The sequence below is a fragment of the Aegilops tauschii genome, chromosome 7 (genome assembly GCF_002575655.3).
Source record: "Aegilops tauschii subsp. strangulata cultivar AL8/78 chromosome 7, Aet v6.0, whole genome shotgun sequence".
NCBI classification, from domain to species: domain Eukaryota; kingdom Viridiplantae; phylum Streptophyta; class Magnoliopsida; order Poales; family Poaceae; genus Aegilops; species Aegilops tauschii.
In genome coordinates this window covers 626,692,462-626,764,550 of record NC_053041.3, presented here as the reverse complement: position 1 = coordinate 626,764,550, position 72,089 = coordinate 626,692,462, and the positions used below count along the sequence as shown (strand labels likewise).

The following is a 72,089-nucleotide window of genomic DNA, read 5'->3' as shown; positions in this document are numbered from 1 at the left end:
CTGAATACTAGACAGGGAGTCTGAGAGAAAATCACCGAAAAAGTTTCGGACACCGAAAAGTTTCGGACAGCGGAATCGTACCGCTGAGAGAGGTCATCGGATAAGTTTCGATGATACCGAAAAGTTGTTTCGGGATACACCATTAAGTCAAATTGGTTTCGGCACATGCCTGATAATTCTTGGAGGATGCCAGAATCATTCAGGAAGCTTTTTGGAATTTTCTGAGATAAAAACCGGAAATGTTCTGGAGCTGCCGGAGCCACTTCAGATGCGTTTCGCAGATGAAAATCACTAAAACCGGAATTGTTTCGGAACGCGTTGAAAATCATTTTAGTGGGTATTGGAAATGTTCTTAGCCCACATAAATATTTTCAGTTCGATCAGACGCTGAAAAATGTCGTCGTGAATAGTTAAAAATCAGCTTTATGGTTACTTTATGGAAAGCCACCTTTTGGGGCTTTGCTCCAAAAGATCTTGGGGATGACATGGATGGATAGGAGCCATTTTTTGGGCCCCTCATGGGGGTGTGGCCGGCCACATGGGGTATCCCCCCTTGGGGACCCTCTTGTTCCTTGGTTTCACTCCTAGGTCCTCGTGGAAGGACTTCATTCATGTGCATTTTGGGTTTTTTGTGAAACTACCCTATCCCCTTGGGATTTCCTATAAATAGAGGTGGAGGGGCAGCCCTCCACACTCATCCCTTGCTCTCATACACATGCCATGCATTATCTGGCTTCTTCTCTCCCTCCCACGAAAAGAGTTTCGTAGAGCCGTAAGGCTGTCTGGGTTCCGGCAGGAACTAGTTCTGGACGGCGAAGCCCTGCCGGATAGATGACACCGTATGTGTGCAACTCTGTAGAGAGATCGTAGTTTCGGTCTTAGTTCGTGAGTGCCTCCCGAAGGGCTGTCCGTGTGACCGTCCGAGTTTCAAAGGTCCTCCCGGAGGGCTGTCCGAGTGACCGTTCGAGTTTCGAAGGTCCTCCCGAAGGGCTGTCCGTGACACCGTCCGGGGGGCTGTTCGACCGCCTCCCGGAGGGCTGTCTGAGGAGCAGATGAGGGTATACATCCTCACGGTTGGGAGGTTGTAAATCCTAGCTGCGGGGATCTGCACCGCCGATCGTCATCGACTCTACTTCCCGCTGCGCTACGAGTCGGTAACGAAAAAGATCAAACCATGTATGCAGTCTCCATAGTGGTCCTGGGCTGGTGCGTAGGTCGGAAAATTTTTGTTTTCTGTCGCGTTCCCCTACATGATGCGAGTAATGCCTTTCTCCATGGTTTTCTGGCCGAAGATGTCTACATGCAGCATACCCCTGGTTTTGAGGATGCTCATTATCCCTCTCATGTCTGCAAACTCCAGAGGTCCATCTACGGGCTCAAACAGTCGCCGCGTGCCTGGTATGCTTGGTTGAGTCAGCGGCTCTCACAGCTTGGTTTTGTTCCCTCCAAGGCAGATGCGTCTCTGTTCATCTTTTCACATGGTGCTATTCAGATATACATGCTGGTGTATGTTGATGATATTGTGATTGCTGGTTCTACACCTACTGCGGTGGATCGCCTTGTGCAGTCCTTGTTTGCGAGTTTTCCAATCAAAGACTTGGGCCGGTTGGAGTACTTCCTTGGTTTGGAAGCGCCCTTTCATTCAGGGGGCATGACATTGACGCAGAAGAAGTATGCACTTGATCTCCTTCATCGCGTCAACATGGAGAACTGCACGTCCACTTCCACTCCACTTGCTACATCCGAGAGCCTTTCGCGTCACAGTGGTGCATTGCTGAGTACTGACGACTCTTTCAAGTATCGCAGTGTAGTTGGAGCACTTCAGTATCTGACACTCACTCGTCCAGATATCTCCTTTGCCGTGAACAAAGTGTGCCAGTTCCTGTCTCAGCCTACGGAGGTTCATTGGGAAGCAGTTAAGCATATTCTGAGGTATGTCAAAGGTACGCTAGACACGGGACTATGAATTCATAAGTCCAGATTTACTGGAGTCAGTATATTCACCGATGCAGACTGGGCAGGCTGTGTTGATGACAGGCGTTCTACTGGTGGCTTTGCTATATTTGTTGGACCCAATCTTATATCTTGGAGTTCCAAGAAGCAGCCTACGGTCTCGAGGTCTAGCACCGAGGCAGAGTATAAGGCATTGGCCAATGGCGCGGCTGAAGCCATTTGGATAGACACAGTTCTCACAGAACTTGGAGTCACACAGCAGCGCACACCCATATTGTGGTGTGATAACTTAGGGGCAACTTACCTGATGGTGAATCCAGTGTTTCATGCTCGGACCAAACACATTGAGATTGATTTCCATTTCGTGAGGGAACGAGCAGCTGTTGGTAAACTGGAAGTCAGGTTTATCTCAACTGATGATCAGCTAGCGGATGTATTTACTAAACCCGCTACTCGACAGATGCTAGACCGCTTTAGAACCAATCTGAATCTTGTATGTAGTTCAGATTGAGGGGGCATGTAAAATAGGGTCTAGCATATTGTACATGCACACGTATTTGTATACGTATGTAATTGTATTATGATCATCTATATAAAGAGACGTGAGGCTGGATGTTAACCACCCACGCAAAACCCTAAACCTACATCTTCAACTGCCCATGGCGCCAACACTGTAGCCTGTAGCTGTAGGTAAGAGTCAGAGACGACTCAACATGATTAGCTGCTGCCTGCTGGCCATGGGGAGTGGTTTATAAAGCTAGCTAAGCTACTGGAGCAGGAGACCCTGTTTTTTTTTTTCTTTCAAAAAGAAGAATAACCCCGGCCTCTGCATGCATCAAGTGATGCACATAGCCTTAATCAGTCCATAATACTCCCTCCATCCAAAAATACTTGTCATTAAAATGGACAAAAATGGATGTATCTAAGGGGTTGTTTGGTTACGTAGATTATAGAGAACTAGTTTCCTTTAAACTCGATTTCAGTTGTAACAACCAAAAATCTTGTTTGGATTGTCTAACAGAATCATGGATACGCAAAACTAAGTTTTACAAAAGCCCAAAAACCGAGTTTATGGAAAAATGACTAATCGACGTTTTTCTATATACTCGTTTTGGCTGAACACGGAGTCGGCCACGAGCACTGCGACGTTCTCCCAGGTACAACCATGGCGACGCTGAAAGTCCACTGGAGGGTGAAACGTTCTATGCCAGGACATCAATGAAGCGCTCGCACCACTGGCGAGCTCGCCGCTAGGGGTCCGGACGTGGCCGCCGTCGTGTTGGGACGGCGAGATGGGAGCGGCCGCCGAGGGCAGGGTGAGCATGGCCGACAAACTCCTCTTCCTGTACACCAGCGACGGCTACAACCTGATCTCTCCGGTCGCTGCACTCCAGGCGGAGGTTCATGGGAACTAACTACTGAGTATAAGTTAATCAACCAGCAAGGAAGTAATTCAACATGCACTTGAACAACACGAGAACGGAGATGTAGTTGAAGGCCCATTCCAATCCTCCTTTTTGTGAAATTTGTAGCAACAAGAGAGCTCAGTAGAGCAGCGAATGCAGCGACGTCACACCAACTGCACTGCTCTCCGCCCTGACATAGCAGGGCGTGCATCCCGTCGCCGGGCGGTAGTGCCTCTGCACCCTAGACCCTAGTTCCTCTCCGGCTGCGGTTGAGGCGGGGTCGCGCGGCAAGCCGCCTGTTGCACGCCCTGCGTAGCCGACTAGCCCGCCACTTGGTTCGCTTCGTCCTCGACAACGCCGTTGTCGTGTGGTTCGCTTGGTCCATGGCGACGCCGTCCTTGAGGAACTGGCCCAAGAAAAGAGACTAATCGTGTTTCCTTTTTGTTTTCTATCCAAACAAAGAATTGTATACACTCACCTTAACAGAAAAACTAACTAAAACTGGTTTTCCTAAGAATCCTCTGAAAACTGGTTTTCTGAAAACTCACGTCTAATTCTTGGCATCCAAACAACCACTAAAACTAAAATACATTTAAATACATCCACTTTTATTCATTTTAATGACAAGTATTTCCAAACGGAGGGAGTATATATGAAAAAAGGACTAATCGAGTCAAGTTCCCACTGACCTATATTAGTACATTTGGCCGCCCACGATTTGCACACTAATCTCCTGCCTACCGTCCGGCTTCAACAGTTCAGTACTAATATGTTGCTTGTCGCTTGCTTTGTCTGTGTTAACCACTAGTATAATTGTGTCTGTATCTTAAGTTCTTAACGGAGGCAGTTGATCAGTTGGTACAAGTTGTCACTTGGGGCATGGGAGTAGATGGGTAAGAACGTGACGCGTGATTACTGTTGGAGTTGTGTCGAATATAGTGTACAAGTTAGGTTACAGTTGAACTTGTAGTTGTATTGTGTTTAGATAGGATATGGAGTCGTGTCCTAGTAGGACACTTGTATCCTAGGCCTCTTATATATAGCGAGGCTAAACACACGATGTAACCTATGCCAACATAATAGCACAGGCGCGCAAGGGGGAGCCGGCGGCGTGTGCCGGCGCCCGGGTGGCCGGTGTGCGGTATTGTGACGGTGTCACGGGGAGGAGCGCCCGTAGTCAAGCTCCGGGGATGTAGCCATATCGGTGAACCTCGTTGACAAATCTTGTTGTGCTCGTGTGATTGCTTGGTCCTCGGATGATCGACGGAGTGCCTCGGATTTCTTCTAACAAGTGATATCAGAGCAAGATTTGATTTGAGGTCGCGGATCGTTGATCGGTAGGACGAAGAAGAGAGCATCGATAGAAATCTGCATGAAGAGATCGTGATACGGGAATGAACATCGTCGGCGAGTCGCGATCTAGAAGCAGGGGTTGATCGCGTTGTGATCTTCAAGGAGCAATCGGACGCGAGCAGGCTGGCAGATGGCGGTGCGTGACATGCAGGCACGGAATCTCGGCGAGATCGGAAGCGTGCGGCAGCGGCGTAAGTAACACGTAGCAGCAAAGGCGCGCAAGCAAAGCGCTAGGGCAGGTGGCCCGGCCGGTGCAAGCGCGTGCGGCTGACGGTTGGTGCGTCGGGTGTGGGGCAGCGTGCGTGTGGTGGCCAGTGCTGGACCAGGCGGAGGCCCGCGCGTGAGCAAGTCGTGCGTGGCCGAGGCAAGGCTGAGGGCTGATGAGGGCCAAGGTGGAACCGGCAGGAGGAGTCCACGGCTGGCTGAAACCCCAGGTGCAGCGCGTTGCATGCAGGCCAAAAGCTAGTGAGATTTGTTTAAGGAAAAAAAAGGATCGACACAAGGGCTAGTCAGATCGTGTGAGGCTATCAAGGAAAAAGAAAAGAAAAGAAGTCCAAAAGCTATGTGAGACGGATTGGAGTTCTTCGGTGATCTCTTTGGCACGTGCACACTGGAAGGCTACAAGGGGACTTTATTTCGTTTTTCTTTGTTGGTGATGGTCTCGGTTAAGATTTGGTAGTCTGGAGCGTGTCGTGTGGATCATGCATACACAGGGCGTCATGCAAGGCATGTAGATGTGCGGGCGGACGCAGGGTGGAGCATGGTTGCAGCCGAATAAGATCGGCTTGGTCGGACAAGCTAGTCTGACGGATCGACTTGGATGTCGGTTGGTACAGAAGATGGTGGTGTGATCGGCGTCGGCGACATAGGAGCGTGATGCTGATGGTGACCGACTTCTGGGCGTGGAAACATGTGGTGCACATGTCCGAGGGTTTGTGTGGCTTCGACAAGACTATGGCGCAGGATTGATTCAAGGTGGTGTATACACGGAGCTTGAAGTCGATGAGGCGCAGGGGTGGACTGATCATCTACCATGGAGTCATGTTGAAGGTGGAGCTGGAGTCTGACAGAAGACTTCACTTGGTGCGGATTGAGGGGCTACGGCGTAAGTCGACGGAGTCGAAGCCTATTCAGCGGGAAAAAGCGAGGGACACGTAGTTCGGACCGGAGCCCAGTGGTCTGATGGAAGCGTGAAACTCGTCATCGGTCGGTGATGATCGATGGTACTCTGCAGTGGGGGTTGAGTGGTGTGGGTTCGCGACCCTTGAGACTCGACCGGGACAGCAGAGGCTCGACGCGGTAATAGCGACGAGGCATGCGGTATGCACGGGGCATGGAGACAGACTAGGGCTCTGGTGGTCATACATGTGGTGAGACAACTACGAATTTGACTCGGGATGACTACAAGCAAAGGTGAAATTCCTTCAAGTTTCAGACAGACGGTCAAGAAAGGAGGGTGATGTTGAGTTCAGGTAACTCTTATGTGTGACACCCAATATGTGAGTTGTTCACTTTCACGCAGGTCATTGATCGGATACTCTGGAAGTTGGGAGCACAGACTAGAGTAAAGAGGAACTTAATTTTGCTCGAGTGTTGACTGTGGTCAGGAAAAGGAGGGACTACAAGAGAGTCACATGGAGTCTTTGGAGTAGCAGCGGTTCTCATGGGATAAGCTCAAGTCCAATGTACATGGAAGTTTGACGCATGGACAAATTCAAGGTGGTGGAGAATATTCGCCAAGGTGGAGTTTGTTGGAGTTGTGTCGAATATAGTGTACAAGTTAGGTTACAGTTGAACTTGTAGTTGTATTGTGTTTAGATAGGATATGGAGTCGTGTCTTAGTAGGACACTTGTATCCTAGGCCTCTCATATATAGCGGGGCTAAACACACGATGTAACCTATGCCAACATAATAGCACAGACGCGCAAGGGGGAGCCGGCGGCGTGTGCCGGCGCCCGGGTGGCCGGTGTGCGGTATTGTGACGGTGTCACGGGGAGGAGCGCCCGTAGTCAAGCCCCGGGGATGTAGCCATATCGGCGAACCTCGTTGACAAATCTCGGTGTCGTGCTCGTGTGATTGCTTGGTCCTCGTATGATCGACGGAATGCCTCGGATTTATTCTAACAATTACTGATTAATCAACTAAGCACCCACACCACATAGCTATGTATACTGATAGTCTAGTATTCCCTCCGTCCCATAATATAAGAGCGTTTTTGATACTACACTAGTGTAAAAAATGCTCTTATATTATAGGACGGAGGGAGTATGAACTAGCTAGCTAGCCCGATAGCATGTGCTTTTCCAACAAGTTAGCTCTCAACAACTTAACCATGGCACCATTAGTCGCAGCATTTTCCAATGTGATATTGCAAAAATCTTTGTCCTCAACATTCCCATTTTTTACTGCACTTCAGAACATCATTGTACATGGCTACCCTCGTGTGTGGCGACTCTAAGGCAGCAAACTTTATGATTTTTATCTGTGTTTTCCAACAACCGTCGATGTAATGTGCTGGTATGCACATATAAACCAAGGTTTGGTTACCTGGCCTGGACCTAGAACTTCTAATTATTTCCTTTAGAGTTTTCTACCCCTCCTCAAATGCTTTCAAAAGCAATCATTCTTTAGTGTTCTTGACAAACCACTAGCCTAGTTTCTATTTTAACCGCCGACGATCAATCATGGCAACTCTCTTACTCAGCTGCAACGTGACTCCAAGAGTCGAGTTAAGATGCCAAGTCAAAGGGGTTGATTGGACCCATGAAAGAGGAGATAATTTTAATCTGTCATTCGGAACAAGATTGTATCATCTTCAACATAAAACATAACTCACCAAGACAAACTCCACAAGCACACCATTTTCAACAAACAAGCATTTTTTGGGGACCAAAACAAGCAGCACCCACTTCTTAGTGCATCACGTCTCTAGCCTTGTGCCACGAGCTCCTTTTGTGACTCTTTCACAAGAGAAGCTAGAGGACTGGCAAGCATCTCGTCATGATTGACTCATGAGCATGTGTTCATCCACACCCGACATGGATCAAGTGGAAGTTATTTTGGTTAAACTCAATGGTACAGCTCGGCTTGAGCTTTAGGATCACTATATTGCATAGAGCTTTCAAGGAGGCACCATATGCATCCTAGTTATTGTAAAATGGAAAGTATAGCTGTGATTAGTTGTAAAATCAGACATTTTTTCCTTTAGAGAGGGGGGCATTGGTCCCCGTACACCCCCCCCCCCCCCCCCCCCCCCCTCACCCCACACACACATAGTCATGTGGCTATAATAAGTACTCTTTTTATATGCACACATAGGTTGGTAGAGGCAACACGGGGTTGGGCCAGAATTTTCGAGAGAGAAGGAGATAGGCCCGAACAGAGAGACAGAGACTCAAAGCGGTGGATGATCAATGCGGTGGATGGTCAAAGCGGTGGAGGACAGGATCGATCAAAACGTGCAAAATTCTTAGTCGGTAGTAAAAAAAACAACTCCATACAGAAACTACCCATTCACACGTGTCATTTTTTCAGGAGCAGTAAAAAAATATGTTGAAGCGACGAACACCTTTTTTGTATATCATTTTATGTCCCTTTCTTGAGCAAATTATGATGTCATCCAATGCATTTCACTGCAAAATCATGATTTGCAGCTTCGCGTGGCGGACTCGACCCACTCGGATGCGGGGTGACTCCAAGGCGTTCACGCGCTTGTTGGCTATTTGCTCCCGACGGTGCTGCTTTAGGCTACTAACCGAGCGCAAGATTGGCAAGTCTCGGCTTCCGTAGTGCAGGTTCTTGGCGGCACGCTCTGGTGATTGGCGGTCCCCCGCCCGGTGCAGGAATTGGAGTGCTCAACATATGGCATCTGGAGGCTAATCTGGCAACTCTAGTTTTACTACTTAAATCGTAAGTTCATGCATCATTCTAATGCAGAGTCCTAGGGAGATCCTCCTTTAAAAAAATAATAATCATGGGTTCAACTCATGTTTAAGGCACCCCATGTGGCTTGCCTAAATTGTCTCTGCATGGACGATCTAGACTCTCGGTGGGTTTGGTCAGAGGTGGAGCTACTTGAGGCTACCTTGGTGCACATGCATTAGGGTCACAATTTTTTATCGTAGCAATTGCCATCCCGATCCAACGTTCACAAGGTAATGTTAAGAACTATGCATCAGGAATAAAATATCTCGAGAGGAAAACAACATAACTAGTGTACGCGGAGTTTCTGCTCCTGGGCTTATCTGCACACGCGTTGATTAAAAAAATCAAAATAAATACTAGAAAAAATTAAAAAAAATCCAAATTTAATTTGTGTGGTAGATAATTTGATGCATGAGGTCCGCTCCAAATTTCAACTCCTTTGGATATCTGAGCAATTCTTGGCAAAAAAGACAAAATCGGGTCTGTAAAAAAGTTTACTGTTCATGCACTATTTTGGCCTGATTTGTCTTTTTTGCCGAAAGCCACCCAGATGTCCAAATGAGTTGAAATTTGGAGCGGACCTCACTCATCAAATTAGCTACCACACAAAAAATATTGGATATTTTTGAATTTCTCTAGTATTTGTTTTGATTTTTTTTCGTCAACACAGGTGTAGATGAGCCTGGGCACCGAGTTGGATTTTCGATAACTAGTGGGATACCCTATTTGACGCATCGTCAAATAGGCGTCTGGACGCACATGCCACCCTTCCACTGGGCTGACCCATGTAGCGTCTGCAGTGACAACGGTAGCGAGATGGGACTGTAGCAGCTCGGGTTACTGTAGCGAGCAATTTTTTCCTAACATTTTGTTTCTTCTCCTTATATTTTCTGAAAATTCAGAGAAAACATTATTTTTAAAAACTGAACAATTCTTGAAAATTTGAGAACATTTTCCGAAAATGCAGTTTTTTCAAATTTGGAACACGAAGACTTTTCAAATTTTCAAATATTTTCCAACAGTTTAAACAATTCTTTATAAGCACGAACATTTTTTCTAAAATTCCGAAAATTCTTAAATTTATTTGAAATTTTTATGAAGAACACAAACATTATTTGAAAATCCATTCATTATTAGCTTAAGTGAATTAATTTTAATATTTCGAAACAACTTTTAAAAAATGTGATTTCTTTCGATTGGAAGATAACAGAAGCGAAAAAATCATTTAAGAAAATAGAAAAAAGAAACATGAATAATTGAATTAGAACCTTCTAGAAGGATCCCAAACCCGGCCAGGATCCTTTTCCAAAACCGAGTTTTGCAGTAAGTGTACAGTCCTAGGGCCGGTCTAAAAAACAAGCTAGGTGATGTTGAGAGCAACTAGTTGACGAGCGCTCCTTCGGGAGCCTCACAACGATGACTTGGTGATGGGCTGAGACCGTGCCACTTCACGCTCTTAGCCACCGCCATGTATCATGCTCTGGGCGCTTCCTTCGTTTTTTTTATTTTTCCACATGTGTTTTCGGCTTTCCAACGGTTTTTTCCGGCTTTTTTTCGATTTTTTGGTTATTCACCGATCCTCCTCAGCTTTCGGACAAAAAAAATTTGAACTTTTTTTTACGTGAAAAAACACATTTTTCTTCCATGAGAGGCTCGGCCGTGCCTCTCGGAAACAAAAAAACGTGTTTTCTGTTTTTTCCTTCCGCGAGAGGCAAACGAAAAAAACAGGTTTTTTTTTTGTTTTTTTCCTTCCGCGAGAGGCACGACCGTGCCTCTCTGAAATGAATTTTTTTCCTTCTGCGAGAGGCATGGTTTTGCTTCCGCGAGAGGCACGGTTGTGCTTTCGCAAGAGTCACGGCCGTGCCTCTCGGAAACAAAAAAAATATGTTTTCTGTTTTTTCCTGCCACGAGAGGCACGGTTTTGCTTTCACGAGAGGCACTTCCGTGCCTCTTTCGGAAAGGAAAGAAAAGTGCTCCCAATTCGATTTTTCTGTCCATTTTTTGGTCCAATTTTTTCATGAAAAATAAAGTTCGTCAAATCCTATCAACATGTGATCTAGTTTTGAAGATCTCGACGCGAGGAATCCAATGGTGAAAATGGTTCGAGATTTGGACGCACGGTTAAAAAGATAAAATGTTTTTAATAAACGGATGTACGAAAAAAATGGAGAACTTTCAGGTTGCGACAAGTGCCGCGCATGCAGTGCGTCACTTGTCGCAATCTAAGAAGGTGGGAGTGATCTTTGGAAAGAGTACTCCTTAATTAGTGATTTCGGGTGATGCTGCCTTGTGCGTATTTGCCGGGTGCGCTACCCCGCTCGACCCGTTGGAGGGTCACCTCGACTCAAGCGCTCGCGGCCGTGGGCCAGGCCCAAGGTTCGATTGCACTCACACGTCTAAGAGCATCTCAAATAGATGACGCAAATTTAGATGTAAAACTAGGTGTTGTATAATTTATATCACCAAAAAGTGCTTTTTACATTTTCAAAAAAGAGATACTCAACCAGATGATGGATACTTATGATGTAAAACTCTAACTCCAACAGATGATGTATTTGAAGATGTAAAATTAGTGCGCTGAACCTACTGTCGAAACTGTCAAAGCTTGCGCGCTCCCGCTGCAGCTTGCCGGGGCTGGCGAGGATGGCCGGAATTGGTCGCGGCGGAGAGGAATGGGTAGGGGAGGTCGAGAGGAAGGAAAACAGGTTGCAGCAGCACGGGGCGGTGCCGGATCTGATGGTAATCAGCCGACGATGGCAGCCGTCAAAAGGGGATCGGGCAGGTGGCGGGCCGGCGAGGCAGGCGGCAGGGGATTAGGGGAGGGGGGGTCCGAAGTCGCGGTGGGCCCGACGGTCGCCGGAGAAGCTTCGATTCGGCGGCTGCGGACGGTGGGCTGGCGAGGCACGCGAGGGGGGCGGGGGGCGAAGTCGCGGCAGGCCTAGGGGCCGTCAGGCGGTGGGCGTCAACGTCGATTTGAAGTGAATTTGGCCGACGGCGGAGTCGGGCGGCGGTGGCCGGTCGCGCGGAAGGAGAAGAAAGTGGTAGTTGGGCGGTTGGTGGGCAGACGCATTTTTACATTTTCTGTAGGTGGAGATGCAAATTTGCATCACAATGTGTTGTTGTTTACATCTCCGGGAGGTGGAGATGTAATTTTTTTGCATCTACATCATCTACTGAAACAATGCTTTTGGGCCTCGGAGATGCAAAAGGTAGTTATTTTTGCATCTACACCATCTATCGGAGATCCTCTAACTAGCTAGTGTGTTTTCCCTTAAAAAAGCTAGCTAGCGTGTTTCTTTTTCGGTTTTTTGCTTCTGTTTTTTCACAAATGTTTTTCATTTTTTGCTTTCTATTTTTACTCCTTATATTTCAAAATATTCGAAATATTTTTATTTCAGAAATAACTTCAATTTTTAAAATGTTAATTTGAACGAAATGTTAACCGTGTATAAAAAATGTTTTGGGAGTATAAGAAAAATGTATGATGGGTATGAAAAGAGTACACATAAAAAATATATTTGAAAAACTGTTAATCATGTACACGAAAAATGTTTTAGATGTATACCAGAAATGTACAATGTTTATGAAAATAATAGACATCAAAACATATATTTGACAAAAATGTTAATAATGTATTTGAAATATGTTAAAATTGTATTAAAAATGTTCTTCATTTGAAAACAAACGTTAAACACGTATAAAATGATTCGAATGTATAAGAAACGAAAATGCTAAAAATCTAACATCTGATTTTTAGGCATGGGAAATCGAACATTTTCCATGTCAATTTATATTGGCGCGATGGTGGTAAATTTAATTAGCATGCACAACAATTTCTTGGCAAAAAATAAACCGAGGCAGATTTGCCATGCTCGACAACTAAACTTGCAATCCTCGATGAACATAATTTGCCATGAGAAACGGTTGATTTGCCATGCTTAAAAATCTGACATCCACTGGATATTCGGGTCCATAAGAAAGAAGTACGGTTTTTATGTAAAAAATAGACATCAAAAACATATATTTGAGAAAGTCTTAATCATTTATATGAAAAACATTGAACCTGTATACAAAAAAGTTTAGATGTATAACAAAAATGTACAATGTTTAAATATAGATATCAAAACATATAGTTCAGAAAATGTTAATAATATATTAAAAAATATTAAACATGTATTAAAAATGTTCTTGACGTATATGAAAAATGTACGACGTGTAAGAAAAATAGATATTGAACACATATATTTGAAAATTGTTGTTCATGTATACGAAAAATGTTAAACCTGTATAATGCAATGTTTTAGATGTACACCAAAAATGCACAATGCGTATGAGAACAATAGACATGAAAACATATATTTGAGAAAAATGTTAATAATGTATTTGAAAATGGTAAACATGCATTAAAAATGTTCTTGATATAAAAAAAAGTACAATGTGTATAAAAATGTAGACATGTGTTGAAACATTTTAAAGAGAACAAACAAAAGAAAAGAACTAAACCGATGAAAACCGTAAGGAAATCACGCAGAAAAAGAAAGTAACCATTGATAACCAAATAAAACTGTAAGGAAAAGCATAGAAAAAGAAAGAAAGGAAAAACAATAACAATGGAGCAAAGAAAACAGGCAGAAAAGAAATAAAACAGTGAAGACGATGAAAAGCCGGTGAAAATCGAAGAAAGAAACAAAATAAATCGAAGCAACAAAGAAGAACAAAAAAGAAAGGAAAACCGTAATAACCCGATGAGGAAAGGAACAAAACGAAGGAGAAGCCACAAGGAAAACACACTGGAAAAGAAAGAAAAAAGAAAACCAATAAAAACCGTGAAAGTAAGACAAAAAAAAGAAAAAACCAATAAAAACTGGACCACTCTGGCCATTTTACTTTGGAAAATCATTCCAGTTCATGTTTGATTCTAAGCGAACTTCAGTACACGTAACCCCTCGTTCACTTTTCACGTTAGTCATTTTGTGTGGATTAACTAGACAGACGACACAGATGGCCCACGCAAGTGTGCCTAGACCAACTGTATAGTTCGAAGTACGAACCCTTTGGCCAATGCGTGAGCTAGTTTTTAAATATTAATCCTGATGAAAAACAAAGAATGAAATTTCACAATAAAGATTATGGCTAGTTGAAACTGTAGAATATGTGAATTGCACGATGCATTGTTCTTCGTGCATAGGCACGTATATATAAGTACAAAGGTGGGCCACGGACCTCAACTATACAGGGACTAGGAGGCGGGCCCAATACACAGTATACACAGATCACATATACTCAAGACCCCCCGCAGTCGAAGCGGCACCGCGGCTGACGCAAAGACTGGACCGGAACTCCTCAAATGACGCCGTAGGCAGGCCCTTGGTCATGATATCGGCAAGTTGTTGGGAAGTAGGGACGTGTAAAACATGAATATGGCCAAGGCCACCTGTTCCCGAACAAAATGAATATCCAACTCAATATGCTTGGTCCGTCGATGATGTACCGGGTTAGCGGAGAGGTAGACCGCCGAAACGTTGTCGCAGTAGACCACTGTGGCACGGTCAACAGGGAAAAAGAGCTCCTGAAGCAGCTGGCGAAGCCACGAACACTCGGCGACGGCGTTGGCCACCGCACGATACTCAGCCTCAGCACTGGAACGAGAGACCGTAGACTGCCGCTTGGACGACCACGAGATAAGTGAGGGTCCAAGGTAGACACAATACCCCGAAGTGGAGCGACGAGTGTCAGGGCAGCCCGCCCAGTCTGCATCGAAGTAGGCGGTGAGGGCGGTGTCGGCGGAGGCGTGATGCCAAGGTCCATAGTGCCACAGATATAGCGGAGAACCCGCTTAACAGCAGCCCACTGAACGTCTCGAGGAGCATGCATATGAAGACACACCTGCTGCACAGCATACTGGATCTCTGGTCGAGTCAAAGTGAGGTACAGGAGAGCACCAACGATAGAACGATAGAAAGCAGCATCCGAAGCAGGAGAACCATCCGTGGCAGAAAGCTTGGCCTTCGTATCAACATGCGTAGCGGCGGGCTTGCAGTTAAGCATGCCGGCGTGCTCCAGGAGCTCGTGAGCGTACTTCCGCTGATGAAGAAAGAAGCCATCCGGACGACGCACCACCTCGACACCGAGGAAGTGTTGCAAAGGACCCAAGTCCTTGATGGCGAACTCAGCGCGAAGACGAGCCGTGAGCTGACTGAGGGGACTAGCCGTACATGCCGTCAGGATGATGTCGTCGACATAGAGCAGCAAGTAGGCCGTGTCAGAGCCCTGATGATAGACGAAGAGCGAGGCGTCCGAGCGGGTAGAGCGGAACCCAAGCTGGTGCAGAAACGCCGCGATGCGCTGGTACCAAGCGCGCGGAGCCTGCTTGAGTCCGTACAAGGACCGCGAAAGCAGGCACACGTGGTCGGGAAGTGCCGGGTCAACAAACCCGGTGGGCTGCTGGCAGAAGACCTGCTCCTCGAGGTGACCATGGAGGAAGGCGTTGGAGACGTCCATCTGGTGCACCGTCCAAGCACGGGAGACCGCAAGGTGGAGAACCGTGCGTATCATACCGGGCTTGACGACCGGAGCGAAGGTGTCGGTGAAGTCGATGCCAGCACGCTGTCGAAAGCCACAAACGACCCATCGCGCTTTATAGCGATCAAGGATACCATCAGGACGGAGCTTGTGTTTAAAGACCCACTTCCCGGTAATCACGTTGACGTGCCGGGGACGGGGAACAAGCTGCCACGTCCGGGTGCGCAGCAGGGCGTCAAACTCCTCTTGCATCGCAGCCATCCAGAGCGGGTCACGAAGAGCGGCTCGAACGGAGGACGACAAAGGCGACGGCTCAGAGGTGGATGCCGCATGGACGTAGTCATCCGAGGCGTAGCGCGAGCTTGGGCGAAAAACGCCCGTACGGGCACGGGTGACCGGACCGGCCACAGGCACCGGGGGGGGGGGGGGGGGGGCGTGGGCACCGGTGGCGCCGAGGGGGCCGCGGGCGCCATCGCCGGGGGGCGCGCCTCAAACCCAGGGGGCGGGCCAAGGCAGGCGCGCAAGCGCCCTGTGAGAGGCGTCGAGGAGCCCGCATCACCGGTGGCGGGAGGAACAGCCGGGGGTACCTGGTGAAACGAAAACACATGCTCATCAAGGTAAACGTGCCAGGAAGTGAACACACGGTGGGAGACGGGATCGTCGATATCCTTTGGAGGTAGAGGGGTAGCCGATGAAGATGCAAGCGACAGAACGAGGTGCGAGATTGTGAGGAGCGGAGTCGGCAGTGCTAGGATAGCAAAGGCACCCGAATATACGCAAACCATCATAAGAGGGTGGCGTACCAAACAGGAGGTGATGGGGGCAAAATTCCACTGTGGTCGGCAGGGTCGAATGTTAAGGAGAAGGGATGCAGTAGCAAGCGCGTCCGGCCAGAAGCGAGGCGGCACGTTAGCATGAAACAGGAGCGTGCGAACGCAGTCGTTCAGAGTGCGAAGGACGCGTTCGGCTCGACCGTTCTGCTGGGAAGTGTACGGGCATGTGAGGCAGAAAACTATGCCATGATGCGACAAAAAGGTGCGGAAGGCGAGGTTATCGAACTCTTTTTCATTGTCCGTCTGAAACGCAATGATGGGACGCCCAAACTGTGTGCGGACATAGGAGTAAAAAGCCGTTAAGGTGTAAAGTGCATGTGACTTTCTGCGCAAAGTAAAAGTCCACATGTAATGAGAATAATCATCAAGAATGACTAGATAATATAAATAGCCCGAATTACTAGGAACTGGAGAGTTCCACACATCGCTATGAATCAACTGAAAAAGAAAAGAAGCAATGGTGGTGGAATTATTAAATGGCAGACGAACATGTTTGCCGACTCGACATGCATGACAAGTGTGATCCTCAATCTTAGTGGAACTGAAACTGAAACTCTTAAGAATATGACGAAGTGTGACGGGGTTGGGATGACCCAAGCGAGCGTGTCAGAGATCGACGCCAACGGAGAGAGCCACTGGTGCGGCGGTGGTGGAAGAAGACGGATGCACCGGATAAAGCTCGTCGGGGCTGTCACAGCGGTGGAGTACCATCCTGATTCGAGCGTCCTTGACACAAAAACCAATGCCGTCAAATTCAACAGTAACCGGATTTTCACGAGTGAAACATTTAACAGAAACAAGGTTCTTAATAAGATCAGGAGACACAAGTATGTTAGACAAGGATAAAGGTGTGGAAGTAGAAGGAAAAGAAGTGTGCCCAACATGTGTGATAGGAAGTGTGGAACCATCACCGACAATGATGCGGCGGTCGGTGGAGACAGGAGTGAAAGAGGCAAGGTTACCAAGATGAGCAAACATGTGAGCCGTAGCACCGGTGTCCATGTACAAAGCAGCATTGCCAGTGTAATTGTTCGGCGTAGGAGCGGCATGTAGCGCGGTGTCCCAAGGCGCCGGCAACAGGGCCGGCAAGGAGGACGGAGACGCCATGGGGAAACTGTAGCCGCCGCTCAGCTGCGGCGGTGGGTACTCTCCATACAGTTGCGGAGCCGCGGAGTACGCATGATGCGCGGGCGGGCGCGGCACGGGAAGCGTCGGTGCAGGAACGACATCGGTCCATGGCTGCTGCCCAACGGGCGAGTGCTGGCCCGCTGACGACCCCCACCAGTATCCAGTAGACCCGTACACGGACGGAGCCCCGTATGTCCCGCACGTAGGATACCCATACGTGGGAACGTGCTGAGGCGGCGCCGGCGACCGGGCAACGACGGACTAGCCGGAGAGCGTCGGCGGTGGCGGGGCCGCGCCATAGGACACAGGCGGCGGAGCTGCGCCAGAGGGCCCGTAGTGGGATTGGCCAGAGTGCACCGGCGGCGGCGGGGCCGCGCCGTAAGACGCGGGCGGTAGAGCCGCGTCAGAGGACAACATCGGCAAGATGGCAGAGGCGACGGCTGACGGGCCGGACGCGAAAGACGTGACAGACGACATGGCCCCGGCGGCAGCAGCGACTACGGGTGCAACGGCGGCTGGCGAGGCGCTGGCGGACACGGAGCTGGATGGATTTGTCCTTTGACGTGAAGCAAGCTCTGGATTGATTCTTCACGCACGTAGGATACTAGTACATGCACGTACCACGTACTAGCTAGTCGTCGATCGATTGATCACACAACTCGGCGGAACTCCAACACGTGATCGAGCGGGCGCGTGTGGTGGCGATCGGGTGTGCGTGCGCTCGAGCGGGAGCAACGGCTGGCGGGTGAGAGCGCGGGCGGGTAGGGATCGGGCAGGGCTAGCCGGCGGCCGGCGCGAGCGGTGGCGACGGCTGGGTGGCGGCGGCGGCAGCGGCGGCGGAAGGCGGCGGCCGGCGCGGCCAGCGCGCAGACGGCGGCGGTTGGGTGGCGGCAGCGGCGGCACGGAGGAGACGCGCGGCGGCGGCGGCGGAAAGCTAGGGTTAGAACCCGGAAACTGATACCATGTATAATATGTGAATTGCATGATGTATTGCTCTTCGTGCATAGGCACGTATATATGAGTACAAAAGTGGACCACGGAGCTCAACTATACAGGGACTAAAAGGCGGGCCCAATACACAATATACACAGATCATATATACTCAACAGAAGCATACGCACTTTTGCATTGCATTGTACAAGAAATAGAATACACGCATATATTCTTTACTTAGACTTCCTATTCCTACTAGGCCGAGCCCTTTTCTGGTGGAGTCTGCATTTCTCATAGGGCCGGGGTCCCCAGACGTCCCCAGACAAGTTTACTGTATCTAGAAGCATGTGCTTTATGCTACATTCTTTGCTCTCAAAGTCTTTCTTAATGGCTGGAGTTTCCTTGGTTCAATCTGTTACGCCATCTCTTGCTCATCGTATTCGGATTCACTATATATGAAATTCATTTTGGTTTTATATTTGAAAGATCCTCTAAACTTCATCTAGCCCCATATTGGACTACGTTATATATATTTTGCTTACTGTACATCTAATACCAATGATCGACAAACTGAATGTCTGAATGTCAACAATACATACCAGTCTAACCTCACATAAAATTATATATAGGCTAACCCGCAGAAGGGAATATACAGTAATCAATGTGACCTTTTTGTAAATGGCATACTCAGCACACTAAGTAGAAAGTAAATATTATCTGCATATGTGACATTTTTTTGTTAACTTTCACTCTTTATCTTTGGATTCTTATCTATTGCCCCTGGATGGTGTCATGGCCGTGAGGAGTAAGTTTTTCAGTTGTATTTGAAATTCTCAATTAGAAACTTGATTTGTTTTTCATACATTTATCTATGAAAAAAAATCTAACAGTCGAAATTCTTTCCAATTCGTAAGTCCCAAAGTATCCAAGGGAGTTGAAAGTGAGGGATGCGAACCCTTGGTAAAAACATACTCCCTCCGTTCCTAAATGTAAGTCTTTTTAGATATTCCAATATCGACTACATACGGAGCAAAATGAATGAATCTACATTCTTATATATGTCTATATACGTCCGTATGTAGTTCATATTGAAATATCCAAAAAGACTTATATTTAAGAACGAAGGGAGTAAGTTATATACAACCTTATTATTTTCTATGACATTACAGGAAGATCAGTGCAAACTAGAAATATTTCTATGTTCAACACAATAAGGACCACGCCGCCCTTCCATTTGCGAGGGCCATTGTGCTAGTTGTACAGGAAATAGCATGCTCAACGTATGAAGCAGGCACAAATATGTTCTTCACTTAGACTCCCTATTCCTGGACATTTTCCATGTCAATTTATGTTGGCGTGATGGTGGCAAATTTAGTTCGCATGCACAACAATTTCTTGGCAAAAAATAAACCGAGGCAGATTTGCCATGCTCGACAACTAAACTTGCCATCCTCAATGAACATAATTTGCCATGCTTAAAAATCTGACATCCACTGGATATTCGGGTCCATAAGAAAGAAGTACGATTTTTATGTAAAAAGTAGACATCAAAAACATATATTTGAGAATGTCTTAATCATTTATATGAAAAATGTTGAACCTGTATAAAAAAAAGTTTAGATATATACCAAAAATGTACAATGTTTAAATATAGATATCAAAACATATATTTCATAAAATTTTAATAATATATTAGAAAAATATTAAACATGTATTAAAAATGTTCTTGACGTATATGAAAAATGTACCACGATTAAGAAAAATAGATATTGAACACATATATTTGAAAATTGTTGTTCATGTATACAAAAAATGTTAAACCTGTATAAAGCAATGTTTTAGATGTACACCAAAAATGCCCATGTGTATGCGAACAATAGACATGAAAACATATATTTGAGAAAATTGTTAATAATGAATTTGAAAAATGGTAAACATGCATTAAAAAATGTTCTTGATATATTAATTTTTTTACAATGTGTATAAAAAATGTAGACATGTGTTGAAACATTTTAAAGAGAACAAAGAAAAGAAAAGAACTAAACTGATGAAAACCGTAAGGAAATCACGCAGAAAAGGAAAGCAAAGAAAGTAACCATTGATAACCAAATAAAACTGTAAGGAAAAGCATAGAAAAAGAAAGAAAGGAAAAAACAATAATGGAAGCAAAGAAAACAGACAGAAAAGAAATAAAACAGTGAAGACAATGAAAAACTGGTGACAAACGAAGAAATAAACAAAATAAACCGAAGCAACAAAGAAGAACAAAAAAGAAAGGAAAACCGTAAAAACCAGATGAGGAAAGAAACAAAAACGAAGGAGAAGCCACAAGGAAAACACACTGGAAAAAAAACCAATAAAAACCGTAAAGTAAGAAAAAAAGAAAAAGAAAAAAGAAAAAACCAACAAAAACTGGACCACTCTGGCCATTTTACTTTGGAAAATCATTTTAGTTCATGTGTGATTCTAAGCGAACTTCAGTACACGTAACCCCTCGCTCACTTTTCACGTTAGTCATTTTGTGTTGATTAACTAGGCAGACGGCACAGATGACCCGCGCGAGTGTGCCTAAACCAATAAAAAATAGGAAGTACGAACCCGTTGGCCCATGCGTGAGCTATTTTTAAAATATTAATCCTGATGAAGAGCAAAGAATGAAATTTCACAATAAAGATTATGGCTAGTTGAAGCATACGCACTTTTGCATTGCATTGTACAAGAAACAGCGCGCCCAACGTACATAGAATACACACATATATTCTTTACTTAGAATAGACTTCCTATTCATGAATCAACCTGTGGTTGAGATGGTTAGAGCTCCAGCCGCGCCTCCAGAAAGGCCTCCCCAGGCGATTTTTTCGCGCCGGCGCCGAAAAAACGGCCCAGTCGCGCTTCCAGGACCCCGATTTTCGCGGGCCTGGGCCGAAATCACCGCTGGCGGACCCAGGCCGAACCCGGCGCGCTGGGGGGCGTCCGGGGGCGCCGGGACGAGTTGTTTTGGCGCGAAGCAGCCGTGGGCCCGCCGAGTCAGCGAGACGGGCGCTTCGTCGCTCTCATCGCCTCGGTTCCCCCGGGAATCAATGCCAAGGCTGCCGCGCTGCCGCCGCCGGTCAGCCTTGCCATTGATTCCTCACGGGCGGCGCGTCACGGGGCGGCACGGCGACGCCTCCCCTCCTGCCACGCGTACACACGGGCGCGGCTATATAAGGCCTCCCTCGCCTCTGGCCACACCAGCCCTAGCCGCCGAGCTCTCCCTCTCCCGTGCGCCGCCGCCGAGCCCTCCCTCTCCCTCCCCCGTGCGCCACCTCCGAGCCCTCCCCCACCGACAGCCCCGATGGCCGAACGTTTCCCCGGCTACGAGGCGGCGGCCAACGGCTTGGGCCGCCGCTCGCTCCGCGAACAGGAGTCGTGGCTCCTGTTCGAGGCCAACATCCCGGCGCCGCCGGACATGCGCGCCGGGCCGACGGGGTGGAGGCTCAGCAACGGGGGAGTGCCCATTCCCCCATTGCCCGACGCCGCGGCGCGCGCCCCTTACTTCGCCGCCGAGGTAGAGATCGTGCGCGCCTCCCTCACCGACGAGCAGCTCGCCCTCCCCCAGTACGCCGCCGACAACCACGCGACATGGGCGGCGTACTTCGAGCGCCGTCAGCAGCAGAGGCTGGCGGCCACCAACGGGGCGCCGGTGGTGGGCGGCACGAAGAACAGCGAGGGGCGCCACCTGTGGTGGGGCGTCCCCGGCCGCACGCTCCAGGGCGTGCTGACGCACCTTGAGGGCGGCAACAACCTGCCGCTGGCATACCCTCCCCGGCGAGGGCGGCCGCCCCGGCCCACCGTCGACGCGCCGAGCAATGGATGCCCAGGAGGTTCGGCTCCTCCTCGTCTTCCTCCTCGCACTCCTCCTCACGGTCTTCTTCCCACTCCTCCGTCTCTCCGGCGCTGCTCGGCGTCAAGGCCGAGCCCGCGGCGGAGACGCCGCTCGGCCGGCGCACTCGCAGCGCCGGCATCGTCATCAACGAGGGCGGCCGACGCGCCTCCTCTTCGGCTCCTCCGTGATTCGTCAAGCCAAAGACGGAGCCGGGGCTCGCGCCGGTGAAAATGGAGCCGGGTCTCCCCGCCGTGAAGATGGAACACGGCGACGTGGAGCTCGATGACGACGCGATCCTGGAATGGGCGCGCAAGGACTCCCTGAAGATGGCGAGGGAGCGCCAGTGCGCCGCCCTGCGGCACTCCAAGCAGCGCCGCCGGGGCCGCGGCGAAGGAGGAGTCGTCGTCCTCGAAGACAGCGATGACGACGACGCGCCGCCGCCACCAGTTTGCCATGGCGACGCCGGTCAGGGGTCCACTAGGGACGGCCGCGTCAAGGAGGAGAAGGCCGACGATGACGACGACGGTGAGGATGGCGGCGACGACGGCGACTACTTCACGTTCAGCCAGTTCCTTTTTTAGATATATTTGCTATGTAAAAAGCCACGAACATGTCTAATATATGCCAAAGTTTGCCGAAATTTAGACGTGTTTAGCTGAACTTCGCCGAACGTTTTCTTTTTTGAAAAAATTTAGACGCGTCCGGGGGCGGTCCTGGGGACGGCGGCTGGGGACCAACTCGCCCCCAGGACGTTTTTTTGCGCCGGCTCACCCCCAGGCGGCGATTTTAGGCGCCCCCTGGGGGGCCAACGGCTGGAGATGCTCTTAGGTGGACAGTGGTATCCCCAGCACACCAGGGTTCAAATCCTGATACTTGCATTTATCCTGGATTTATTTCAGAATTTCCGGCGATACGCTTTCAGTGGGAGGGGACGTTCCCGTCGACTACGAGGTATGCGCGTTTATATGAGCGCTTGCGTCTGTATTGTGTTGAAAGATAGACTTCCTATTCCTACTAGGCCGAGCCCTTTTCTTGTGGAGTCTGCATTTTTCATAGGGCCGGGGTCCCTTGACAAGTTTACTGTATCCGGAAGCATGTGCTTTATGCTACATTCTTTGCTCTCAAAGTCTTTCTTAATAGCTGGAGGTTCCTTGCATCAATCTGTTACGCCATCCCTTACGCATCGTATTGGGATTCACTATCTATGAAATTCATTTTGCTATTCTATCTGAAAGATCCTCTAAACATCATCTGGCCCCATATTGGACCGCATTATATATATTTTGGTTATTGTACATCTAATAGCAATGAACGACAAACTGCATGTCTGAATGTTAACAACCTCACATAAAATTATATATATGCTAACTCGCATAAGGGAACATACAGTAATCAATGTGACCTTTTTGTAAATGGCATACTCAGCGCACTAAGTTGAAAGTAATTATTATCTGCCTATGCTATATTTTTTTTAGCTTTCACTCTTTATCTTTGGATTCTTATCTACTGCCCTAGGATGGTATCATGGCCGTGAGGAGGAAAATTTTCAGTTTTGTTTGGAATTTTCCCTTAGAAACTGGATTTGTTTTTCATACATTTATCTATGGAAAGAAAATCTAACGGTCAGAGTTCTTTCCAATTCGTAAGAAGTATCCAAGGGAGATGGAAGTGAGGGATTTAAACCTTCGGAAAAAACATACTTATATAATAGTTATCAACCATATTATTTTTACGGCATTATGGGAAGATCAGTGCAACCTAGAAATGTTTCTATGTTCAACACAATAGGGACCACACCGCCCTGGCATTTGCGAGGGCCGCTGTGCTTGTTGTACAAGAAATAGCATGCCCAACGTATGACGCAGACACAAATATGTTCTTTACTTAGATTTCCTATTCCTACTAGATCGACCACTTTCTTTCCTTGTGGATGTGCTAGCTTTACTGTACCGGGAAGCAAGTGCTTTATGCTACATTCTTTGCTCTTGGAGTCTTTCTTAATGGCTGGAGGATCCTTGCTTCAATCAGTCAGCAAACATGTCACGCCATCCCTTTCTCATCGTACTGGGATGCTTTGTCCCATGCAAGGCTGCTTGTTCTTGCCTCTTAATTCCAACCATTGTTTATTCTTCCTCCTCCTTCCATATAAATACATGGATGGTGGATGGCCGGAGTAGAGCAGCTGTTGATCTTGCTCCATCCAACCCCAAACATTGGCCGTTACCCAAATAAATTTGCATCCTTGTCGATTGCACATCTATTCCATTCCAAGACCCATTTCTGTATATGGTAGGCGGAGTTGCGCTTGCATAATCCAGCTGCCATACATTCATCAACACCGGATCGTGAAGAGAGAGAGAGAGAGGGAGATGGCTGACCTGACCCTATCTGCGGTGGACTCGCTGGTGGGCCTGCTGGTGACGGCGGTCACAGAGGAGGCGAAGCTGCTGGGCGGCCTGCAGGGTGATATGCAGTTCATCAAGGACGAGATGGAGAGCATCAACGGCTTCCTCATCCACCTCACCAAGACGGAGGGCAAGCACGACGACCAGCTCCGCGCCTGGATGAAGCAGGTCCGCGATATCTCCTACATCGCCCAGGACTGCATCGAGCTCTACAAACGCGACTTCAAGGGCCCGTCTAGCAGCGGCCTCTTGGCCCGCTTCTACTACCGCGTGGTGCTCCTCGTGACGGGTCGACATTGTAAGGAGCACGACCTCGCCAGCAGGATCCGCGACCTCAAGGCCCGCGTCAAGGACGTTGGTGAGAGGCGGGAGCGCTACCAAGTCAGCATCCCCACGCTCAAGGAACGGGAAGGGACGCCGCCGGCCGAGGCCCAAGCTAGCCAGGACAAGATCGACGAGGCGAGAGAAGAATTTGTACGTGCGTTGGCACGTGACAAAGAGAAGCAGCACAAGAAGAACGAGGCCATCGGTCTCGTTACTCAATTTGTACGTGCGTTGGCACGTGACAAGGAGAAGCAGCAGCAGAAGAAGGAGCTCGTCCCATGCTTTGACGAGGCCATCCGTCTCCTCCTTGTTAAGGATCTTCAATCGGCAGCCACCAAAGTACGTGACTGCCTCCGTAAAAATTTGCCGCACGAGGAGAGTGCGGCGGTCTGCATGGAGATGCTGCTCCGTGCTCTTCGGGATCATAGCCATGCCCGCCCGGCGGTCCAGATCAAGACCAAGAAAGAACTGATGAAATTAGTGGATGAAGCGGACACGGACATCCAAGATTTTCCCACTCAAGTCATGGTCTTCTGCTACAGCAAGCTGTCGAGGAGCTACAAGAGCTGCTTGCAGTATCTCTATGCCTTCCACGACGAAGCTGTTATCAGCAGGACGAGCTTGGTCAGGCGATGGCTCGCCGAAGGCCGCGTGGAGAAGCAAGCAGGTTTTGATGGTACCCTCGAGGAGGCAGCGGAGCTCTGCTTCAAAGATCTCCTCTTCCGGGGGTTCCTTCTTCCTGTCGACGACCCAGCCACCGCTTCCAGCAAGGTCAAGAGCTGCAGAATTGAAGACACCGTCTGGAACTTCGTCTACCATATGTCCACAACGGAGAACTTTGTGGACAACCTGCCGACTCACCTTCAAAACCAGCTTCGCATCCGGAAATTTGTGAAACGGCAAGAGGAGCATCAGAAGAATCATCCACGACCAAGCCACCCGTGGAGCATCTGTGGCCGTTGGACGACGCCTCCGCTGGATGACAGCATGGTGGCAGATCCCGATCCCATGGATGCCATGATAAACTTCCTCAAGTCTCTCGACCAAACCTACCGGCTAAATGTGTTGGATCTTGGGGGTTGCAAGGGTCTGAAGAAGAGCCACCTCAAGAGCATCTGCAAGGTGGTCTCGCTCAAGTACCTTAGCCTCAGGAACACGTACGTCTCCCACCTGCCCGAGGAGATAAACAATCTCATACTACTGGAGACTCTCGACATCCGACAAACTAAGGTACATGGCCTGGACATGAAGCACATTTACTTCCGAAAGCTAAAGCACCTGCTCACCAGTCCGACGATGACGAGGGATGACGAGACACTCCACTGGGCGTGGATGCCTCGCAGGATCGGGGAGATGGAAGACATGGAGGTACTGTCCAGGGTCCATGTTCGGCACGGCAAGAAAGAACTCGAAGAAGTTGGCCGCCTGCTGCATCTTAGGAAACTGGGTGTGGTTCTAGCTGGCAGCCAAAGCCAAGCTCAAGACAGCATGCACAATCTGCTCGGAGCAATCGCCAAGCTGAGAGAGTGCTTACGCTCTTTGTCAATATGGGTCACTCCACCACCCACAAATGGGGACCCTAGTGTCACTGTGAATATGGTGATGATACAAGACTACGCACCCCAGTTACTTGAGAGCCTGGATATCAAGGGCCTGCGCCTTCTCAACACCGGGCTGCCTCACTGGATCTGGGCACTGCAAAATCTCTCTGAGATTACACTGTGTGACACCTTTTTATCTAAAGTCTCTCTGCAGGACCTTGGCAACAAGCTCCATTCCTTGCGCCGCCTTCGGCTCCGTTGCAACTCGTACAGCGAGCCAAACCTCACCTTCAACAAGGATGGTTTCCATGACCTCAGGTTCCTCATCGTGGAGGGCAACACCATCACCACGGTCAGCATTGAACAAGGTGGCGCAGCCCCTTTGCTCAAGAAGATCGTTTGGCACAACACGGCCATCAATCAGGCGGGCAAACTTTCTGGAATTCACCACCTTAAGAGGCTGCAAGAGGTGGTGCTCAAGGGCAACTTCACCGACCCGAGCTCCATTCCACACAACGATGGGTGCAAAATAACTGAGGCATGAGCCATGAGCTATGTCGTGCCTGAATATGTATGCGTGTATGAAAATATATGTGTGCAAACTTGTGTGTATGTTATGTAATTGGTTGTGATTTACTCTGATATGTGCTTGCCGTCGGATGTATTTGTATGTGCAAACTCTTTATATATTTGTGTGTGTTTATTATTCAATTATTATTTATTTGACATAATCCCTACCTCCAGTTGGTTTGTATACAATGTTTGTGCCAATATTCCTTGTAGTACCCTAAAATAATACATATAACTTATACTGGAGTACTAATATAACTAGTCTCGTCTTCTTTGTCTTTATGAACGAGAAAGTTAAATGGCGAACAGCTAAATTTTTGTTATAGATTTGAACGCATTAGATGACGTAGATCTCAGATCCCACTGTCACGCAGGCTCCTGGTGGTCTGACTTCACGCTATGTACGGCATGAGTGGGGCTGAGACCGAGGGCTGCAACTACACTTCTGTTGTGTAGAGAGCGTGGCTGGATGCCCCTAAGTATGACATGTGGGCTCTATTGTTGACATGGCCCATTCTTCAGCGATTTATTCCCTCGTGCAATGGATGAACCCCACTCCGCATTAACACTCTAAGACAATGGTCTCCTTCCGATAGCGGACATCCTGCACGCAGCGGCAGTTGATCACGGTTATCCAGCCGGTCATGCTGCCCGAGGTGATCCGTGCAATCAAATTTGTCGTAAAGAGTAAGTGGACATATATCGCTCCATACCGGCAAATACTGCCCGCATCAGGCTCGTGGGCTCGCCCGGGGGACTGATCTGACGCACAAAGGGCCCGGCCACGCAGAGCATGCAGTCTGGTACATTTTCTTTTGCGCACGGGCCCGGGCTGTGGCGATAAAGTTTCGGTACGACCCCGGCTGGATGGCGTGTACCCAGGTTGGGTGCTTGTCCTGTGTCTCGCACGAGATTCCTTTTCCGATTTGGGGTCAAAGACCACGCTAAGCCGGAGGCAGTTGTGGCGCTCGTGGTCCGTCAGGCTATGTTCATGGCGATTTCCGGAGCGACTACGCCGGCGTCCGATTCTGGGTGAGCACAACTACGCTGCTTTATATTGTTCTTCGTTGAAATCTAAAACTTACTAGCTCGCTCGCTCGCCGGTACTACAGATCGGCATCGGCGGCAAACGATCCGGTGGCGCTCGCGGGAGCGTACGTTTTGGGCGACAACGGTGCCGCGGCAACCGATTCGGCCATGATACCATGATACCTCTCCTCGTCTCGCTTCTCCTCCTTGCTCTCCCGAACGGCGGCCCCGAGGACAGAGATGCTGTAGGACATGCGGCGCACGAGGTTGGGGAGAGTGAGGGAGATATCGAGGTGAGGGGGAGACATACGAGAGAGATTGATGAGGGAGTCGCACAAGTAGAGGGGTTAGCTTGGGTTTCGGTCAGAGACCTGGGCCAAATCCGCACATGAATAGTTGAAAATGGGAAGATTTTGCAGTTTTGCACACACGTGGCTGCAAATGTTAGTCATCGTCACTGCAGTATTGCACACGAATTTTACAATTAAGGAAACAGCTTGCACATCATACCAGACGGAAATCAATTTGATTCGGATATAGACCCTAGCAGCCTAGCTAGGTCCTCTTTGGTTCTTGCTAGCCAACAATGGAAAGAAATAACACATGCATGCAACACGAGGTAGGTAGCGGATTGGAAAGAAATAACAGCCTAGCTAGGACCTCTTTATTCAGTTGGTTTGCTTGTATCGGAAATCAATCAAGGTGCTGATCGATCAAGCTCTCGAGGCGTATCTATACACGCCATGATGAGTGGCGGTAGTCAACCATACCATCGGTGGAATCCGTGGCGGAGGAGATGTTGAATATTAATATTCGTCTCATAATTTTATTGCATTTCATAATACACGTTCATATATTTCCACGTGAGAACATATGCAAAAAAGGCTAAAAGCTAAAATCTAAAAAGTTGTGTGTATAGAGAAAGTAAAACAAATTATACTCCTTTTTTTGTTACCATCATTGTCGTGGTAAAAAAAAGTTGATATCACATGCTACAACACGCCTGATCGCGGGTTGGATGTAAGATAAAAGATTATAACTAATGTATATGCATTTATAATCATGTATAAGCAAATTAGATCTTAACTAGCAACACTAAGAGCAGGAAAAAAATAGTGATTATTATCCAAGGGTATAACATTAGGCCACAATGATTGGATCAATAATTATGAAAATATTAGAAGACTCCATCTTCACTGTCATTTGATTCTACGCTCCAAGGCTCCCCTATTTTAACAATTTGACCCGTGAATCATCTTGGCACATTGGAGACGATTCCTTTGATGATTTTTGCCGTTGCAGTGCATGTACCAAAGCTTGCGCGAAGCGTTCTTGTTCATCCTGGTGCTGCATTAACGATGACGGCGCGGGTGCAAATAGGAGACGAGGCGAGACAAGGCTGGGACGGTAACCACCGTAAACATTCCATTGTTGGTTCTCCGACCGTGGAGCTGCTGGCAGCTGGATCCGATGATCCCACTTCGAGAAACAACCTATCGCTTGCTGCTCGTCCTTGGTGGTGTCATACTTGTAGAGACAATTCCCCATTCTGTAGCACAGCGTCCTGTCACCATCATCAAACCAGACGCCAGTCGACCTGTCGCTGCCATTATCATCATCGTCCATGTAGATGGTGTAGCGCAATTCCCAGGTGCAAGGCAGGCCCATGCTCTGTAGCGGCAGCATGACCCAGAAGCAGAGCCGTCGTGGGCAAATGACATCTACGGCGACGCACAGATTCCCGCGCATCTCGAAGGCATGCATTCCCAACACATAGCTTCCCCCGAACTCTGGGAGGGTGTATGTGTAGTGTACCTCGCTCGCCACGTCAATTACTAGTATCGTGTCGAACACATGCAAGGTATGTGGCCGTGCTGTCAGCGCGTACAGCTTGCCGTCGAGGAACACCGGCGGTGGCGAGTGGAGGCCGTGCGTCGGGCTATACGGGAACCTGTATGGGTGTCGACGCCACCCGCCATCGCCACCTAAGGTGTACACGTCCAGGTAGTGGCCGCCCTTGGAGTTGGACCACATGATGGAGAGCCGGAAGAGCTTGTACTGGTGGGTGGACGCGTTAAACCCTATGGCGTACTTGCGGGAGGCCGCGCCCTCGATCTTTGGCGGCGGTGGAACCGTCAGCTTGTCGCCGGTGAGAGGGTTGCACACATAGATTGGCCAGTTCGGCATGCAGGAGGCGAGGCAGATGAAGCCGTTGCAGACGTTGGTAGGGTTGTACGCACTGCCCACGTCGGTGATACTGCACATGGGCTTCGCCGACGAGACGTTGTGAACGATCATCTCTTGGCTTATGCGCGCCCCACGGATCTGCCTGACGAGCAGGGTCTCCACGCTGGAGCCGGAGACGACGTGGCTGGCCTTGGCGTGGAGCCTGAATATCGTCAACGATCGATCGTGTATATGATGGCACGGGGTACGGTCAACTGGAGGCTAGATTAGTCTCCCAAACCTACACGGATGGAAACCATCGAAACCGAAGGTTACGCAGTCATCTCTGTTTTCTCCCTTCGCTGCTTTTACGGCCGGTCGGCAGTGGCACTCGTACGTACTCCTATATTGCAGGATCAAGGCTGATTTTTTTTATTTGTTGACACTCAACTCGCGTCCGTGCGGCCCCAGAAAAAAGTGTTGTGCACGTGGTACAAAACTCGACCGAGCGCACGCGCCGCGCGAACAAACGCCTAGCTGGTATGACGTCATGCATGCGTTATACTCCTACTAGTATATATTACTCCCTCCGTCTCAAAATTCTTGTCTTAAATTTATTTAGATACGGATGTATCTAATACTAAAAGGTGATTTGATACATCCGTATTTAGACAAATTTAAGACAAAATTTTTGGGACGGAGGGAGTACGTTTTTGATCACGAGGCTACATGCGCTAGCTTGCATTCCTCACCAAAAAAAAGGAAAAAAAACTAAGGCCCACACGTGTGGCATCTTGCACACCGCCCACACGCCTTCATTATCACTCATTTTGCCACGTATGAATAAATGACATCAGCAGGAATCTTTTTCGTTTCGGCTTAAAAATGTGTTATCTCCTAACTAAAAAATCGAATTAAAAATCCGTTTTCATCATTAAATCTGTCTCGACGAGATCTTCAAAACTAGACCCCGTGTTGATATGTTTCGACGAAATTTTTTTTTTTGCCCAAAAATTACCATGATGTCTACACTATAGTTGCCATATTGCTTAAACTAAAATTGCCATGTGGCAATTTTAGTTTGTAGAGCATGACAATTTTAGTTTATTGATGATGGCAATTCCAGTACTTTGATCATGAATTTTTTTTGTATGAACCATGGCAATTTAAATGCATGTATCATGGCAATTTTAGTTTATGGTTCATGGCAAGTCTAGTTTCTTAATTCCCCATTTTATAATATGTCAAAATTTACTTTTAAATGTAAAAAAATAGTTGAAACATATCATGACAACTTTAGTGTAAACATCATGGCAATTCATGTGCAATAGACATGACAACTTTTAATCCAAAGAAAAATTCGTCGAAATATATTGATATGATATCTAGTTTCGAAGATCTCGTCACGAGGGATTTACTGGTGAAAACGGATCTTCAATCGGATTTTTATTTAAGAGATAAAACATTTTAAAAATTGAAATCTAAAAAATTCCCACATGCATGCATGCGGTGACGTGGCGTAGTCTGTATGTTATAGGGCGTGTGGGCGGGTTTGGCTCACACCACACATGCATGCCGCAGCTCGCCGGCCGGCGTGGACCCTGCTTCCTTTCCTTCTCCGAGAGAGAGAGAGAGAGAGAGAGAGAGAGAGAGAGAGAGAGAGAGAGAAGCGGGAACTTCCATCCATCCAAATGGCCAAACCTACATCATATTCCTCCTCCTCCTCCTCCCCTTCCATCAATCAAAGCATCCCCACGCACCAGTGACGGACGAACCACCTACCCTACCCTGCCCTACACCGTTGTCGGCAGGGCGGCGTTCTGGGTCCCGGGCCACCATCTCTAGCACCCTCGCCGGCGCCACGGGCTGAGATCGAGTCACTTCATCTGCTGCCGATCCTCCATCAAATTTTTCAAAGAATTTACGTCATGATTTCCGCCCTCGCCGTCGCCTGATTACAGCACGGACCTTCTCGATCCTCGCCTAGTGCTTCGGCGACATAGAACCTCGTCTCAGGGCTGGGCGGCGACGAGTGACCTCAGACTGAATACTCGTGGTGGTTGCCTGGTAAGTGTCGGTTGAGAGGGTTGATCTACGAGGATAGAACAGGAGAGGAGAGAGGGAGCACTTGCCTGCTATGGCTCGGCTCATGGGGGACCTCCTGCGAGTGAAAGCATCGCCTCATCTGCTCTCCTCCCGCATCGCCCAAGTCCTAAGTCGCACGCGCACCCCGCACGCGGATGGATGACTATTGCTAGTACATATGGAGAGATGGTCTTGGAAGAAGGCATGTTGGAGGAAGTCGTGATGCCGCGGATCAGTGAGGTGGCGCAAGCCAGACCCTTGTTGGCTCGCCGGTGGGCATCCCTAAGGCGTTTAATGACGTGATGATGATAGCAGGCACACATCCCTAATTTCGATAAAGGAGGAACGCAATGCATCCATGGGACCACTCCCTTGCCGCACAATCCCTGATTTCAACGAGGGAGCCGAGGGGATTAAAAGGGACTATCCGGCACAAGATCGATTCAGCCGTAGGAAAGCGATGTATCCATGGGACTACTTCCTTGACAATTGATTTATTTATGCGTTTTGTACCGTTCAGTAAACATGCAAATATGGAGTTGATTTCTCCGTACAATAGTTTTTTAAGTTTCCTAATAACTAGTAAAATAATGCCAGAATATAGCAGCTTGTAAAGCCCGTACAACACCAGAATAGTTTGTTGATTTATCCGCAGAAATAGTTTGTTGTGGTTGGTTTTTTCTTCCACGTTGGCTCGTGTAAGGCTCGTACTATAGCACTTGTACCTAGAATGTGCTTTTTGTAACATCTAAACACTAGGTCCAGTTTCTATTGGCGAGTTTGATAACAAGTTATTCTTCACAAAAATCCTGAAAAAAGATGCATACAAATGAAGGTGAAACAAAGTTTCTGTTTTTGTTCAACTTTTGTTAGATTATTAGAATTTAGAAACCCCTACTTTGCTTTAAAAGGACTAGAGGATTTTGTTAGAGAATACCAGCCAATTCTACCAGCCAATATATGCAAGAGAGAATCCGGGTTGGTTTTGAGGCACAAGAGACAACCAGCCAATACTACCAATTAGTTTGTCTTATATAGATATATAAGAATAACAAAAGAAGAAAAGACTCATTCATTCATTCATGAGGAAGCAAGGATTCAACAAACCAATTTGTTGGTAACAATCCAAAGTTTACAACTAGTAGCAACACAAAGTTTTCGCAGCAGCAGCATCTTTGAAAAAACTCCACACAAGGGATGCGGCTGCGGGTGCAGGAAAACAAGAAAATATTAAGAGGACTAGTTCCAAAACCAATGTATCAAAGGAAACATTATACACCAGTTTTTCTATATCCCCTTTTCCATCCATCCAAAGAACGCACCTTCTATAGTGCTGTCCTTCAAAGCAAAGATCGTAAATGAACCAAGTGACAAGATGTTCGTGCATCTTTAGATTGTACAACAGGCACTTGCAGAAAGTGATCCACACCACTACAAATCCAGCACATCCAGCAGTAACCCAATTTCGACCAAGCGGTTCCATCCATCGCTCTTCTCGCTCCCTGCAAGATCAAACATCCCAGTGGACGTGGCCGTGGCCGTGTACATGACCGTCCCTGGGCAGAGAGACGGGGAACAAGATTAGTTAACAGCCAAGGGATAAGGGTACACGTCACCAGGGGCGGAGCCAGGATTTGGATATGGGGGGGGGGGGGGGGGGGGGGGGGGCAAGCCAAACCAAGCGAAGAAAAAAAATATCCGGCACAAAAATAATCATATAGAACAAGGTTTTGCTGAAGTGTCATAAAAATATCATTACATTTCTATTAATTTAAAGTGGCCTCTACGATTGCCAATAAGATCAAAAATATTAATAATTTCATCAGAAGATATCTTAGCTGCTAATTTTTTTTATGTAAAATATCATGCAATGGCGAAGCAAATCATCTCCCATTTTACTTCGAAGACGTGTCTTGACAATTTTCATAGCCGAAAAAGCCCGCTCTGCAGTTGCCGTTGAGACTGGGAGAGTGATAACTAGTCGTAGCAACTTGTCATCCATTGGGTATGAAGAAGCTTTTCCGGTTTTAACTAGCCCTTTTGTTAAACAAGCAATAGATGGCAAGGTCATCAGTTCTGGATGGTTGCACACATCTAGCTGAAAATGAGGTAGCTGACTTTCCAACTGAGCTAATTCTTGACTTGAAAAATCAGCGGGATATAATTTTTCTGCAAGAGTGCTTATCTTTGGGATATCAAAAGATTCATGCCTTGGATCCAATGATGAACAGAGAGTAAGGAGCTCAGTTGCTTGTGTACTGAATCGATCATTTAGTTCACTCAGTTGTTGATCAATTGCAACACTGAAAACATCGACTTTGTAGTGGTGGAGCGTTGTTGTGTTGTCATGCTTATTTCGAGATTTGGTAACATCAACATACCTGTTAATTTCATTACAAAGTCAGCTAAATTCTCAAGATAAAAAACAACCAAGATATAACTTAATATAAGTTAAGTAATTTTAGAAAGTAGAAAAACATACTTGCGGTCCAAATCTGATATCAATCTCGTGCTTCACACAAAAAGATTTGACCTCCTCTAAAAGAGAGTCCCAACCATGTTCCCTTAGCTCACCAAGTAGGACCTTTGTGTTAGAAACAAAATCCATGGCATTTAAAATATCCAAAGATTTGTATTGGAGTTTCTTACACAACACATCAGTGATCTTCATAATCTTTTCCATCAGATGTAGAATGAACACGAAATCAAATGATATGACAATTTTAAGGGATCCAACGGCATCTCCATGAGAATATTTTGAGACTGAACGGTCACTTGCTATACCTCTTAAGACAGCAACTATAGCAGCAAACATCTTCTTTAAGCTCTGTATGGACTTATAGTGTGAACTCCATCTTGTGTCTCCTGGTCTCTGTAAGGTTCCTATTTGGTTTTGCCCTCTGCCTGTATCAAGCTCTCCCAACTCAATTTCACGAGCAATTTCCTCCGCTTGGTTCGCTAGTAGCTCATCGCTCCGCTTTGTAGAAGCACTAACAACATTTATTACAAAATTTGCATTCTGGAAGAAGTTATGTACCTCATGTACCTCTCGTGATGCAGCAACAAGCGCCAATTGTAATTGATGAGCCATACAATGAATATAGTAGGCATACGGACACTCACGGAGAATAAGAGCCTTCAATCCATTCCACTCCCCTCTCATATTACTTGCACCATCATATGCTTGGCCCCTGATGTCTTGTACATTCAAGTTATTATCTGACAGTACAGTACAGATTGCATTTTTCAAAGTTAAGGCAGCAGTGTCATTAACATGAACTAGATCAAGGAAACACTCAATTATTTCTGCTTCTTTGTTGGCAAACCGAAGAACAACTGCCATTTGTTCTTTTTTTGATTCATCCCGAGCTTCATCAACCATTATACAGAACTTGGCATTACCTATTTCTTCTCTAATTGTTTTTTGCACTTCTAGAGCAAGTATGCCAACAATCTCTTTCTGAACTTCTCCGGATGTATACTTTGCATTACCTGGAGCATTTTCCAGAACAACTCCTGCGACATCCTTATTGTACGAAGCGAGAATCTTAACCATTTCAAGAAAATTTCCTTGGTTCTTAGACCCTGCAGATTCATCATGACCTCTAAAAGAACAAGCTTGGAATATCAGCCACCTAATGGGACAAAGCGACTAGATGTTAGATACCAAAACACTAAGTCATGTCAAATTTTAGTTGATGTAAAAAACTTGCTTACCTCATGGCATCGATGGTAGTCTTAAGCCTCAATCTCGCATTAGTTTCTACTTTCTCATTTCGCTTTTCCATCGCCTTGTCGATATGAGCCACACTGGTCTTGAGATCTTCATAGCACTGAACGGAATAGTTGTGAGCAGAGTCCGGGCCCCCAACATGAGTTAAAAAAGCACATGCTTTTCCATCGTTAACCTTTTTCCAGTTTCTAAAACCCTTGACCGAGAATGTATCAGACCCACATCTCCCAACAGGTTTTTTGGAGAAGAGAAAGCACGGCAAACAATATGCGCTATCAGTGTGTGTTGAATACTCAAGCCACCAGAAATTTTGGTACCAATCTTTCTGAAATCGACGACGGTGTTTAGACTTTTCATCAAATGGATATTCTTCCAACTCTGGTCGATATGCTCCCTTAGATATATAAAAATGCCGAGCATCATCTTGCTTGTCCGGTGGGAGCTCCCAAATTTGACAACGTTTACCGGGGTCTCTCTGATAAGGTGTGGTTATAACTTCTGTTTGTTCTGCAACATTTACCACGTCCGGCATTTCCTGATCAGAAGCGTTAACTGGACTTGGATTTGTATATTGCACATCCGCCTCATTAACAATTTCAGTAGGTTGAGAACTTGAAGCAAGGGGCTTAAAAAAAGCATTAATATTAATGGTGTTTGGCCCTGCTTTTCTCTTCATAGCTGCTGCCTGCAGATTGGAATGGAGTCATGGAGAATTAACATACTGTATAAGTTCGACATAATCTTAGGTAGGAACTAATACAAGATAACGGATTGCATCACAATTCACAAAAATAAGAACTGGCCGGCACACACAGTTGAAGATGTGAACAGGGAACTACAAATTACACAAATTATCATGATAGTTGTGAGGGCGGTCAGAAACTCAGAATCAATGACCATAGAGTCACAAATTACACAACAAAATTACCAAAGCAAAAACAATCTGGAGCATCAATTCGACACGGATACAGGATGAGAATCGACTTGCTAGTTCGTGGATTGAAGCGGGACTGCAGTCTGCAGGAAGAATTGACAAGTGCAGCAGCCATTTACCTGAATCCCTGATCCCTGATCGACAGTAGAATCAAGAGCAGGACAGAGCCACCGAGCCTCAGCTAGGAGATGAGGAGACAGGAGAGAGATGGGCGAGAAGGGCAAGAGGCGAACGGGGGCGAGGGCGTCGAAAACTGGAACGGCGGCGTCGCTAATTATGGATGTACAGTTACGATGAAAGCTAGCCAGCTAGGGGACTAGAGCGGTAGAGCACTAGGGCCAATGCCCATCGGCCTCTATTAGTGGGCTTTTTTCAACGGGCCTTTTTTTCTTGCTACCAATATTGACGCTGAGATAATTAGGGGGGGGGGGGGGGGGGCAAATACATGCGTGCCTGCCTATGTATCGTCAATTGTATACTACGTACTTCATGACCGCTCGATCATTGGGGGGGGGGGGGGGGGGGGGGGCTAGGCCCCTGCTCGCCCCCCCTTGCCTCCGCCACTGCACATCACAAACCACCTAGAATTAACAGCCAATGAACAAGATTAAGCCCCAGAGCGCACACAACGGTTTGGAGTGGCATTGGCATGGACCTAGCCCATGCCCAAGTTAAGGTCAGAGGCGAGTATCCTATCCTGATCTCTGGGCCTTTTACCGAGTTTAGCACAGTACAACAAGCAAAATAATTTGCGGTCAGATGAAAGTCCATTTAGAAAATAAAAACAGCAAACAACATTATGAACGTTCCAATAGGAACAGCTCTGGCCCAGATGGATCATGCTCATTAATATCAAGCATATCTTTATACTTTTTGTGCTAAATGAAAAATTACAAATCAAATATGTGATCTTAGAATGTTTTGTTCTGAACTCCAGAAATCAAAGAAATGCACATCGTTCATCGATTAGTCGAACACGCAATCAGGAAATCAACATACAGAAAAGAATAAAAGTCAACGGTCATATGTGTAACCAATTCCTACTTTTCACAGTGTAATTTTGTAGGTGAAGGTGAAGCATTAGTTGCAGAGCGTTTTTATATGACAAGATAGCAACTCGCTGCCTTTCGAGGATACAACAGTCATTCCAGATTCAAACAAAACTGAATAATAAAAGCTTGGGCATTATCTGCAACCTGATGTGCAGTCCGATTTTGTTGTAAGTAGGGTACAGAAGACAATTCACCATGTTGTTTTTGGAGGGACAAATAATTACATTCATGGCATACCTATAATTTCTGAGTTCAAAAAATCAAGTACATGTTTAGGTTTGCAAGAATAATATATTTCCCCCAAAACTTTGCCGAAACATATGGAGCATCAGAACAACCATCGCTTCGGTGTTACAAAATAATTAGATGGTTTCTTGCAACCTCAAGAAAGTTGCACACATGGAGAAGTAAAGTTCATCACAAACATGGTTTCTTGGAACCTCAACCACGGAGCATCTCCATATCTCACCTCGTCAACCAGTAAGCTAGAATCGGCAGCCAAATCAACTACCACTAAGCCACCTCATCTGGCCTGATGTCGTCGTCATGGCAAAAAGTACGATCACAAAACGGATATTGACAAAGAAGAAGAAAAATAGAGAGGAGCACCCACCGGAAGGCGAAGTCGGAGCTGCTGGCTGGGGACGCTGGTGCCGTCGCTGGAGTCCCACGAGCGCGAAAGACTGATAAAAGTAATGCGCCACAGGAATGAACCAAATATTACATGAGCTCTTCATACAACCTTTTTCATCGAAAAATGCACCATCTAGCCTACAGCAGATGTACATACAATACTAAGGCAATAAATACATAATAATTCAGTCCAGACAAGTTAAACTTTCGTGTCTTAGCAGGAAATAGCCCAACTTTTCTATATCCATGATACTTCTTCAGATGTATGTATACATGGGGTTATTTTAACATTGCGGCACTACCCTTGATTATTAGAACATCTACTAATCTTATACATGGATATCATTAAATACATCACATATGGACGCCTCTAGTGATCAAATTAGACATGGACCATGCCTGAACCCTAGAACAAGTGCAGTAATAAGATGTGGTCCGTTCATATCATGACAAGATCATAAACAAGTACAAAACCCCAGCAGATAGCATGTACAAGTAGACACGAGGCCCTAGCAAGCACAGGGACCAATTTCAATGACATAATAATCAATTAAACTATAGTTCTCTACTTCTTTAGAGTTTATTCTCTACTCTCTACTGCTCTACTTCTCCAAATTTAAATTATTCTTACCCTCAATTTAAACTCTAATAATTTGCAGATACACACCAAGAGAAGAAATAGAATAACAACGGATCGCCTTTACAATTTGGCCTATACACAATTTAATCAGCGAATGCTCTCTAAGAAACAAATGCTCAAGGATAGGAAGAAGGTCGATACTATCCTAAGCAACGATATCCACTAAATTTAATAAGGACATAGGGAGGGAGGGAGGGGACCTGGGACTCACCAGAACTACTATAGCCAAACATGGATGTTGCGATACAGCCACCGTTGTCAAGTCAGCGTTGGTGCCAAAGCCGAGGGACCAAAATGTATCCTGACATGGTTGTTGAAAATTCAGAATTGGATGTTTGAACTTCAAGTAATGTAGAGTTATGCAACAAAATTATATGAAGAAAAGAATAAGATATTAGAAATAAGGGGAGACAGTCTAGTATTTTTTGTTCTTATTAGTTTGACTATCACCCTATACATGCACATGATTGATACCTAACAATAGACATAATATATACCAGGGATTGACTATTCGTCACCCTGGGTGAGGAATAGTTATTCTTCACCCCCTCTATTTTACCATCAATGCACCATAATTTTACGTTCCGTAAGTTTTGTCTTATTTCTGACATAAAAAGAGACCGTAATAATATATATAATCGTCGTAAAAAATATTTCATGTTATGTGAAGTTACAAATGTAAAAACATAGTGTAAAATACACATAAACTGCAAATTTTCTTGCCTTATGACCTATATTTTTATTTTTATGCCAAATTTTACGTACTGAATCAATAGGAATGTAACTATTTGAATTCCAAACGTAATTTAATTATGATATGATCGTAAGATTACCTCGGGTGAAGAATAACTTATTCTGCACCCTGGATGATGAATAGTAACAATATATATATATATATATATATATATATATATATATATATATATATATATATATATATATATATATATATATATATATATATATATATATATATATATATATATATCCTACAACAGCTCTACAAGTTAAAGTTTCATTTCTTGGCAGGAAATTTCCCAACTTTTGTAGCATGATACTTCCATATATGTACGTATACATGGGAATATTTCAACCATGTGGTAGTATGCTGGATTATTAGATATCTACTAACCTAGTACAAGGATATCATCAAACATACCACATATAGAGGTCTCTAGTGATCAAATTAGATGGTCCATGAATCCTAGAACAAGTGCAGTAATAAAATATGATCCATTCTTATCATGCCAAGATCGTAAACAAGTACAGAACCATCAAAACTATTTAAACAAAAGAAAAGGATAGAAAGTAGGCAGGCTAGAGCTGATCATGGACAACTTGAGTAAAACAAAGTTTTTACACAACTCGGGAGTTGTCCCATATTGTGCAACATCCCTTGAACTCAGAACATATGCAAGACATATTTCCCAGGATCTTCACCCTTGGGGCCTTGGAAACTGTGAACCGTACTTTCAGTAAGCAATATATGTAAGACAAAAAAAACCTAACATTTATTTCATTCAGAAACAAGCTAAACTGCACTGCGACTTAGAAATGGTACAACATGTCGTGCCGATATAGGTCTGTTTAGAATGGAAAACATATTTATCATGGCCCAAAAGGTCACAACTTTAGAACTAGACTAATTAATTAACCTTTGCATATGGGAAATAGTAATGAGCCCATCGAGCAGGAATGGTGCAAAAAATGACAACTTTGTTTCCAAAGCACATACCTTGACAGTAACCCTGCTCCTCACTTGGTTTTCCATCCAATGCCTCCATTATACGTCATACATCATAGACTGCACACACGAGAAACGCAAACAAATAATAAATCAAATCATCCATAAGATAAGGAGAACTATGTTCCCCAGTCTGAAAGGGAACAGGGCCACAACCAAAGAAAGAAGTGATTGATGTCGCAGCAGAGTACCTTGTCAAACTGGACAAGCACTTGGATTGCGAGCTCGGGGCTGAGGGTGCGGCTGGTGACCATCTCGTCGAGCGTCTCAGTGAGGTACATGTGGTTGGTGGACCGCCTGTACAGCTCGAAGGTGGCCATCGCCTGCGCCAAACAAGCACACCTACGTCATATATTATCTACAAGCTAGACTAGTATATATAACAACAGCCAGTGCCCATTCATTCATGCCGTGTGAACCATCTCTGAACAAAAGAGTCCTTATCATGTAGAGTCAAAATAATAATTTATTTGTTTATTATGCAAGATAGATTGGCCCTTCCACGACCAGTAATCTAGTACAAACCTGCTACTCATGTGGACAAACACGTGTATCTAATTCACATAAATGAGCATCCAGTGGAAGCAGCAAACAACAAGCATGTAGCATCTAATTCTGCAATAGTAATCCATGCTAATAGCAACCATGACCAATAGTAATTTTGAAGTGGTAACTTGCTGTGGGACAAAATTGATTGATTGCTGAATCTTGTCATGTCGAAATCGCATTGGAAAGAGAGAGAAAGAAACAAATTGAATCGGCCTAGAACTTGAACCAAACAAAAAGAGATGGTAATAAACCGACTGACACAATGCGTTAAACCCATCAATCAAGCATCAAGGCCATGGTTCTTTGGTTTGGCAACCAAACTAAGCAAAATATAGATGGGACAATTGCATTTTTACCCCTAGTTGGTTCCTACCCACGGGTTTTGCCCTTACTTTTCAAGCTTCCTCAGTTTTGCCCTTACTTTTTCCATCGAGGTCCCTTGAATGCCCTTTGACCGTTTGACCAAAACTTTGAAAATTCATAACTAATTCATATGAACTCAGAAAAATGCAAATAAGATATCAAAATGTTCAGATAAACATTACCTTTATGTGCATATCATTTGCATTCAGGACAAAAGCAGACTTTAAACTACCTGAGGTAATTAATGTTATTAACATTATTAAAAATAAAAAGGTATAAACAATATTTTTTTCATGAATAAAAATTACATGCAAATGTAGGTGATGTTTTCTGAACATCCTGATATCTTATTTGCATTTTTCTGAGTTCGTATTAACTTGTTATGAAGTTTCCAAATAATGGTCAAAGTCGTTAGAACATTCTTAACAAGACAATACGAACTCAGAAAAATGCAAATAAGATATCTGGATGTTCCGAAAACATCACCTACATTTGCATGTAATTTTTATTCATGTAAAAAATATTGTTTATACCTTTTTATTTTTAATAATGTTAATAACATTAATTACCTCAGGTACTTTAAAGGGTGCTTTTGTCCTGAATGCAAATGATATGCACATAAAGGTAATGTTTATCTGAACATTTTGAGATCTTATTTTCATTTTTCCGAGTTCATATGAATTAGTTATGAATTTTCAAAGTTTTGGTCAAACGGTCAAAGGGCATTCGAGGGACCACGACGGAAAAAGTAAGGGCAAAACTGAGCAAGCTCGAAAAGTAAGGGCAAAACCCGTGGGTAGGAACCAACTAGGGGTAAAAATGCAATTGTCCCAATATAGATATATATGAACTACTAGGCTTGAGCAGAGCATCAAAAACTGACACAATTATTTGGTGCATTCAAGGGCAATCTGTCTAACAGTAGAAGAGTTAGAAAAAATGTTATGTGTACATACAATGGATACACATAGACCTAGTTTGCTGAAGTTTCAGTCACAGAAAACTGAACCAAAAACGTGATACATGCATGCACATTTTCACTCATAATGTACTGTACAAGTACAGCCGCAGACATACTTGCAGGATTTTTTTAAACCACAGTTTCAGTCATAATGTACGATACATCAAACACTCAATTCGCATAATCTAGCATACAAATTAACCATATACTTATTTAGAAAGCAGGATTTGTTGTTTAAAAAAATAGCTACATGAGCTTGATAAGTAAGCATAACATTGTGACATTGCACTAGCTACCTTGTGACATTGCTTCCTTTGTCATGCCCTTTTGCATCCTTGGAGGTGTCACGGCTCTCCAGGGTCACCTCAACCGAAGGGTCTCCAATCTGCCAAAAGTCAACACGTTCCAGTGCACTCCAATCCGGAGATGGTCTAAGAACCGATAGATACTACTATGTTGATAAAATAATCATTTTGGTTTGTCGGGTAGTAATAATAATCAAAGGCAGATCAGCGCTGGAGTCAGTTAGTTGACAAACAATGGCAGTGTAGCAGTGGCGGAGCTAGCACATGATCATTGGGGGGGGGGGGGGGGGGGGGGGCAATGGCAAAATATGGCTTTATGAAGGGGTAAACATCCCTATTTTTCTCAATCTATGCCATCCAAAAAAAATTCTTCACAAAAGCTACCAGGCTTGGGGGGGGGGGGGGGGGGGGGCACAGCCTCCCCGCCCATACACATAGTTCCGCCAGTGCAGTGTAGCATGTGACTGCAAGATCACAGTCTAATCATGTATCAGATCAAGCCAACAAATTCATCACAACAAATAAGGAGTTAATATTATCCAAAACGTTGCAAGGACAACAAATCAATGACTACATGAGTAAAACATGTTGAGCTATTAATTTAACATGTGAAACGTGATAAAATGATGTTCAAAATTCAAGAAAAGCTTGTGGATTGTTGTTAAGTTCAGATATGCATGTGTTTGCTCAGAAAATATGATCAGCTTAGGATGTGTTATCAAGGAATTTTAAGTAGGAAAGAAAGCCTTTTTCAAGAGCCATCTTACTCATATGAAAAAAGAGCCAGTTTACTCATATACCGTCCTTGTGATTCATCATAGCAGGCAAGCATATGAAATTAGTCATACGTATGCAGCCCATGAACAGTGTTACATTTCAAGCAAGAAAGATTGCATGAGAAATGGTTTACTTATGCAGCCTATGACCCTATTCAAGCCGTTGTTCAATTCAGATCTGCACACATTTGCTCAAGACTTTATGACCAGTTTAGGATTTATAATCAAGTAAGGAGGCCTTTTTCAAGAGCCAACTTACACACATACCTTCCTTGTGATTCATCGCAGCGAACAAACAAAAAAGGACATCAAGACTGGCTGTGCTTATGCTACGCATGAACCCAGTGAAGTACAGAATTTATATTTAAAGCAATATACGTTGTAGCGGGACCAACTGATTCCATTGTTCAATTCAAATGTGAATATGTCTGCTCAAAGTTTATGATCAACTTAGGATTTACAAGAACCAATTTACTCAGTTAGCGTCCTTGTGGCTCATCACGGTAAACAATTAAGTTAACGCAGTTCACTGCAAGAAAATAAGACAAACACTATAATATAAAAAGATTGGAATAAGCACACTTTTTCATCAACTAAAGGTTCATTTAACCATATAAATGAATATGATGCTTGTCCAAATAAAAACCGATGTAGTCAAACTATATATATCCACTTGGTAGAAAATAGCAAGCAGATGTGTATAGTCACTTGGTACAAAACTACATAAATGCTCTAACACCAGTTGTCCAAAAATACTCCCTCCGTTCCTAAATATTTGTCTTTTTAGAGATTTCAGATGGACTACCACATACAGATGTATATACACATATTTTAGAGTGTAGATTCACTCATTTTGCTCCGTGTGTAGTCATTTGTTGAAATCTCTAGAAAGACAAATATTTAGGAATGGAGGGAGTACAATTTACCGGAAGGATTTCCCTTCTATGGTATAAAACTAGTATCAATAATCTGACAAAGATTCATGTGGTTTTATAAAAAACAGAATTGTAATAACAAATCATGTAACAGTCCACTAGAAACTGTAGCAAACATCAAAAGTGTAACCCGCAAAACTGTAACACAAGGACTAAAATGGGAACTATAAAAAAGCATCACATGGAGATGGATCAAGCCATCAATTGTTTTCCATCCAATATCCAGTGGCATTCAAGCATCACAATCCTCTTGGAAAGACAACAATACCTAGTGCAACTATATATAATAGCCATGTACATCATCACAGCAGAGACACAAAATTAAATTTTCATTCATACACAATGAGAAATTTGAGTTTTATTGAGCCAAAAACTGTTGCATATTCATTCATAGAGGAAACTGTACATCCAAAAGGGATGGATGGATGCTACCTCTTGAGCATGCGTTGGTTTTCCCTTAAAGAGAAAAGGGTGATGCTACCTCTTAAGTATTTCCCTCAGTTTTTGAGAACCAAGGTATCAATCCAGTAGGAGATAACACGCAAGTCACCTAGTACCTGCACAAACAATCAAGAACCTTGCAACCAACGCGATAAAGGGGTTGTCAATCCCTTCACGGTCACTCGCAAAAGTGAGATCTAATAAAGATAGTAAGATAAATATTTTTGGTATTTTTGTTGTATAGATTGGAAAGTAAAGATTGCAAAATAAAATAAATAGGAAACTAGAATTGTAGATCGGAAACTTATATGATGTAAAATAGACCTGGGGGCCATAGGTTTCACTAGTGGCTTCTCTCAAGATAGCATGTATTACGGTGGGTGAACAAATTACTGCCGAGCAATTGATGGAAAAGCGCATAATTATGAGAATATCTAGGCAATGATCATGAATATAGGCATCACGTCCGTGTCAAGTAGACCAAAATGATTCTGCATCTACTACTATTACTCCACACATCGACCGCTATCCAGCATGCATCTAGAGTATTAAGTTCATAAGAACAGAGTAACACATTAAGCAAGATGACATGATGTAGAGGGATAAACTCAAGCAATATGATATAAACCCATCTTTTTATCCTCGATGGCAACAATACAATACGTGCCTTGCTACCCCTACTATCACTGGGAAAGGACACCGCAGTGAACCCAAAGCTAAGCACTTCTCCCATTGCAAGAAAGATCAATCTAGTAGGCCAAACTAAACCGATAATTCGAAGAGACTTGCAAAGATATCAAATCATGCATATAAGAATTCAGAGAAGAACCAAATATTATTCATAGATAAACTTGATCATAAATCCACAATTCATCGGATCTCGGCAAACACACCGCAAAAGAGTATTACATCGAATAGATCTCGAGGAGAACTTTGTATTGAGAACCAAAGAGAGAGAGAAGAAGCCATCTAGCTAATAACTATGGACCCGAGGGTCTGTGGTAAACTACTCACACATCATTGGAGAGGCTATGGTGTTGATGTAGAAGCCCTCCGTGATCGATTCCCCCTCCGACAGAGCGCCGGAAAAGGCCCCAAGATGGGATCTCACGGGTACAAAAGGTTGCAGTGGTGGAAAAGTGGTTTTGTGGCTCCCCTGATGTTTTTAGGGTATAAGAGTATATATAGGAGAAAGAAGTACATCGGTGGAGCTCCGTGGGGCCCACGAGGGTGGGGGGCGCGCCCTCCTGCCTCATGGCCGCCTCGCGGAGTTCCAGACTTCAACTCCAAGTCTTCTGGATTGCTTTTGTTCCAAGAAAGATCATCGCAAAGGTTTCATTCCGTTTGGATTCCGTTTGGTACGGTATTCCTTTTCTGCAAAACACTAAAATAGGCAAAAAAACAGAAACTGACACTGGGCCTTCGGTTAATAGGTTAGTCCCAAAAATAATATAAAACAACATATTAAAGCCCATTAAACATCCAAAACAGATAATATAATAGCATGGAACAATAAAAATTTATAGATACGTTGGAGACGTATCAAGCATCCCCAAGCTTAACTCATGTTCGTCCTCGAGTAGGTAAATGATAAAAAACAGAATTTTTGATGTGGAATGCTACCTAACATAATTTTCAATGTAATTTTCTTTATTATGGCATGAATGTTCAGATCCGAAAGATTCAAGACAAAAGTTTAATATTGACATGAAAATAATAATACTTCAAGCATACTAACAAAGTACTCATGTCTTCTCAAAATAACATGGCCAAAGAAAGTACATCCCTACAAAATCATATAGTTTGGCTATGCTCCATCTTCGTCACTCAAAATGCTCAAATCATGCACAACCCCGATGACAAGCCAAGCAATTGTTTCATACTTTAGTATTCTCAAACTTTTTCAACTTTCACGCAATACATGAGCGTGAGCCATGGACATAGCACTATAGGTGGAATAGAATGGTGGTTGTGGAGAAGACAAAAAAGAGGAAGATGGTCTCACATCGACTAGGCGTATTAATGGGCTATGGAGATGCTCATCAATAGATATCAATGTGAGTGAGGAGGGATTGCCATGCAACGGATGCACTAGAGCTATAAATGTATGAAATCTCAACAAAAGAAAACTAAGTGGGTGTGCATCCAACTTGCTTGCTCACGAAGACCTAGGGCATTTGAGGAAGCCCATTGTTGGAATATACAAGCCAAGTTCTATAACGAAAATTCCCACTAGTATATGAAAGTGACAAAATAAGAGACTCTCTATCATGAAGATCATGATGCTACTTTGAAGCACAAGTGTGGAAAAAGGATAGTAACATTGCCCTTCTCTCTTTTTCTCTCATTTTTTTGGGCCTTCTCTTTTTTGGACTTTCTCTTTTTTTGGGTCTTCTCTTTTTTTTATTTGGCATTTCTCTCTTCTTTTTTTCCTCACACGGGACAATGCCCTAATAATGATGATCATCACACTTCTATTTATTTACAACTCAAGGATTACAACTCGATACTAGAACAAAATATGACTCTATATAAGTGCCTCCGGCTGTGTACCGGGGTGGGCAATGAATCAAGAGTGACATGTATGAAAAATTATGAATGGTGGCCTTGCCACAAATACGATGTCAACTACATGATCATGCAAGGCAATATGACAATGATGAAGCGTGTCATAATAAACGGAACGGTTGAAAGCTGCATGGTAATATATCTCGGAATGGCTATGGAAATGCCATAATAGGTAGGTATGGTGGCTGTTTTGAGGAAGGTATATGGTGGGTTTATGGTACCGGAGAAAGTTGTGCGGTACTAGAGAGGCTAGCAATGGTGGAAGGATGAGAGTGCGTATAATCCATGGACTCAACATTAGTCATAAAGAACTCACATACTTATTGCAAAAATCTACAATTCATCAAAACCAAGCATTACGCGCATGCTCCTAGGGGCATAGATTGGTAGGAAAAGACCATCGCTCGTCCCCGACCGCCACTCATAAGGAGGACAATCAAAGAAACACCTCATGCTTCAAATTTGTTACACAACGGTTACCATACGTGCATGCTACGGGACCTGCAAACCTCAACACAAGTATTTCTCAAATTCACAAATACTCAACTAGCATGACTCTAATATCACCATCTTCATATCTCAAAACAATCATCAAGTATCAAACTTCTCATAGTATTCAATGCACTCTATATGAATTTTTTTATTATACCCATCTTGAATGCCCATCATATTAGGACTAATTTTATAACCAAAGCAAATTACCATGCTGTTCTAAAAGACTCTCAAAATAATATAAGTGAAGCATAAGAGATTAATAATTTATATAAAATAAAACTACCACCGTGCTCTAAAAAGATATAAGTGAAGCACTAGAGCAAAATTATCTAGCTCAAATGATATAAGTGAAGCACATAGAGTATTCTAATAAATTCCGATTCATGTCTGTCTCTCCCAAAAGGTGTGCACAGCAAGGATGTTGTGGTAAACTAAAAAACAAAGACTCAAATCATACAAGACGCTCCAAGCAAAACACATATCATGTGGTGAATAAAAATATAGCCTCAAGTAAAGTTACCGATAGACGAAGACGAAAGAGGGGATGCCTTCCGGGGCATCCCCAAGCTTAGGCTTTTGGGTGTCCTCGAATTTTACCTTGGGGTGCCTTCGGCATCCCCAAGCTTAGGCTCTTGCCACTCCGTATTCCAAAATCCATCAAATCTTTACCCAAAAACTTGAAAACTTCACAACACAAAACTTAACAGAAAATCTCATGAGCTCCGTTAGTATAAGAAAACAAACCACCACTTTAAGGTACTGTAATGAACTCATTATTTATTTATATTGGTGTTAAACCTACTGTATTCCAACTTCTCTATGGTTCATACCCCCCGATACGACCCATAGATTCATTAAAATAAGCAAACAACACACGAAAAATAAAATCTGTCAATACAAAACAGTCTGTAGCAATCTGATTCATACGAATACTTCTGTAACTCCAAAATATCTGAAAAAATAGGACGACCTAGATAATTTGTTTATTGATCTACTGCAATTGGAATCAGTATTTTATCTCTCTCTGCTGATTTTTAACAATTGTTTTCGTGAGCAGAAAGTTTCTGTCTTTTTTCAGCAAGATCAAATAATTATCACCCAAGAAGATCCTATAGGTTTTACTTGGAAAAAACACTAATTAAACATAAAACCACATCTAACCAGAGCTAGATTTATTATTTATTACTAAACAGGAACAAAAAGCAAAATAAAATAAAATTGGGTTGCCTCCCAACAAGCACTATCGTTTAATGCTCCTAGCTAGGCATTGATAATTTTAATGATGCTCACATCAAAGACAAGAATTAAAGCACAAAAAGAGCATCATAGAACACGTGATAAACACATCTAAGTCTAACATACTTCCTATGCATAGGCATTTTATAAGCAAACAAATTATCATAGCAAGTAAAAATTAGCATATGCAAGGAAGAAGAAAGAGACGATAGCAATCTCAACATGACGAGAGGTAATTTTGTAAGATAAAAATTTCTACAACTATATTTTCCTCTCTCATAATAATTACATGTAGAATCATAGGCAAATTCAACAAAATAGCTATCACATAACATATTCTCAACACGATCCACATGCATGCGAAGTTGACACTCTTCCAAAATAGTGGGATTATCATTAACTAAAGTCATGACCTCTCCAAACCCACTTTCAATATAAATGCAAACACTATTATCAATCTCATATTCATCATGGGGCTTAAATAAATTTTCAAGATCATAAGAAGAATCACCCCTATCATGATCATTGCAACAAGTAGTAGACATAGAGAACCTAGCATCCCCAAGCTTAGGATTTTGCATACTATTAGCACAATTGACATAGCACATCTAGATGTACTTTAAGTACTGCACATTTTAGTCTTATGTCATTGATTTTATGCTAAGACGTGCAAGTATTTTCTTTTGTCTTTTTTCTTTTTGTTTCTAGTTTGATTGAGTCACTTAGATGTGCAATAACTACAGTACATTTAGATTTATGCGAGTATCTCCAGGCTGTCAATTTTGCCAATGTAGTATGAATTACACTTCTGCTTGGGAACAACCCCCTAAACCCATCAACAAAGGAGATCTTTTCATACCCCTTCATAATAAAGGGTAGTATGATCTTTTTTTGAACATCGCCCCATCGAGCGCACCCTATGTATGTACCACTCGGTCCTATTCAGTTCAGTGCACACCCCCCCCCCCCCTCACCCCCTCCGCTCTGCCCAGCCCATTTACTCTTTTTTGTTTCTGTTAAAACTCCTAACCTCCCGCTTAAGTGCAATTGTATTAACCAAGTGGGACAACTGCCCCGACATGCCTAGTTTACCTTTTCCTTCTTCAAATCAACGCTAAATATTCTTGTTTGGTTTTTCTTTTCTTTTTTCTGTTTTTGTTTTGGGCGGTTTTTACTTCTGTTTTTATTTCTCTTTCTCTCATTTTTTTCGTTTTCTCTTTCCTTTTTTTTTCAAAATTAACAAATTTTATTTTAAAACCATGATCTTTTCTTAAATTCTCGAACCTTTCAAAGTGGTGAACATTTTCCTAAATTTTTTATTAAAAAAAACTCCATGAACTGTTTTCTGAATGCGTCAACTTTTTTTCATATGCATAAATGTTTTTCAAATGCACAAATTATTTTCAACTTTTACAAACTTTTAATCGAAACCCATGAACTTTTTTCAATTTCATGAACTTATATTCAGATTCTATAAAAAAATCATAGTCGTGAACTTTATTTTCAAAATCATTAATTTTTTAGTGAATTTATTTTTAAAATTAGCGGACTTTTTCAAATCCGTGAACATTTTCTACAAAATCGATGAAATTTCATGAAATCCGCGAATGCTTGGGCCAGCCCGATGGGAACCATGCCGTCACCTATTTGGGCCATGGCCTAAGATTTTTCCTTTTTTTCATTTTCCCTTTTCTTTATATTTTCGTTAATTCATTTTCTCCTTGTTGAAATTTATTATTCTTTTGAAATCTGTTCAGAAAATTCTAATATTGATTGGAATACCCAAAAATGTTCTAGTTTTCAAATGTTGTTTACAATTTTAGAAAATAATCTGAAATTTAAAAATTTGTTCCCGTTTTTGAATTGTTTTTGTTCACAAATTTAAGAAATGTTTGTGTTTCAAAAAAGTTGATAAATTTTATTAAAAAAATATGTTGTTTGCAGTTTGTGTTCACAATATTCATCTATTGCTAGGATTTTTTAAACAATTTTGGAAAAAGTGTTCGGCATCCATGTCAAGTTTGAACGAATTCTGACACCGTTTACATGCACTAGTAGAAAAAGGGTCATTTGTCTCGGTTCATGAGGCCCATCTGTCCCGGTTGGGGAACCGGGACTAAAGGGTCGTTACTAATGCCCTAGGCCTTTATTACCGGTTCTTATACCAACCGGGACAGATGGGCCTCCACGTGGCCGCTCCGGTGAGCCCAGGCAGGAGGACCTTTGGTCCTGGTTGGTAGCACCAACCGGGACCAATAAGCTTCCACGCGTCAGCATTTAAGGGGCTGGTTTTTTTTTGAAAGGAGGTGGTTTTGGGGTTTTGGGGGTTAATTTAGGTTGTTATAGGTAGCTAATAGAGAGATGTGTCCTCTCTTATCTCCGTGCTACTGCTACTGCTATGCTAAACATGACTTAAATTGAAGTGAGGCAACATGTGGTGCATGTCGAAAGTAATACTAATCCTAACTTGATCAAGTTTGGATTGTACTACTTTCGACATGCACCACATGTATGTTGCCTTCACTTCAATCCAATCCATGTTCATTTCACCCACAGATATATAATAACTCTTCATGCTCGCATCATGCATCATCATAATAACAAGTCCTACTAATCATCATCATACAACTTATACTCGTTATTAATAACAAGTCATACGATCATCATCCTGATAGTCATCGAACCAACCCTACTTAATTGTTCTTAGCACATGATCATCAGTATTATGCAGGACCTAAATACCCTATTTAAGGTAAAATAGCATAAAACAATATAGACCCTGACTCTCCATTATGGAGAATGGAGATCATCCTGTCTCCAATTCTTGCGTGGCGCTTCCTTTTGCTTCCAAGAACCTCCTTACGACTGTCCATACATTTTTTCCATTCTCTGATTAGCATGTCTCCACTTCTTTTAGAAATCCGGTATGGACAGTTGAGATTCGTAGGATGACCTGGATATATGTTCAAAACACGAAGGCTGCCATTCTGATACATCAAATGAGGCACACAATCCTCTGGGATTCTCTGTTGAAAACATAGTAATAACTTCATAGTTAGCAATGATGTACTAGTTTTAGAAGTATGCAAAAGATGCACGGATGTCGTAATAGTAAAAAATCTTACCAGGGTATCTCCATGGTAGTTACCGTAGTTCAACACGTGCACTAGTGGCACGTATTGACCATAATGTTGAGGAGTTTGATTGTAGATATTGTAATTCTCAAGATCAGTACAAAATCCGACCAGATAATTTTTCTCCTGATAAGTTAACTCGGAGCCATCGGTGTAGTGGGTTTTGTCTACCATGTTCTGCACATTGTTTGAACAATCAAAATAAGCTGTCAATGGAAATAAGCTGTCAACTATTTTGAAATAAACAATATAAATTAGATAATAATTAACTATGTTTGAGAAACTCACATAGCGGTAGAACTGGAGGCGTATCAATAAGGACCCAAATGTCCATATTGTCCTGGTCGATGTCAGGATCACCAAGATCCATGGTGACAAGCATACCCTCATCAAAACCATACATCTTGCAAAATGCTTCCCAATTTTTGCAACCAAAATGGGTTACACTCTCAGCATTATATAGATTTACTTCAAAATCCACTCATGATGGGTCCTTAGGTGAATTTTCTTCGTTTCAAAATTTTCATGGTCTTCAAAATCCTTCCTCTCCAAGACATAGCGTCTTGCATGGCATGGGATAAGCTATACTCGAATTGTAAAGAAAAAGGCCATTTTACTACCCTGAAAAAAGTGGGTGGTTCACTTTACCCCCTGATCTATTTTTCCGCTTCTTTTACCCCCCAAACAAACCCAAACCGGACAAAACACCCCCCAGCTGGTTTTTCTCCACCCGCTGCTGATGTGGCACTAGTCAACGGCGGTTTTGACCTGGGTGGGGCCCCCTTGTCAGGTTTCTCTCTCTCTCTCTCTCTCTCTCTCTCTCTCTCTCGCACCAACCGAAGGGATGGGCAGAGCGCCTAAAGCGAGCGGAGGCTGTAGGCGTCGCCACGCCTCTGGCGACAGGGAAGTGGTCGGGCGCGGCGCGGCCACGCGCGGGCAAGCGCAGCGGCCACGGGCGTGCGGTAGGGGCGGCGAGGGGCTGCGGGGCAGGACGGTCGGCAGGCGATCTGAGCGGCGCGGCGAGGAGCGGGCAGCCGCGGGGGCTTGGCACGGTCCGGTGTCTGCGCGGGAAGGGAAGGGGCGGCCGGGCACCGGCCGACATGGGCAGGCGGCTGTGGTCAGCGACGTCGCAGGCTAGGCGAGCGCGCGGACGGGGCGCAGCGGCGGGGCAGCACGACAGCAGAGGAGGCGCGCGCAGGTGGGGCCAGGGGGGAGGGGGCTCGCAAGCAGCAGAGCAGCTCGGTAGGTGCAGGTGGCCGGCGCGCGGGCGAACGGGTGGCGGCGGCAGCAGACGCAGAAGCAGCATCGCCGTGCGTGGGAGGGGAGGAGGAGCAGGGGGCCCGCTGGGGCGAGTGCAGCAGCAGAGCAAGCGGGCGGGCGTGGGCAGGGCGACGGTGAGCGCGAGTGCGTGTGGGCGAGTGTAGCGAGGCGTGGCAGATGCGCTAGGGGCGGCGGCAACAACAGCAGGACAAGCAGCGCAGTAGTGGCGGTGAGGGCGAGCAGCGGCAAGGCGCGGTGGCGGAGCAGGGTACCCCGCAGAGAGAGAGAGAGAGAACCCTGACAAGGGGGCCCCACCTAGGTCAAAACCGCCGTTGACTAGTGCCACATCAGCAGCGGTGGAGAAAAACCAGCCGAGGGGGTGTTTTGTCCGGTTTGGGTTTGTTTGGGGGGTAAAAGAAGCGGAAAAATAGATCAGGGCATAAAGTGAACCACCCACTTTATTCAGGGTAGTAAAATGGACTTTTTTCAATTGTAAAAGATGAAAATTACACGTTGAAATAGTTGAAGTCATGCTTAATTACGAAAAAACACTTGTCGCCGTTGCGTACCATTTCAACATCGAAGGTCTCCTCGAGCTTAATGCTGAAGCGCCGATCATCGTCCAGGTGAGGCCTGTCGCACAAAACTCGATCGTCGTGGCACCAGCCGCACTCCCCCGGGGGACTTTCGTTGTCCGATGACGACATTTCCTACGTTCATAATTCAAAGATTAAACTTGTACAATTAAATATATGTACTACAAAAACTAAATTAGATCATTATTATTCATCACGGGTTGACTATCAGTTTGTCGAGTCTTTTCTTGAAAACTCTCAGCTCACGTGGTGTATACATTCGACCGTTGGTGATGGTCGCTCCTCCATTTGTCCCCGAGTGCATTAGACCAAAATGTCTAGCACACGGGAACGAAGGAGAAGCGACCCCCACGACAACAGTCGGGATTCTTCGTCCTCTCATATATATATGGTGGAACTCTCCCTCACTGATTCCTCTCTGACATTTGTGACTGTCGGTGATGGTAGCTCCTCCTTTCATTCCCGAGTGCATTAAACCAAATTGTCTAGCACACGGGAACGAAGTATAAGCTACCCCACGACAACAGTCGGGATTCTTCGTCCTCTCATATATGGTGGAGACTCGACAGACTTAAAGTCAACCCGAAATATCGTTTAATTATCTTTCTAAAAAAGGATTTGACTGGTCTCACCTCGAGGTCGGAGGGGGGCGGTGACGGCGACGACGGCGGGGATGATGGAGGGGGCTCCTAGATTTCTGCGACAACAAAAACCCTATAAGCTATCAACTAATCATATGCATACGCCTTGCATAGTGCTCTCCAATTTTAGCATTCAAAGTAGGAGTAGTTTTCCAATTTGGGCATTCAATAAGCAAAACCAAATCGTAAACTAAAGTAGTATTCAAATTAGCATGCATTCAATTATAAGCAAAACTACATCATCTCTTCTGTCCGTACATCATCGAATATTATCACTAATACACCTCGAATACTATCATACATATATATAGCATCGCTAGTACAACTAGAACCGTACCGCCCGACGGGTATCGGCGCGGGCGGTGGACACCCAAAGGGAAGGAACCATCACAGGATCATAGCTCCAGTGAGATCCCTGAAGAACCTGCCAGGTATTGTCGAACCTGCCCTCCAACTCAACCATGTAGCGACGGACGTGCTCGTCCTCCTCGCTGACACGGTGACGTACCACCTCCGCGGTGTCTGGAAGCCTAGGCACCGTCACTGGCCCACGTGGCCGCCACCAAACAAGATTCGGGTCAACGACGGGCTGGCTCCTCACCAACCTACGCCCCTCGGAAGGTAGCACCTCCCAATACCAGCCCGGCGGAGCCCAGTCCCGGACATGGCCCCTCTGATCAAGCCGGCCTCCTCCACCGAGTCGACGACGAGGATGCAGGATAGGCATCGTCGACGTCGATGCGGGAATAATTGCTTGAACTAAAAAAATAAACTAGTTCTATTAATTTTCTTGCTAAAATAAACTACTTCTATAGTAAAATAAAGTAGTTTTATTAAATCAACTAGTTCAACTACTAACTAAGCACTTACTATAAATAAAATAAAGTAGTACTTACTAAAAATAAACTACTTATATAGTAAAATAAAGTAGTTTTATTAAATCAACTAGTTCAACTACTAAGCACTTACTATAAATAAAATAAAGTAGTACTTACTAAAAATAAACTACTTCTATAGTAAAATAAAGTAGTTTTATTAAATCAACTAGTTCAACTACTAAGCGCTTACTGTAAATAAAATAAAGTAGTACTTACTAAAAATAAACTTGTTTAACTAGTTCTATTATTTATCGACCTCCCCCCTCATGTCAAAGTTATCGGGGAGGGGGAATATCGACAACGACATACCCGATAAAAAATAAGAAGAGGAAGAAGAAGAAAAAAAAGAGGAGAAGAAGAAAAAAAAGGAGAAGAAGAAGGAATAGAGGAGAAGAAGAAAAAATAGATTTTAATCTATTTTTTTCTTCTCCTCTATTCCTTCTCCTCTTTTTTTCTTCTTCTTCGTCCTCTTCTTATTTTTCTTCTTCTTCCTTCTTCCTCTTTTCTTCTTTCCTTAATTTCTTTCCTCGACGACCCTAACCCTAAACAGTACAACTAACTACAACGACTTCGCTTGCATACATATGAACAAATATGATCGATCATCTATGAACAATATAAAAACATCATATGATATATGAACAAAAAAAATCACATCTATGAACAAAAATATCATCTAATCATATATTTTTTACAGCGGCCATGGCGGTGGCGGTGGCGGCGGGGGGCAGGGCAGGGGCGCGGGGGCCGGGGATCACTGGGGGTGGCGTCGGTGACGGCGTCGGGGCAGGGGCGGCGCGGACCGGGGCGGTGACGACGCGGGGTGATAACCCACAAGTATAGGTCATCAATTGTAGCCTCTTTCGATAAGTAAGAGTGTCGAACCCAACGAGGAGCTAAAGGTAGAACAAATATTCCCTCAAGTTCTATTTACCACCGATACAACTCTACGCACACTTGACGTTCACTTTAACGGAAACAAGTGTGAAACTAGAAGTACTTTGTAGGTGTTTTTGGATAGGTTTGCAGGAATATAAAGAGAGCGTAAATAAAAAGTAGGGGCTATTTACATAAAGACACAACTAAATTAGTTTTAGTAAAGAGCTTTTTGTCACGAGAAACTTATTTGTCCCTAGGCAATCGATAACTAGACCGGTAATCATTATTGCAATTTTATTTGAGGGAGAGGCATAAGCTAACATACTTTCTAAACTTGGATCATATGCACTTATGATTGGAACTCTAGCAAGCATCCGCAACTACTAAAGATCATTAAGGTAAAACCCAACCATAGCATTAAAGTATCAAGTCCTCTTTATCCCATACGCAAACAACCTACTTACTCGGGTCTGTGCTTCTGTCACTCACACCACCCACCATAAGCAAATCATGAACATATTGCAAACCATACATCGGGAATCCCTCACGCTTGCGCGACACGGAGAGCACCATAGGACAGCACCAATAATAAAACATGCAACTCAAACCAATCTTGATCATCAAATAACCCATAGGACAAAACAGATCTACTCAAACATCATAGGATAGCCATACATCATTGGGAAATAATATATAGCGTTGAGCACCATGTTTAAGTAGAGATTACAGCGGGTAAGAGAGAGGTTACACCGCTGCATAGAGGGGGAAGAGTTGGTGATGATGGCGGTGAAGTTGTTGGTGAAGATTGCGGTGATGATGATGGCCACGGCAGCGTTCCGGCGCCACCGGAAGAGAAGGGGAGAGGGGGCCCCTTCGTCTTCTTCTTCCTTGACCTCCTCCCTAGATGGGAGAAGGGTTTCCCCTCTGGTCCTTGGCCTCCAAGGCGTGGGAGGGGCGAGAGCCCCTCCGAGACTGGATCTGTCTCTCTGTCTCTCTCTGTTTCTGCGTTCTCCTCTGCTGCCCTTTCACCGTTTCGTATATATATGGAGATCCGTAACTCCGATTGGACTGAAACCTTCACCGTGATTTTTTTACCAAAAATTAGCTTTCTTGCTGCCGAAGAAGGGCATCAACCGCCTTACGGGTGGCCCACGAGGGTAAGGGGCGCGCCCAGGGGGGCAGGGGCGCCCCCTGCCTCATGGCCACCTCGGGCACTGTCTCGCGTGGATTTTTCTTCCGGAATTTTCCAAATATTCCAAAAATAAGCTCCGTCCGTTTTTATCCCGTTTGGATTCCGTTTGATATGGATATTCTGCGAAACATAAAACATGCAACAAACACGAATTGGCACTGGGCACTGGATCAATATGTTAGTCCCAAAAATAGTATAAAAAGTTGCCAAAAAGTATATGAAAGTTGAATAATATTGGCATGGAACAATAAAAAATTATAGATACGACGGAGACGTATCAGCATCCCCAATCTTAATTCCTGCTCGTCCTCGAGTAGGTAAATGATAAAAAAGATAATTTTTGATGTGGAATGCTACCTAGCATAATCTTGATCATATGTCTAGTCATGGCATGAATATTAAGACACGAGTGATTCAAAGCAATAGTCTATCCTTTGACATAAAAATAATAATACTTCAAGCATACCAACCAAGCAATTATGTCTTATTGAAATAACATAGCCAAAGAAAGCTCATCCCTACAAAATCATATAGTTTGGCTATGCTCCATCTTCACCACACAAAATATTCACATCATGCACAACCCCGATGACAAGTCAAGCAATTGTTTCATACTATTGACGTTTCTCAAACCTTTTCAACTTTCACGCAATACATGAGCGTGAGCCATGGACATAGCACTATAGGTGGAATAGAATATGATGATGGGGGTTATGTGGAGAAGACAAAAAATAGAGAAAGTCTCGCATCGACGCAACTAATCAACGGGCTATGGACATGCCCATCAATTGATGTCAATGTGAGGAGTAGGGATTGCCATGCAACAGATGCACTAGAGCTATAAGTGTATGAAAGCTCAAACTGAAACTAAGTGGGTGTGCATCCAACTTGCTTGCTCATGAAGACCTAGGGCATTTGAGGAAGCCCATCGTGGAATTTACAAGCCAAGTTCTATAATGAAAATTCCCACTAGTATATGAAAGTAATAACTCAAGAGACTCTCTATATGAAGAACATGGTGCTACTTTCAAGCACAAGTGTGGTAAAAGGATAGTAACATTGCCCCTTCTCTCTTTCTCTCTCTTTTTTTTGGTTTTTTCTCCTTTTTTTGGGCCTTCTCTTTTTTTGGCCTTTCTCTTTTTTTTATTTGGGCTTCTTTGGCCTCTTTTATTTTTCAAAAAGTTCGGAGTCTCATCCCGACTTGTGGGGGAATCATAGTCTCCATCATCCTTTACTCACTGGGGCAATGCTCTAATAATGATGATCATCACACTTTTATTTACTTACAACTCAATATTACAACTCGATATCTAGAACAACACTAGTAGAAAAGAGGACTTTGGTTCAGGCCGGGTCAGCCCATTAGTCCTGGTTCAGTCCAGAACCGGGACCCATGGGGGCACTGGTCCCGGTTCGTGAGGCCAGGGGCCTGCCGGGCCTCGTGGGGGCATTGGTCCCGGTTCGTCTGGCCCCTTTGGTCCCGGTTGGTGGGACGAACCGGGACCAATGGGCCTCGCTCCTGGCCCACCACCATTGGTCCCGGTTGGTGGCTTGAACCGGGAACATAGGCTGCCCTTTAGTCCCGGTTCATACCACGAACCGGGACCAATGAGGTGCCTATATATACCCCTCGCCCGCGAGCAGAGCACTCCAGTGCTCTGTTTTTCTCTGGCCGGCGAGGGGAGGGCTTTGTGGTGCTCTACCTCGCCTCCTATGCACATGAGGTGTTCGATGAAATGCCCGAGCCACACTAGTTAAGCTTTCTCGTCTCGAAGCTCGACCTCAAAGCCCCATTTTCCTCGAGATTTGTCTAGGTTTAGCGGCCCGTCACGTCCCATTCCCGTCTTCACCGCCGTCGATCGCCCGCGCCGATCTCGTCGCCGGCACCACCGTGGTGAGCCTCTTGTTCTTATCTTCTTTCTGAAAGAAAAAATTCTTACTTTAGATAGATACTTGTCTAATTTTCTTACTATTTTATTGCTTGTTATTATATAGTGTGATGGTTTTGGTATCCGCCCCCGTCGGCCCTCGTCCTGTCTATGATTCGGATGTGGTATATATTATCTTTATAACTATTGGTTCATTTATTGTTTATGAAAATTATGCCGACCAACGTGACATAGATTTTATTTATCTAGGAGGTATGTGAACCAGAAATTCCAACCGACCCTATTGTCGAGAGGTTAAATTTAGTTGAAGAAGAAAACAATTTCTTGAAGGAAAAAATTAAAAAAATTGAGGAGGAGAAGATGATATTGGAGTTGCATGTTGCGGATGTCGTCGATGATCACAAGATCAAGATGGATGCAATGCGCTTGAAGATTAGAAAGATTAGAAAATATGCCATTCATACCAAGGCTTGGTATCATTATGCCGTTGGATCAATTGTTACCTTGGTTGCGATTATGATCGCATTTGTTTTTGCATTGAAATGTTTTACATAGTTTCAATGTATGGTTTAATTAATTAGATGCTCTAGAGAGCTATATGTTGTTAGATGAGAACTATGTATACTTTGGTTTTAATGTGATGATGAACTTCTATTAATTTGGTCACTTAATTATCTATTCATGATGTTCTATAATGGTTTTTGACACACTTAATTATATATAATGCACGCAGATGAACCGGCAATGGATGTACGGTGACAGACACACCTCCGAGTACAGTAAGGGCGTGCATGATTTTCTCGAAGTGGCTGAGGCAAACAAGCAGAATGGTTTTATGTGTTGTCCATTCCCTAAATGTGGGAATACGAAGTCTTACTCTAACCGAAAAATCCTTCACACCCACCTGCTTTACAAGGGTTTCATGCCACACTATAATGTTTGGACGAGGCATGGAGAAATAGGGGTTATGATGGAAGACGGTGAAGAAGAAGAGGACGATGACAACTATGTGCCCCCTGAATACGGTGATGCTGCAACGGGGGAAGCTGCTGAAGATCAAGAGGAACCAGACGATGTGCCCAATGATGCTGCAACGGGGGAAGCTGCTGAAGATCAAGAGGAACCAGTGCCCGATGATGATGATCTCCGCCGGGTCATTGTCGATGCAAGGACGCAATGCGAAAGTCAAAAGGAGAAGCTAAAGTTCGATCGCATGTTAGAGGATCACAAAAAAGGGTTGTACCCCAATTGCGAAGATGGCAACACAAAGCTCGGTACCGTACTGGAATTGCTGCAGTGGAAGGCAGAGAATGCTGTGCCTGACAAAGGATTTGAGAAGCTATTGAAAATATTGAAGAAGAAGCTTCCAAAGGATAACGAATTGCCCGACAGTACATACGCAACAAAAAAGATCGTATGCCCTCTAGGATTGGAGGTGCAGAAGATACATGCATGCCCTAATGACTGCATCCTCTACCGCGGTGCGTACAAGGTCTGAACGCATGCCCGGTATGCGGTGCATTGCGGTATAAGATCAGACGAGATGACCCTGGTGATGTTGACGGTGAGCCCCCCAGGAAGAGGGTTCCTGCGAAGGTGATGTGGTATGCTCCTATAATACCAGGGTTGAAACGTCTGTTCAGAAATGAAGAGCATGCCAAGTTGATGCGATGGCACAGTGAGGACCGTAAGAAAGACGGGAAGTTGAGAGCACCCGCTGACGGGTCGCAGTGGAGAAAAATCGAGAGAAAGTACTGGGCTGAGTTTGCAGGTGACCGAAGGAACGTATGGTTTGGTTTAAGCGCGGATGGCATTAATCCTTTCGGGGAGCAGAGCAGCAATCACAACACCTGGCCCGTGACTCTATGTATGTATAACCTTCCTCCTTGGATGTGCATGAAGCGGAAGTTCATTATGATGCCAGTTCTCATCCAAGGCCCTAAGCAACCCAGCAAAGACATTGATGTGTACCTAAGGCCATTAGTTGAAGAATTTTACAGCTGTGGAATGGAAACGGTGTACGTACGTGGGATGAGCACAAACAGGAGGAATTTAACCTGCACGCGTTGCTGTTTGTAACCATCAACGATTGGCCCGCTCTCAGTAACCTTTCAGGACAGACAAACAAGGGATACCACGCATGCACGCACTGTTTAGATGACACTGAAAGTATATACCTGGACAAATGCAGGAAGAATGTGTACCTGGGCCATCGTCGATTTCTTCCGACCAACCATCAATGTCGAAAGAAAGGCAAGCATTTCAAAGGCGAGGCAGATCACCGGAAGAAGCCCGCCATGCGTACCGGTGATCACGTACTTGCTATGGTCAATGATTTACACGTAATCTTTGGAAAGGGTCCCGGCGGACTAGCTGTTCCGAATGACGATGAGGGACACGCACCCATGTGGAAGAATAAATCTATATTTTGGGACCTACCCTACTGGAAAGACCTAGAGGTCCGCTCTTCAATCAACGTGATGCACGTGACGAAGAACCTTTGCGTGAACCTGCTAGGCTTCTTGGGCGTGTATGGGAAGACAAAAGATACACCTGAGGCACGGGAGGACCTACAACATTTGCACGAAAAAGACGGCATGCCTCCGAAGCAGTATGAAGGTCCTGCCAGCTACGCTCTTACGAAAGAAGAGAAAGAAATCTTCTTTGAATGCCTGCTCAGCATGAAGGTCCCGATTGGCTTCTCGTCGAACATAAAGGGAATAATAAATATGCCAGAGAGAAATTTCCAGAACATAAAGTCTCATGAGTGCCACGTGATTATGACGCAACTGCTTCCGGTTGCATTGAGGGGGCTTCTACCGGAAAACGTCCGATTAGCCATTGTGAAGCTATGTGCATTCCTCAATGCAATCTCTCAGAAGGTGATCGATCCAGAAATCATACCAAGGCTAAGGAGTGATGTGGCGCAATGTCTTGTCAGTTTCGAGCTGGTGTTCCCACCATCCTTCTTCAATATCATGACGCACGTCCTAGTTCATCTAGTCGATGAGATTGTCATTTCTGGGGCCCGTATTTCTACACAATATGTTCCCCTTTGAGAGGTTCATGGGAGTCCTAAAGAAATATGTCCGTAACTGCGCTAGGCCAGAAGGAAGCATCTCCATGGGCCATCAAACAGAGGATGTCATTGGGTTTTGTGTTGACTTCATTCCTGGCCTTAAGAAGATAGGTCTCCCTAAATCGCGGTATGAGGGGAGACTGACTGGAAAAGGCACGCTAGGAGCGGACTCAATAATATGTAGGGACGGGCATTCTTGGTCTCAAGCAAACTACACAGTTCTACAGAACTCTACCTTGGTGACCCCATATGTCGATGAACACAAGAACAGTCTGCGCTCCAAACACCCGGAGCAGTGCGACGACTGGATTACATGTGAACACATCAGGACTTTCAGCAGTTGGTTGGAAACACGTCTCAGAGGTGACAACACTGTTTGTGATGAGTTGTACTCGTTGTCCAGGGGACCATCTTTGATTGTATTGACATACAAAGGATACGAGATAAATGGGAATACATTTTACACGATCGCCCAAGATCAAAAGAGCACCAACCAAAACAGCGGTGTCCGCTTTGATGCAGCAACCGAGAGGGGAAAGGACACATATTATGGTTACATAGTGGACATATGGGAACTTGACTATGGACATGATTTTAAGGTCCCTTTGTTTAAGTGCAAATGGGTCAATCTGTCAGGAGGCGGGGTACAGGTAGACCCACAGTACGGAATGACAACAGTGGATCTGAAAAATCTTGGGTACACTGACGAACCGTTCGTCCTAGCCAATGATGTGGCACAGGTTATCTATGTGAAGGACATGTCTACCAAACCGAGAAAAAGAAAAGATAAAGAAGCGAATACATCATACGATGAGCCAAAGCGCCACATAGTTCTGTCAGGAAAAAGGGACATCGTGGGAGTGGAGGGCAAGACAGACATGTCTGAAGATTATGAAAAGTTTCATGAAATTCCTCCCTTCAAAGTCAAGGCTGACCCAAGCATCCTGATAAACGATGAAGATTATCCATGGTTACGGCGCAATAAGAAAATGACACAAGCGAAGAAAAGGTGAAGACTTTCTCCCGCAACTATTATGATGATACCATGCCAACTTTGTAACAGACGAGTATGATACCATTGTCCGTTTTGTACACGAAGTGCATACAGTTTTTGCCGTAACCCTCTCAACTTTCTTGCACATGCTATGTGGATGAAATGATGATACCATGCCAACTTTCAACCTTTTCAGAGTTCATTTGAAATGCTTTTCAATTTTAGGGTCTTATAGCTCAAAATAATCAGTAAATGCAGGAAAAATGGTGCATCAAAAATAACCAATAAAATAGATAAGTAATTAGAAACAAAATAATATAAACTTTAATAAAATATATAAGTAGAAACAAAATAAAATAAACTTTAATAACATAAATAAAATTTACGAAACTAAAATTATCAAAGTATTTTCTGTTCAAAACATTATAAGCAACCTCTAGTATTATTGAAACTAAAATTATATAAAATTGATGCAACTAAAATTATCGAAGTATTTTCTGTTCAAAATCATTGAAAGCAAAAAGAATTTTCATAAAGAACTTTTTTTGTTAGAAACTTTAATAGCAAAAAGAATTCATAAAGTAAAATAAATAAGTAATTGGAAACAAAATAAAATAAAATAAATAAGTTTTTTGTTGTAAGTAGAAACAAAACAAAATAAATAAAGCAAAAAAGAAAACAAAAAAACAGGCAAAAAATAAAAAATATGCCACCTACTCGGCCACCACGGCCTGAATACGACTAGAAACCCATCGATGGGCCAGGATTCAGGCCCGCAGAAGGCCCAGTAGGCCCATCAGGTATAGCAGTGACAATTAGGCCCGTAAGCCTGCAATGGAGAGGAGCTCGAGAGGGGAGCGGCAGTGGGGCTTATAAACCACTGCGCGCCATGCCAACTTTCAACCTTTTCAGAGTTCATTTGAAATGCTTTTCAATTTTAGGGTCTTATAGCTCAAAATAATCAGTAAATGCATGAAAAATCGTGCATGAAAAATAACAAATAAAATAAATAAGTAATCAGAAACAAAATAATATAAACTTCAATAAAATATATAAGTAGAAACAAAATAAAATAAACTTTAATAACATAAATAAAATTTATGAAACTAAAATTATCAAAGTATTTTCTGTTCAAAACATTATAAGCAACCTCTAGTATTATTAAAACTAAAATTATGTAAAATTGATGCAACTAACGTGGGAAAGGGTGTGGGGGGCACACCACCCCTTAGTGGACTGGTTTGCCCCTTCCCCTTTGGCCCATGAGGCCCTCCAACACTTGCCGGGGCTCCCGAAACACCTTTCGGTCATGCTGGCCATAGCCTGGTACCCCCGGAACACTTCCGGACTCCAATACCCTTCGTCCAATATATCGATCTTCACCGCTGGACCATTCCGGAACTCCTCGTGATGTCCGGGATCTCATCCGGGACTCCGAAGAACCTTCGGTAACCACATACTATTTCCCATAACAACTCTAGCGTCACCGAACCTTAAGTGTGTAGACCCTACGGGTTCGGGAACCATGCAGACATGACCGAGACACCTCTCCGGCCAATAACCAATAGCGGGATCTGGATACCCATATTGGCTCCCACATGTTCCACGATGATCTCATCGGATGAACCACAATGTCGGGGATTCAATCAATCCTGCATACAATTCCCTTTGTCTATCGGTATGTTACTTGCCCGAGATTCGATCGTCGGTATCCCAATACCTCGTTCAATCTCGTTACCGGCATGTCTCTTTACTCGTTCCGTAACGCATGATCCCATGGCTAACTCATTAGTCACATTGAGCTCATTATGATGATGCATTACCGAGTGGGCCCAGAGATACCTCTCCGTCATACGGAGTGACAAACCCCAGTCTCGATTCGTGCCAACCCAACAGACACTTTCGGAGATACCTGTAGTGCACCTTTATAGCCACCCAGTTACGTTGTGACGTTTGGTACACCCAAAGCATTCCTACGGTATCCGGGAGTTGCACAATCTCATGGTCTAAGGAAACGATACTTGACATTAGAAAAGCTCTTAGCAAACGAACTACACGATCTTGTGCTATGCTTAGGATTGGGTCTTGTCCATCACATCATTCTCCTAATGATGTGATCCCGTTATCAATGACATCCAATGTCCATGGTCAGGAAACCATAACCATCTATTGATCAGCGAGCTAGTCAACTAGAGGCTTACTAGGGACATGTTGTGGTCTATGTATTCACACATGTATTACGGTTTCCAGTTAATACAATTATAGCATGAACAATAGACAATTATCATGAACAAGGAAATACAATAATAACCATTTTATTATTGCCTCTAGGGCATATTTCCAACAGTCTCCCACTTGCACTAGAGTCAATAATCTAGTTCACATCACTTTGTGATTGTAATGAATCCAACACCCATGGGCTTTGTTCATATCTCGCTTGTGAGAGAGGTTACTAGTCAACGGGTCTGAACCTTTCAGATCCGTGTGTGCTTTACAAATCTCTATGTCATCTTGTAGATGCGGCTACCACGCGCTACTTGGAGCTATTCCAAATAACTGCTCTACTATACGAATCCGGTTTACTACTCAGAGTCATCCGGATAGTGTCAAAGTTTGCATCGAAGCAACCCTTTACGACGAACTCTTTCACCACCTCCATAATCGAGAAAATTCCTTAGTCCACTAGTTACTAAGGATAAGTTCGGCCGCTATCAAGTGATCCATTCCTGGATCACTCTTGTACCCCTTGACTGACTCATGGCAAGGTACACTTCAGGTGCGGTACACAGCATAGCATACTGTAGAGCCTACGTCTAAAGCATAGGGGACGACCTTCGTCCTTTCCCTCTCTTCTGCCGTGGTCAGGTCTTGAGTCTTACTCAATACTCACACCTTGTAACACAGCCAAGAACTCCTTCTTTGCTGATCTATTTTGAACTCCTTCAAAATCCTGTCACGGTATGCATTCATTTGAAAGTACTATTAAGCGTTTTCGATCTATCCATATAGATCTTGATGCTCAATGTTCAAGTAGCTTAATCCATGTTTTGCATTGAAAAAACACTTTTCAAATAACCCTGTATGCTTTCCAGAAATTGTACATCATTTCTGATCAACAATATGTTAACAACATATACTCATCAAAAATCTATAGTGCTCCCACTCACTTCGTTGGAAATACAAGTTTCTCATAAACTTTGTATAAACCCAAAATCTTTGATCATCTCATCAAAGCATACATTCCAACTCCGAGATGCTTACTCCAGTCCTTAGAAGGATTGCTGGAGCTTTGCATACTTGTTAGCATCTTTCAGGATTGACAAAACCTTCTGGTTGTATCACATACAACCTTTCCTCAAGAAAATCATCGAGGAAACAATATTTTTGACATCCTATCTGCAAGATTTCATAAATAATGCAGTACCTGCTAATATAATTCCAACAGATTCTTAGCATCACTGCGAGTGAGAAAGTCTCATCGTAGTCAACTCCTTGAACTTGTCGGAAAACATCTTAACGACAAGTCGAGCTTTCTTAATGGTGACACTTACCATCATTGTCCGTCGTCCTTTTAAAATCCATCTGCACCCAACAGCCTTACGACCATCCAGTAGTTCTGCCAAAGTCTATACTTCGTTTTATACATGGATCCTCTCTCGGATTTTGTGGCCTCGAGCCATTTGTCGGAATCCGGGCCCACCATCGCTTCTCCATAGCTCGTAGGTTCATTGTTGTCTAGCAACATGACTTCCAAGACAGGATTACGTACCACTCTGAAGTAGTACGCATCCTTGTCGTCCTACGAGCTTGGTAGTGACTTGATCCGAAGTTTCATGATCACTATCATAAGCTTCCACTTCAATTGGTGTAGGTGCCACAGGAACAACTTCCTGTGCCCTGCTATACACTAGTTGAAGTCATGGTTCAATAACCTCATCAAGTCTCCACCATCCTCCCACTCAATTCTTTCGAGAGAAACTTTTCCTCGAGAAAGGACCCGTTTCTAGAAACAATCGCTTTTGCTTCCAGATCTGAAATAGGAGGTATACCCAACTGTTTTGGGTATTCTATGAAGATGCATTTATCCGCTTTGGGTTCGAGCTTATAATCCTGAAACTTTTTCACATAAGCGTCGCAGCCCCAAACTTTTAAGAAACGACAGCTTAGGTTTCTCTAAACCATAGTTCATACGGTGTCGTCTCAACGGAATTGCGTGGTGCCCTATTTAAAGTGAATGCGGTTGTCTCTAATGCCTAACCCATAAACATTAGTGTAATTCGATAAGAGACATCATGGTATGCACCATATCCAATAGGGTGCAGTTATGATGTTCGGACACACCATCACACTATGGTGTTCCAGGCAGTATTAGTCGTGAAACAATTTCCACAATTTCTTAATTGTGTGCCAAACTCGTAACTCAGATATTCATCTCTATGATCATATCACAGACATTTTATCCTCTTGTCACGACGATCTTCAACTTCACTCTGAAATTACTTGAACCTTTCAATAATTCAGACTTGTGTTTCATCAAGTAAATATACTCAGCATCTACTCAAATCATCTGTGAAGTAAGAACACAACGATATCCACTGCATGCCTCAGCACTCATTGGACTGCACACATCAAAATGTATTACTTCCAACAGGTTTCTTTCTTGTTCCATCTACTGAAAACGAGGCCTTTCAGTCATTTTGCCCATGTGGTATGATTTGCATGTCTCAAGTGATTCAAAATCAAGTGAGTCCAAACGATCCATCTGTATGGACTTTCTTCATGCATATATACTAATAGACATGGTTCGCATGTCACAATCTTTTCAAAAATGAGTGAGTCCAAAGATCCATCAACATGGAGCTTCTTCATGCATTTTATACCAATATGACTCAAATGGCAGTGCCACAAGTATGTGGTACTATCATTACTATTTTATATCTTTTGGCATGAACATGTGTATCACTACGATCGAGATTCAATAAACCATTCATTTTAGGTGCAAGACCATTGAAGGTATTATTCAAATAAATAGAGTAACCATTATTCTCCTTAAATGAATAACCATATTGCGATAAACATAATCCAATCATGTCTATGCTCAATGCAAACACCAAACTCGATGGTAGAGGGAGCATGCGATGCTTGATCACATCAACCTTAGAAACACTTCCAACACATATCGTCATCTCACCTTTAGTTAGTCTCCATTTATTCCGTAGCTTTTTATTTCGAGTTACCAACACTTAGCAACCGAACCGGTATCTAATACCCTGGTGCTACTAGGAGTACTAGTAAAGTACACATTAATATAATGTATATCCAATATACTTTTGTCGACCTTACCAGCCTTCTCATCTACCAAGTATCTAGGGTAGTTCTGCTTCAGTGACCGTTCCCCTCATCTCAGAAGCACTTAGTATCGGGTTTGGGTTCTACCTTGGGTTTCTTCACTAGAGCAGCAACTGATTTGCCGTTTCATGAAGTATCCCTTCTTGCCCTTGCCCTTCTTGAAACTAGTGGTTTTACTAACCATCAACAATTGATGCTCCTACTTTATTTCTAATTTCGCGGTGTCAAACATCACGAACAGCTCAAGGATCATCATATCTATCCCTGATATGTTATAGTTCATCACGAAGCTCTAGTAGCTTGGTGGCAGTGACTTTGGAGAACCATCACTATCTCATCTAGAAGACAACTCCCACTCGATTCAAGCGATTGTAGTACTCAGACAATCCGAGCACATGCTCAACGATTGAGCTTTTCTCCCTTAGTTTGCAGGCTTAAGAAACTTGTCGGGGTCTCACACCTCTTGACGTGGGCATGAACTTAAAATCCCAATTTCAGCTCTTGGAACATCTCATATGTTCCGCAACATTTCAAAATGTCTTCGGTGCCTCAATTCTAAACCGTTTAACATTACGCACTGAACTATCACGTAGTCATCAAAACGTGTATGTCAGATGTTCACAACATCCACAAACGACGCTCGAGGTTCAGCACACCGACCGATGCATTAAGGACATAAGCCTTCTGTGCAGCAATGAGGACAATCCTCAGTTTACGGACCCAGTCCGCATAATTGCTACTATCAACTTTCAACTAAATTTTCTCTAGGAACATATCTTAGTAGAACTAAAGCGTAAGCTACGACATAATTTGCAAAGACCTTTTGACTATGTTCATGATAATTAAGTTCATCTAATCAAATTATTTAATGAACTCCCACTCAGATAGACATCCCTCTAGTCATCTAAGTGATACATGATCCGAGTCAACTAGGCCGTGTCCGATCATCACGTGAGACGGACTAGTCATCATCGGTGAACATCTTCATGTTGATCGTATCTACTATACGACTCATGTTCGACCTTTCGGTCTCTTGTGTTCCGAGGCCATGTCTGTACATGCTAGGCTCGTCAAGTCAACCTAAGTGTTTCGCATGTGTAAATCTGGCTTACACCCGTTGTATGCGAACGTTAGAATCTATCACACCCGATCATCACGTGGTGCTTCGAAACAACGAACCTTCGCAACGGTGCACAGTTAGGGGGAACACGTCTCTTGAAATTTTAGTGAGTGATCATCTTATTTATGCTACCGTCGTTCTAAGCAAATAAGATGTAAACATGACAAACATCACATGCAAATCATAAAGTGACATGATATGGTCAATATCATCTTGCGGCTTTGATCTCCATCTTCGAGGCGCGGCATGATCACCTTCATCACCGGCATGACACCATGATCTCCATCATCATGATCTCCATCATCGTGTCTTCATGAAGTTGTCTCGCCAACTATTACTTCTACTACTATGGCTAACGGTTAGCAATAAAGTAAAGTAATTACATGGCGTTTTCATTGACACGCAGGTCATACAATAAATTAAGACAACTCCTATGGCTCCTGCCGGTTGTCATACTCATCGACATGCAAGTCGTGATTCCTATTACAAGAACATGATCAATCTCATACATCACATATATAATTCATCACATCCATTTGGCCATATCACATCACATAGCATACCCTGCAAAAACAAGTTAGATGTCCTCTAATTGTTGTTGCATGTTTTACGTGGCTGCTATGGGTTTCTAGCAGAACGTTTCTTACCTACACAAAAGCCACAACGGTGATATGCCAATTGCTATTTACCCTTCATAAGGACCCTCTTCATCGAATCCGATCCGACTAAAGTGGGAGAGACAGACACCCGCTAGCCACCTTATGCATCAAGTGCATGTCAGTCAGTGGAACCTGTCTCACGTAAGTGTACGTGTAAGGTCGGTCCGGGCCGCTTCATCCCACAATGCCGCCGAATCAAGATAATACTAGTAACGGTAAGCAAATTGAACAAATCATCACCCACAACTACTTTGTGTTCTACTCGTGCATAGAATCTACGCATAGACCTAGCTCATGATGCCACTGTTGGGTAACGTAGCAATAATTCAAAATTTTCCTACGTGTCACCAAGATCAATCTAGGAGATGCTAGCAACGAGAGAGAGGGAGTGCATCTTCATACCCTTGAAGATCGCTAAGCGGAAGCGTTACAAGAACGCGGTTGATGGAGTCGTACTCGCGGCGATTCAACTTGCGGAAGATCCGATCTAGCGCCGAACGGACGGCGCCTCCGCGTTCAACACACGTACAGCCCGGGGACGTCTCCTCCTTCTTGATCCAGCAAGGGGAGAGGAGAAGATGAGGGAGAACTCCAGCAGCACGACAGCGTGGTGGCAATGGAGCTCGTAGTTCTCCGGCAGAGCTTCGCTAAGCACTACGGAGGAGGAGGAGGAGGTGTATGAGGAGGGAGGGCTGCGCCAGGGAAGAGGTGCGGCTGCCCTCCCACCCCTCCACTATATATAGGGGCAAGGGGAGAGGGGGAGGCGCCCTAGGGTTTCCCCTAGGGGGCGGCGGCCAAGCAGATTGGATCTCCCTAGGGAAAATCCTAGGGAGACTTGCCCCCCAAGCCAAGCAGGTGGAGGCGCCCCACCTCCCCAAGTAACGTGGGAAAGGGTGTGGGGGGCACACCACCCCTTAGTGGGCTGGTTTGCCCCTTCCCCTTTGGCCCATGAGGCCCTCCAACACTTGCCGGGGCTCCCGAAACACCTTTCGGTCATGCTAGCCATAGCCTGGTAC

At 44.5% G+C, this 72,089-nt stretch overlaps 2 protein-coding genes and 1 non-coding gene across 3 annotated transcripts; 1 reads left to right on the top strand and 2 right to left on the bottom strand.

Annotated features, from left to right (window-relative positions):
• The first annotated feature begins 24,287 nt into the window (after nt 1–24,287).
• On the top strand, nt 24,288–26,732 carry LOC141027541 (disease resistance protein Pik-2-like). Its single transcript, XM_073504610.1, has one exon. The coding sequence runs from the start codon at nt 24,288–24,290 to the stop codon at nt 26,730–26,732; it is 2,445 nt and encodes an 814-aa protein (XP_073360711.1).
• Nucleotides 26,733–33,751: 7,019 nt separating this feature from the next.
• LOC120969718 (uncharacterized) lies at nt 33,752–36,712 on the bottom strand. Its single transcript, XM_040396965.3, has 3 exons — nt 35,756–36,712; nt 34,521–35,673; nt 33,752–34,419 (listed from the first exon to the last, which is right to left on the bottom strand). Exons 1-3 carry the CDS (start codon nt 36,445–36,447, stop codon nt 34,411–34,413), a joined length of 1,854 nt encoding a protein of 617 aa, XP_040252899.1. The 5' UTR covers nt 36,448–36,712; the 3' UTR covers nt 33,752–34,410.
• Nucleotides 36,713–43,913: 7,201 nt separating this feature from the next.
• Nucleotides 43,914–44,022, bottom strand: LOC120970085 (small nucleolar RNA Z118/Z121/Z120). Its single transcript, XR_005764833.1, has one exon. It is a non-coding gene; the product is annotated as a small nucleolar RNA Z118/Z121/Z120 (small nucleolar RNA).
• Between the last annotated feature and the right edge of the window lie 28,067 nt (nt 44,023–72,089).

What these genes read in the sequence shown, in the direction of transcription:
- LOC120969718 (XM_040396965.3), bottom strand. Translation starts at nt 36,447, where the DNA reads ATGAAGAGAAAAGCAGGGCCAAACACCATTAATATTAATGCTTTTTTT. An exon ending in ACTACCATCGATGCCATGAG is followed by an intron (nt 35,674 to 35,755) that starts GTAAGCAAGTTT and finishes TTGTCCCATTAG; the next exon opens with GTGGCTGATATTCCAAGCTT.
- LOC141027541 (XM_073504610.1), top strand. Translation starts at nt 24,288, where the DNA reads ATGGCTGACCTGACCCTATCTGCGGTGGACTCGCTGGTGGGCCTGCTG.